Below are 69,118 nucleotides of genomic sequence, written 5' to 3'. Positions count from 1 at the left end.
GGAGACCTGGAGACCTGGAGACCTGGAGACCTGGAGACCTGGAGACCTGGAGACCTGGAGACCTGGAGACCTGGAGACCTGGAGACCTGGAGACCTGGAGACCTGGAGACCTGGAGACCTGGAGACCTGGAGACCTGGAGACCTGGAGACCTGGAGACCTGGAGACCTGGAGACCTGGAGACCTGGAGACCTGGAGACCTGGAGACCTGGAGACCTGGAGACCTGGAGACCTGGAGACCTGGAGACCTGGAGACCTGGAGACCTGGAGACCTGGAGACCTGGAGACCTGGAGACCTGGAGACTTGGAGACCTGGAGACCGGGAAGAAAGATGCGAAATTATAAAAAAGTTCGAGTAAACTTATAATATACGCACAGTAGCCCACACAAATATACATACTATACTTTCGATTCTCATACTATCATAGGAGGCTGGGTAGTAAGTGGAGATTATATTAAGTAATATAATTAATAAAGAAGATAGCAATGACTTGCCTGCATTTTACCAACTATAAAACCTTTAGTTTCTATGTTTAGAGTGATTTAGTTAAGACATTTCTCAGGTTTTCAACTCGGCGCTTATTTAAAACGACAATTTCTCATAAGGTTGATAAAAAGTTAGTTGACTGAGGTTACATACCTCAAAAACAATTACTGAAACATATTTTTACTGCAGCCTGGTTTCCAGAATGTGTGTAATAAGCTACAATATGTTGGATTTACGGTTTCACTGCTATTCCTGGTGATTGCTTTATTCATCCTTACATACTTTAAGTAAGTCATTTCTAGAAAGAAATTAAATTTATTGCTACAAAATGCTGAAATAAACTAAAGTTTGACTACATTGGAATAAAATGTCTGTGATTTACTTTGTTGTATGTTAACAAGAAATTCCAGGTTTTGTGTAACTTTGAGAGATTTCTTTCAAACATACAGGAAACTTCGCTGCATACGCAATTATATCCACATCTGTCTAATGCTTTCGTTTATGCTTCGCTATGTGGTGAACATTGTGATACGAGCAAAAGATTGGTACGACTACGACTACGACAAGGACCACGACATCTTATCGGAAAAAATGCAGACTTTTAGAGAAAAGTTCGAAAAATATTGCGACCCATCTGGCAACGTTCTAAATCGTGCGGTAGGAACGAATCTTTTGTAAAAAATAATGTGATTTGCCTGACTAAACTGGACGAATTTACAACTTCTGACGTCATGCTTTCATCTTCCGAAACAGTATTATGTTTCATGTTGCCTTATTTATTTTTTAGGCTATTTGCCCTCTTCCAGTCAATTCCAATTACATTACCACCATGGGTATTTTGTATTATGCCATGACAGCAAATTATTTTTGGTTATTGATTGAAGGCGGTTACTTAATTGCAATGGTATATAAATCTTGCTAAAACAAACGACGAAAAAGTGGAAAAACTTTTAGCCTTTGTTCTTTTTGGTTGGGGTAAATATAACGATAAATATGACTAAACTAAGTAATTACTAATTAATCAGAGCTGGCCTTAGCAAGCGCGAGACCCAATGCAAGAAACGATGGCGGAGCCCTTTGCTGATTTTGAATATTTGATTGAATGTTGAATATTTATTTCGGCATTTGATTAAACGTCGTCATAATAAACTGCTCCCATTGAAGCTTTGCTTTGTGATATATTTTCATCTAAACAGTGTATTTCGAAAACAAATTGAGAAATAACACTGATTTATGCAACATACTTTACATTTTTATTTTCCTTTTGGCGATAAATAGTTTGGGACCTCAAAAAGTCCAACGCAGTCGCATTGCTCTCATTGGCCTAAGGCCGGCCCCGTAGTTACTTGTCCATTATGTCAAATGATGACACCCATATATACGTTACATAAGAACAACAGTGTTTCTGTGATAGTTTGTGACAGAGTATTTACATAGAGTTTTTGTTGTCAGGTGGACCTATTTTGTCGGTTGGTGTGTGGCTAGTTTTAGTAATTGCAGTTCAAAATCATTGCTGGAAAATTGACTCACAGCAGGAACAGTTTTCGTTGGCGGTTAACATCCCAATAATTTTATCTATCTTGGTATGAAAAGTAGATTTCAAATCTATGTTAGCCTACAACTTTCAATAAATTCCGGTTACATTGCTTAAGTCTTACTTGCAGATAAACTTTATTCTCTTCATCAACATTATGCGAATCGTTTTCTCGAAGTTGCGGGCTGAAGCCATGCAAAAGAAAGATAAGATTGTTAGACTTGCCTTATCTACACTGGCACTGGTCACTCTGCTTGGAACGCAACACACAGTGTTTTTCTTTCTATGGGTTGCATTAGCAAGTCTTGGTAATGACACTAAAGATGTTCGAAGTTTGGAGCTTGTTTGCATTTCTTTTCAAGTTAGTATAGGCCTTTATTTCTTGTATTACTGTATTCAGTAGATAACGCACCTGAACACTGAATATAGCTTATATGTTGATACAATATTATATTATCATGTCTCTGCAGGGTGCGTTTGTGGCGATACTTTTTAGTTTACTGCTTTCGAAACAGTGAAGTACAAACCGAGGTGAAAGCATTTGGAGAAAGAAAACCATAAAGTTTCCTGTACCTGCTTTTTAAACTTCCTCGTAAACTCAAAGGCCTATTACCAGGATGTTTTCATCACCCACAAGCAACAGTCCACTTCGTACTTCTCTTAGGGAAAAATCGCCGAAGTCAGACCATTGTCAAAACCTGGCTGAAAGTTTTACCAAGCAGTCCAATATTGGAAGGAAAGGATGGAATCTAAATAGCAGCATTTTGATAAAAACGCTTGTGTAATAAAGGTCCTGGTCCTGATATATCTGATGTTGATAAAGTTTCAGAAAAAGAGATCGGGTTAGCTGCTGGTGTTAGGTGTCTTGAAAACAATTGTTTGAACTGCTATAACAAAATCATAAGTTTTAAAAGTATGCTGCATGCTGGACGTAATTTTTATATTTTATGCTTACATTGTTTTATGCTGAAGATGTTAAGCGTGGACGTGGTGAAAGTGTTTTGTTTGTTTTAATAAAGGTAAATGTTGTTTAAGATGTTATTTTTCTTAACGTAGTTCTTTTATAATTGTTGGCTAAGTGTATGTTGTCTATGCGTATGCAAATGAAAATAATTAAACGATTAATTGTAAAACAAATTATAGAAACAGTAGCACGTTAAGACTTATTTAACATTGTCCTTTCTAGTCAGTTTCCACACTATACCATCGCACAATTACTTGTACATTAACCCAGTATAGTTGCTTACTGGTTAACTTTTTGAACGTGTGAACGTGAACTCTTATAGACAAGAGAAAATATTTAGAGTGTTTGCAACAGTTCTAAAAGTTTTAATTTGCGACAGTCATAGATTTATAGTCTAGCCGCTCTAACGCATGGTTTTATCGGTTTCCTACATTGAGATAGCTTACTTTGCTTTATTTTTTCACATTATTTGGTTTATGACATTTCTTTGAGTTACTGCTGGAAACTATAGTCTACCAAAGGGCGGGTATCACATTTTGATATCTCCGGCACAAACAATGAGTCTGTGTAATGGTAAAGGGTATAAGCAATCTTCAATTAATCTCTTTTGTTGAGAGTTTTAGTGCAAAAATAGCGAATGTATGTAAACTAGGTTAGCAAAACAGCTCATTTTACTTTTATTTAAATTTTTAAATTTATTTTATTTAAATTGAATGATTTTGTGCCGGAGATATGAAAATGTAGTATCCGCCCTTTCGTGGTCTACAGTATATTGTATAAATTGTTCACGTAATGTTGAGTTAATTTTACTGCGTGTTTGTCTGTTACACAAACTGATGATGTCTTTTAAGGTGAAATAGTACATTTCTAAAAAACACAACGATCTGATTGATTCGAGAGTTTTTCTAAATTCACTTTGCTATATTTGTTCGAATAGAAGTCACGCCTATACTATATTCTACTTTTAAAACTTTCTATAATTAAGGACGGCTACAACGTTTCTGCCCTTACTAAATCTATTTGCCCAGTATCGAATGTATAGCCTATTATACAGTTAATGTGCTATTAATCCTGTTAATCAGCGGGTGTTTAGGCTAAACCAACCTCACTTTGTCGAGTATTTGTTGTTTTTAAGACAACGTTTTTACACTTCCAAGTTTTACTTTGCGGCTACACTGGTGTTTAAGATGTAGACAAGATCACTAACCTGAACCTGATGAAATTCCGTAACATTAATCAGTTTTATTTGCGTTTTATAATTTTATTCTCCTTTGTTCACACCTTATACTGTTGAACCGGGCCCCTCGAGGTTTGGGAGGCCCCACTTGATTATATTTAACGGAGTAAAATCATTAATGTAACTATTTATTAATGAATGAATAAAGGATGCTCTAGGTTAACGAAAACAAAAAATAAATGATACCAAACACCGCTACATGTTGATGTGATAAATTTCTACTTTGATAAGTTATGCAAAGTTCATGGCTATACTTTTCAAAACAACTCAAGTGGAATGACGAAATAAGGCGGTTTTATTACAGAAAAGGAGCGAGCGAGCGCACTGCGCCATTGCACGATCTTATTTGAACGAAACAGTGTTGCCACTTAAGACAATACAACATTTATCATGATTGGATGCAATTTTCACGAGAATAAATATGCATAAACATTGAAATGATATAAGGCTTATCTTATCTTAACATGATGTTTTACATTAACGGGCGTATATACGAAGTACCGCAATACGCAGCGCTATTGATAGAACGCAAAAGTGCATGCATCTACAGAAATAAGTGCACGAAAATTATCACTAGACACGACTATTTACAAGCAAATAAAAACAATCGTAAAATTTAATGCGTTTACGATAAATGCAAAATGACCAAAACAAACCAAATCGTAAAACGAACTTAAATAACCCGGAGCGTGATCAGTCAAAGCCAGCGACAGTTTTTACTGATCGAGTCGACAATATGCACAATGAACAGACAAAAGTAAACAACCTTAAGTTTGTTTAACAGTTCATTTTGTGACGGTGATCTGTCCCTTTTGACTACGGTTAGAGAAATTATTGTTACGTGAGCACATGTAGTGATAAACGCCCTCCTTCAACTTAAACACAATGCCTCCGTATGAGGCGTGGGCATTGTCCAGTAAATTATTCAGTGCTCTTTTGCTTTCTATGGAGTCGGGCCCGCAGTCCGATTGACTCAAGCATCTGTACGAGAAATATTTAGTTAGTCTGACCGCACACATAAAATGGTTCCATCGCCACTAGGAGGCACTAAATGCTTGCGTTCATAAACGTTGTGTTCCTCGCATTACTTACCAGTCAGCACGCGTTGGTTGTTGTAACAAAACAGGTAACCAATGAGCTACAGAAAGCTTAACATCAGAGAGACTTTACAGCACTTTATTTCATGACTTACTGAAAATATCCAACTGAAGCCATCTGTATGGCAATATTTTTCTGTTTGTCTTCGTCTGTGGTCCCATGAGTGTCCAAGGAGTTCCAAACCACTTCCATGTCTAAAATTGATCAAAAATAGAAACAACTATAAAACGTATGAAAGGTGAGAAACACTAACAAGCCGAAAGACACATGTAAACTTTTTATGGAACACATATCAATGCGAAAGACGTTTAACCATGTGAATCATTTCATTCATAGTCAGCGATCGCTTCGAATGCAACTGTTTGGAGTCAAAGACTTACTTTTAAACATGTTGTTTCTTTCATAGGGCACGGGAATATTTTCGCCCGGCTCTAAAATTTCAACTACGTTGGTTCGATCAGATCCATCTTTTCCTTCTCCGGCGTCTCCTGTTTGACCGTCACCGCCCGGTGCCCCTACAATATGTGCATTTAGTTAAATTTGCAAGTTGATAAGTAGAAAACTTGGTTTACGAAATCGGCTTAAAAGTATACCGTAAATGTGTATTTTGTAAGAGCTTAGTGATACTAAGTTAACGTCTACGTAACAAGCAGTTAAAATACCGTTGTCATGTGTGTTGGATCCGGTCCACTGAATGTGGACAAGGTCACTTTCTTTAATGTTCATCCTGTTGGGTACGAAATCGTATTCTATTGCTGGATAAACTTGAACGATATTGCCACGCTTACCACGTACATTTAGGTTTTTCAGGCTGGATTCGTCAGGAATTTCTTCGCATAAAAAAACACATTTGAGCACTTTTAGGTTATAACCAAACCACAAACTACTTACAAAAATGTTCCATTTATTTGAGTGAATAGTTTAAATAACCCTTACTATCTTTTCTCGTCAGTAGTAAAAATACGTGGCTCCGATCCTGGAACACCCTTCCGGTCTGGTCAGTGTTAATGGCCAGTTGCAGAAGTTGACCGTTAGCCCCGATGTTGACCAGAGGATTTTGTTCAATCGGTGAACGTTGGACAACGACGTTGTTTTGCCTAAACATATGTATATTATATATATCGCGACAAATAACACGAAACAAAGTATGACTAATAAGTAATAATATACCACATATATTTCATAATTTGTTTCAACGTCATTGTAGCATGACGACTACAAGAAAATACGTGTTAATGGTATGACCCGTGCAATGGTGGATGAAATATGACATATTGCAACAAACAATGAAAATATTAACGTCATCACTGGTAGTCTAGTAAGCAATCAGATAAATAAGTTATATGACTAACAAGTTTGCCACGTACTTTTGTTCATTATGCTCCGATGTTGTATTGAAAGGATCGTAATCGTCGGTTGAAATGTTGTATCTAAAATAGTTTGGGAGTTTCGTGAGAACAAAAGCATAGATTATTTAATGCTTCCCTTACATCACTATCTCACATATTTGTTATACGAGAAGACGTTACGTGCATTCGAAGTTAATGAATTGGTCTTAAGTTAATTAGTTAAGTTAAGTAACTCAGTAAACTTGTTTTTACCTCATTCTAAATACACATCTCTTATCTTTGTGACCGGGAAAATACGGAAGAGTCCATTTGTAACTTAGAGGTTGTCCATCTCTCCCATTACCCAAATGATTAACTCTCGACCAGTCGGCAGGCTGAAACATATTTTCATTGTTTTCTAATATGCAAGGCAATTGAAACAAAATTGTTGTTCTACTACATCCAGTAACCGCAAGATACTGATCTTATGCTTGATCACGGACAGAAATAACCAGCTTTTTGAGCTAAACCTACCTGGCAATCCAAAGGTGGGGCAGCAACAAAGCAAGTGTCCACAATCTCCTCATGGTTTACGATTTTCTGTACGTCGTACGGTTTTCCCCATTTGTATACAGCCTTGCCAGCGTTGCCATTGTTTTGAGCTAAGCACTGCGAAGATGACGACAAAAATGCCTTTTTCAAATCTTCTAACTACGTTTTAATAAGATTTTGAAGTCGAGATATACGTTTTAACTTACATTTGCTTCACTGACAGCGAAATCGGGAGCCAGTTCGAGGTAGTTGTGATACTCTACCCACTGCCCTCCTTTGTCCGCGCACGCCTCAGGATTGTTGGCGGTTGACCAGTGCTTTCGTCTGCCATCGTTGAATTCTTCTACGCACTCACCATACGGCTTACTATTAAAGCTATTTTCGATGTAATAGCTATAAAAGAAGAACAGGATAAATTGGTTGAAAAGCTGCAAATGAAACAAATAAGGTGTCTCAAATTTGCTTCGATATTTCATTTGAATAATGAAATATGCGATAACATGCACACATTTAACATCCAACGTACGTACTCGCAGCTTGACGCATTGTGAGCAAGGACTGCGATGTCAACCCACGGAGTGGGATGAAAATAGGGATAATAGTCGCGCTCTTCCGGACATTCGTATCCCCTTCTGTTGTCGTTGGGATTTTGACGCGTGAAGATGGCCGAGGAGACTCCTTGGCTATTATCATTCAAATTTTGATCAGCGACAAATAACCCTGCGGAACAAAACTGGTTTATACGATGTTGCCTGATTACTTGGACGCAAATAACAACCCAATAAACAGGTACTGTTGGTAACTGTTCCGAAAAAGTTGAAAATACATGAGCTAGGCTTAAATATAATTATCTATATTAAAACTGCTAAAAATATAAATGATTTGGAAAAATGTGATGGTAGGAATCCATATAAAGTAGCATAACTTTATATGAATCACTATACAACGAAAGCAATTGGAGACTTTGGTATAGTTATAGTATATTGTATATCGATATTACAAAGTCTCACTCCGAAATTTTCTTTATAAAGTGTAGTTTGGTAAATAAAACATAAAACTTTGTAGACGTTCAGCTCTATAGCCTTTTGCGTTTATACCTTTGTTCCTTTCGCGTCTGTAGCAATAATCGTACCATTCCCATGATTCATGAAGACCCCTCCCTGCTTGCACATTCGCATTTCTGCGATTGCGCACTGTTCCTTCATTTTCGTCATCATTGTTTGGTTTGTTATAAGCTTGAGTTTGAGTATTTGCACCATTTCGTAAAGTGATGCTGTCATCAGCTATAAACAAGCACCCAATATGACACAGATTTGCGGCCGCCAAATCCAAAATCGGTGATAAACTAATGGAATTCAATATGCATTATGGCATGTTACTCACGAGCGGCAGTAGATTTATCATCCTGGCACATAAACTGCAGAACCATGTTGCAGTTGAGTTTGTGTGGAGATGTGTCTTCGTCTCCGCCACAGCCATGTTGATTGGTCCACTCCACCATTAGCTCAGAGTTTCCAACAAGTCCGCTTTGGAAATATTTCTAAATTTTTGGGTAAATAGGAAAACTTCGTTATGAATAAAATAGACAGTGCAATTCAAGCTTGATGAAGCCAAAACAGTTTGTAATACGTCAAATTACATAGATATAGGCTAGGCCTAACGTTACCACGTACCATGCGGTATTGCTGATCTTCATTTTGAGATGGATTAGCAGCAGAATCCCCATAATTATAGCCACCTCTAGCATTATTCTATAAAATAAGTTTCAAACTCAATCAGCACAAGCCTGCCGGAAATACATTTTACATTCGACGGACCTGAAACTAGCGAAGTACAGTAAAGCTAGCAAGCATAAGCCTTACATATATATACTTCAATAGAAAATGCATTCATATACTGAAAACTGTATTATGTTACTGTATCGCCATACCTGAGAATCGAAAAGTCGATTATTATTGGCTCTGGTAGCTGACTTTTCGTTCGCCCTGTTGTTTGATCCTCGCGGGTTGTGAACATACAAGTCAGCAGATACACAAACTAAAATGCCAAATGATATGGCACACCACGCAAACATTGCCATGCAGTGCTTTGCTTTTCACTTACTGCTCAAGAGAAATTCTAAGATACAATACCTATCGGACTGAAATCAGAAAAGTTAGACTAGCACAACATACGTCAGTTAAGTTCTGACTTCTCAGAAATTCTTCGACCTAAATTGCGCTTATGTCAACGCTATTGTTGGTCAACGTTATTATGCGTGTTGTTTAAACACTGTAGTACTGAAATGACGTACTACAAAATTGCCCTGCGTAAGTTTAGCTTAAGCCCCACGGTAACAATTCGAATTCATTGATATAAATAATTTAGCACTAGTAGTACAAAGCAGGTATATCACCCGTACATGTATTTAAACAAAAATAGCCTAAATCACAGCTATAACTGCAGTTACAGCATGAGGTTCTCACGGGAAGCAACTGACTATAGTATAAACATTAACACTCTTGCTTTGTTAGGTTCTAAAAGTTGAACTTAAACAGCATCTTTATTCTTGGCATTTGCTGTTATGTCAAAGAGACAATGAAGTAGCCTTTATAAGAACTGCAATTTCTTTGGGTAATGTAATTTTCAGAACTCATACTGGTTCGGTTCCACTTCAGTAGAAGTACAGTAACTGTAAATACAGGTTATCTGTCACGCGACTCGCGCTCTTACAAAATCGCTCAACTACCTTTTCCTACCTTGTTAGGTTTTAACTAGATTTAACAGCGAACTTATTCATGCAACAGCCGAATGAAACTTACGTATCCTCAGGCGGTGGTGTTTTTATTTGTGACGATTGCGCTTCACCATCCCGCCTTCGAACGATGGGCCAAATAACTGCTGTACGCAGCAGAGTGACCGATGCTTGACAGTCATATGATGGTGACGTCGGGGCTTATTTTAAAAGAATGCGTCACGTTTCCTTATCGAGTGTAATGGACATTTCATTGAGCGAGGCTTTATGTAGGAATCACATTTGAAATGGTATACGTAAAACCTAATTCGTCAGATTCGTGACAGTTTTGTAAACGCGTCTTGTGATACTATTCTTGTAATATAGTAACAGTTTCACCGGCTGTCAACCTAGCTCAGAAGGGCTGGTGTTAACTGTTAATACTAGCCTAGTTCAGTTTGCCAAGCCTCTGAGTCTTACCTATTACTGTACTAGACTAACTAGAGTATATTGTGGCGGAATATATATGGTATTATGGAATTAATGTACCCTACCTAATGTAATGTACCATGATTCCCTAGCCTTATTTGTTTAATAAGTGCTGTAGCACATACCAGTTTCTGCGTTAGAGAGATCACTCTAGACTACTTATCCATTCGCAATATGCATATCAGTTTGCAGTTCTCACCCTTCCCCAGTTTCTCTAAGTAAATTTTGTCCATGGTTATCTAGAAACCAATTTAAGTTCCTCTGCAATTAGATATTGTAACTAATATTTCAAAGTATTTGGTTGGATTCAACTCAAAAAGATGGCCGCTTTACGGCATGCATTTCTGACTTGCCTCATTTTAAAAGCAGTATATGCAGATATCTACATGCATAACCCCAGGTAAGCCTGCAGGACTTACTAGTACAGGAAACAATCTGAACGCAGTAGCTCTACATAACTTAAAACGGTTGGGCATGTTTTATACTATCTCTGATTAACGAGATATATAATTTATTGTTTTACACTATACTTTTGTACGTCAGAGGAAGTAATAACAGATGGAACGAAAACGGACGCAACAGAAACAATGCGAACAGAATGTTCGATTCACAAAATAACAACCGTGGTGGTTACAACGTTGGTAGCGTCTACTTCCACGTTGGATCCAATGTACAGATTGAATGGTAAGTTTCAGTGATTTTTAATTTAATCGCTTTTAGAGTTACTTGTTAGGAATAGTCGACGCTGTTTACAGCGTGCAAAAGGTTTTTCAGTCAGTAAAAGAAGAAAACATGTGACAAATTGAAAAATTCTAAAGTGACGTTTGAGACAACTGATCAATCCACATGAGTTGTCCAACTTGTTATTTGGCTCGTCGTCACATCAGTACACCCGAACTCCAGAACATATCGTTGCAATAACTGTTATTCACTGCTGTAAAATCAATTTTCGAAAAGTAGGATGACAAACCGTATGTCACATACAGTATTCTAATCTAAGACACTTAAAGAGATCTAGTCAATTTGTGCAAAAAGGTAGCAAATTTTAGCAGATTATTTCTCAGATGGTCCGCTTCTTTGAGAAAAGCAAAAAGTTTTGCATTCTACTCCTTGTAAATCGGAAAATATCCGCGAAGCATGTCTCCTGACCACCTTAGGATAGATACGTTTACTGCACATGCAATATACTACAACTACAGTATAATAAACTTCACCTAGCAGTCATTAACGGCGACACCCTCCTTTTGTTAATGTGAGTTGTTTTATGTTGTGAAGTGAAGTGACACTTATAAAAATTAATTATCAACGTGATTTTGAGGAAAACTGTCATTTTCGTTGTAAGGTGAGCAGTCATCAACAGGCGATTTCATAATGATTGTTCTTATGGAATATTGACCATCAAGAAAATTAATTTTTGAGCGAACATATTGCTTCAGTTTCCTCTGTTTTGCCCACGGCGGTATAAGAATTACTTCCAATTCCATCATGAAATATTTGTTTAAAATACTGTCTGAACAAAACGTTTTGCGTTCAATGACAGAAAGTTTTACGAGTTACGAGTTACGAGTTACGACTTACATGGATAGGCTTTTTTATGCAAAATAAATATTTCGATATTCTTCGCCAGTTCGCCCATTACATTCTTAGCATATATGAAAAGTTATTTTCTCGGTCAAATTCGACTTCTTTGGAACTTTTGCTTATGTTGCAAACAGGACAAATCAACACTCATGCGGCGACCAAAACAATCACTGTGACACCATTCTGCAATACACGTGTGGCAACCTTGTACGAGATGGAACGACGACTTCAACAATTCCCGATAATCCGGCCCAATGCGAAAACTTAGATTGCAACGAGGATCGAAGATACGGAATGCATGAAGACTATTTCTACTATGCCGACTGCAAATTGCGCAGTCGCAACAAAGGCCTGTACACGGCAGACAGGGTAATATGTCGTATTGTAGTGTATAACACGTTAATATGATGTATACTGTGTGAGTATACATTGCATTGTTATGTTACCGTGCTACTTAAACTATCCGAGGAATATTCAGAAATTTCACGTTTGTGCAGAACGTTGGCAGTTCCGCTACCAAAACGAGACAAAATCAAAACGGAAACAGGTTCGGTTATGAATGTCCGGAAGAAAGAGATTATTATCCTTACTGGGGACCTACTCCATGGAGGGTATGATTAATACCAGCTATTATGCCTATAACAAAAAGTTCTGTGTACTAAGCAATTTTTTTAATCAAGTCACGACTTGCTGTTGTGACACTCCGGTCAGAAACTATTCATAAATTAAAATTGTTGGTCATAATTACCTAATTCTAAGTTTGCTTTGACAGATTATTTCATTATTATGACGTTACCAATATTGTTATCCTAAGTTTCAAGTCACAAGTATATGCACGTTATGCTCTTGTGATTCGTTTTTGACGTAATTGTTACTATAAAGCTAGATGTTATATGGTTTGTTTGGCATTTTAGAACGTCCGTATTTGGTTAAAAACACAGCGGACAGGACGTTGCTCAACAGGTGAAACGTTGTAGCAAGAAATTGGCATGACGTTCTATTGCGTTGCAAAGTTTACTATTATCATTCATACTATTTAATTTTAATGTGATACGTATACGGTGTTCGTCACAGTTTCCCGACAGAATATCTTACATAGCGTACTTTACATTATTGGCTGTGTTTTATCTTAATATTGATAGCAGATGTAGGCGAATCTGTATAGTCAGCTTGTTTTACTTGGCCATATAAAAAGTAGAAATATGCCAAGGCAGCCAAGCTGTCAAGCGTGTTATTGGTGCAATATCACTTTCACTAAACTAGGACTAGGTTAACATTGCGTACCTTTACTATACGAGGATAGGCCAATAGCGAGATGATTTTGTGTAGTGTACCAATAGAGTTATTCTTTAGATATCCAAGCTTACGCAAAAATGAGGAAAATTGCTGCTGTTGCTTGCTCTTTAGCGCCATTAAGTTCGCCAAAATTCACTAAAGCATTCACTTATGGCCATCGATATAATTAATGTAAACTATTGTTAACATTTCGTCTCAAAGAGTAAACACAATACCAAGTCAAGCCATGACGTTTAAATCTTCTCATGTAAACCTTAGGTCTCTTGCATGCCATTATGTTAGCATGTTAAAATACTACGAAGTTTTATGATCAACTTTGAGAAAAAAATTATTGCTATTCTTGCTTTAGGCCTACTCCATGGTTTGCACCACTAAAATAATTTCGTGGGTTAACTAAGGATACCGAGCCTTTAAGTTTTGAACAGTTTTATTTCGAATTGACGTTTGCGTTCACGATTATTATGACATCATCCAATGTCGCTGCGTAAAACGTCACATATGTGTTTTCGTTATTGTTTGTGACCCGTCCTTCCGGTTATTAAAAATCACAATAGAGTAAGGAGAAAGTGTGATTCATATTGTTCACGTAATGTTGCAATTCAGTGACGATCATTGTGGCTAAAAGTTGCACCAAATACGTCATGGTGACTAATTAATAACAACAGAATGTGACCTGCCGTTAACATAACCTTACAGGTTAATGTCGTGTGATAGCATGACAACTAAATGACTGTAACTTGGCTCTTTATTGTCTGGGATTTCTCTATTAAGGAATTATCTTCCTGAAGTAAATAAATGCATTCGACTATATAATCGAGTGGAATACAGCCACTGCACAAAGTACTGATTTGAGGCGGCTGCAAATCTGTTTGCATCTTGCCTGTAACCTACGCTTTCAGAAAAGACAAGTAGGATATGGCGTGGCTTGACTGGTCATGCCCCAACAAAATCTCTAGTAAGTGTGGGCAAGTTCCGGATTATACCTACGGTATCTGCTGCGTTCGTGCAATGTGATTTACTCTGACTCGTGTTTCCGCCGTCTGGGATTTCTACAGAGCGTAGACTGTATGGCCACTGATATACAAGTACTATTTATTAATCAAAAGTCACACTCTTGCCAGCATGCAAACCATTTTTACAACTCCCATATATTACCGTACATTCGAGCAAACCCAAAAATGTGCGAAAATATGAATTTTTTTCGAATTTATGAAGTTACGAAATTTTTTTGGCCTTAAAGTTGTCGAGACGTACTGAAGCACTCACTGCAGTGGCCATTTAGCAAAAAGAATTTTGCAACTCACGATCACATTGCGCCGTTAGACGTTTAGGTGATATTGACAAGTAGCATGTTAATTATTATTTGCCGCTATTGCTGGCACTGTGTTAAAATGTGATCAACTTTACAGAAAATATTTTTCGGCGAGGGCTTTGAAGGTAATAGCAAGTTTATGAAACAAATGTTGAAATCATTCGTATTTGGTGATGTCAATGTTTCCTCTTTAGTTTCAACGTTTCGCAGACGTTGTGCCAATCGGTTTGCTTTTAGCTCTACCTATAGAGTATGGACTAAACTAAAGAGACCACTGTATCGTTTTTCGTAGTTTCCATCAAAGCAAATATTGGTTTACTTTCGGTACCATGCCCAGCTGCCTTATTTATTGACGTGCCTTCATTTGGATAGTCATATGAAATCGAGCACAATCGTATACCGACTTAAAATACGTTTGCTGTACATAACATAGTCATGTTTGCCTTAGTTCAACATTTGCAATTGTGTCACAGGACATCGCGGTTTTAACGAATGACGTAACCAGATGCGCGATGTATCAAGAAGAGAGTCAAAACGTGAAAGGAAGGTATGCTTGCAAAGTGGGGATGACGTATCTCTATCAGGTAATGCGACACCGGTATATGTTTATATCAGGAACTTGTGGGTTTGTGGTGCAGTTGCCGATAATTACGTTTTTTCAGAACTCAAACAAGAATCCATCCGACTACATTCCTATTACCCAGCGCGAATGTGAAGCTTTTAAATATACTGAGAACAATGAAGAGGTGAAAAAAAATACATTTTATGTTTCATCAACCGTCTGTGATGGTCATATAGCGCAACACTGTCACAAATTGGGAAATAAATTGTAACCGACTAATTATTTCTCTTTGAAAAATAGCTAAGTTAAGACATTTACTTTATAAGATCTTTAATTCACGGAAACAAATACGCAAGCTTGGTTACTTGCACGTTTGATATGACCAAAAGTAGGCTACTACTTAAAGTGCTGTCTTGGCAGAATTTCTCTCACAGCGGAAGTAGATTGTTCCTTCAAAACGATGATGTGACGTTTTACATGACATTTACCAACCACGAGCCAGCTTTTAACATATAGTTGCCTGTATAATTTACAGCTAATTTTGTAGAAATATGGGGTTTGGACCCTTTACGATCCCCACGGTATTCCGGCGCCAGACTGTGTTGTATCCCAGTGGTCACGTGATAACCACCTCGGAAACGGTATTGGTGGAGAGACACTCAACTACAATTGGACAGTTCCTGATTTTCCAAATGATCATTGCACATTGAGAATTAGGTATGTTCTAAACCTACGCGAAGAAAATTCCCTGATGTAATTTTTACTAACTTCATGTAGCAATGATGAAACTGCAGCGTCAAGTAATTGGTAGAAATTGTTTAACCAGTGACCCTGCTCACACTTAGATACAACATCACCACTTTCGAATTTGACCGAGACAACACAACGTCCCTGCAAAACAATAGAGTGCGCAATGATGGTCCAGGACCGGACGTATGGAGCAGACATGGTAAGAGCGGGAATAACTAAAAGCATCGGAAAGACCGCGAACGCTGGATGCTTAGTATTCAGTGTACTTTCAGTAGCGTGTAATGCTTCATTAGAGAATATAGTACATTCCTATTATGTAATGGTACATCCTTGTAGGTCTATCTGAGTCTGATGGAAAAAATCGCGGCTACGAACTGGAAGGAAATCCAGAGATAAACATATTTGGCTTGGAAAATGACAAGCTAAATCTTCGTCTTGCTATTAATACCGCACAATACGGAAGGACCTTCCAAGACAGGTTTGAATATGCCGGTTTATCATGTGCTTATGCAATGTTGGGTTCCAATTAAGGCGAGCGGCTCTCTTATAAGTTTATACCTAAATTGGTTTTAATTTTTACTCAGATCACACACTTTTGCCATCGTCCCGAGACCAGAGGATATTCCTGAGAACGCGGTCATCCAAAACATTCAGGTCCGAGGCAAACGGGGAAATATCGTGCAGGTACGATATGAGTCACTGCCACTGCTCGTCGACTCAATTTAAATTTCCTTCAGCTTAAAGTAGGTCATCGCTTAATGCTTTGACCCCCTTAAAAGGTATATCCCGCCGTTGAGTATGACTTCGTGCCCAATGGGTTGGTGATGACGGTTGGCTCATACGCCCACTTCCAGTGGACCGGTTCAGACAATAACCCGGCCAACAACGACGGGCAGGGACGTGCCAGCACGGACAGAAGCAATGTAGTCATGCTTGGGGCCCCGGTACGTACCAATAACTATACGTCATCATAACCAGTTACGCAGAAAATAAATTAGTCACAATTTTAAAAAGTTGCATCCAGTTTGTTGTCGTTGTTCACCACCTCTACTTTCTCGTCTTATCAGTTTCAATGATTTCCAATTACAATCGTTTAGCCCCATATGTACAAGTATTGCCGCTATATATTGAAGCTTTATGAGGGTAATTTTAAGCGGAAACTGAATTTCCCAAAGCTCTTAATTGCTTGTTTAATGATGACGAAAGAGTATGCAAATGTATTGCTCGTGTTGGCGTTAGCTCGCGAAATCTTTTCCCTTTTTGTTTGTGTTATTCGAAGTATCAGCTTTTGTCAAAATTCTCTTTTGGAGATTTCAATTAATTTGATTTTCAATTTCCGGGTGTCCATTGTTCCAGCTGCATCATTACGCCATTTATCGTGACTGTGCTTAGATGAGCTTGTTGTTTGCAAAATTTGGATTCAAATTTGTAACATGATGATAACGCTCATCTGCTGTTTATTTGCAGGTCTACGTTGAAGGCAATCCGGAATTGTACAAAACGTCAACGTTCGGACAGCTGGGAAGGAGTTATCCATCTCATTTGTCAGATGCCACTCTGGCAGGTTTATCTGATGATGACAAGACAAGGCTGGCCATACTATATCGTAATCGCATTATTTTCAACTTTTTTTAATGCCTACTTATTACATCACAAGCATTTTGTTGCGATGACCAATTAGTGACCACCAGACTCATCGCTTGTAACCAACTGACCTTTTCTGTTTGATAAACAGCGCATCGGGGCGGCGACATGGTCGAGCTCGACGACGCCGGAACTTACTTTGATTTGGGACCCAGGAAAGTGACCATGACCGGCACCTTCAACTACATGTGTACGAGGAATAACAACTTCTCAAACAGAAGCCAGAAAGGGAGAATCATCGGCACAACTTCTATCTACAGCCAAGCCAGAATCGATTCAAACGGAGGAAAAGTTACTGTTCAAGACTCTTCGTAGGAATTTTTTTCATATAACTTAAATCCTTTGAATGCATTCACAATTAATTAAATTAATGTTATTTATAGCGAGTAGATGTATGGTTCCAGTGATTTTGTCTTTATCAAACAGATATTTAGATACTGGTTAATTACCTGTTACCTTGTTTGCCAGTGCAAATTGAAATTTCTTAGTATTTTTCACTTTCAGCAAATGAATGCACTTAACACTTCTATGCGAATAATTCTGTTGAACTAATTGCTCGTTTTAATATGCTTCGCTAATGCTTAGAAGTAAAACGCTAAATAGCGCAGAGTTGTTTTTATATGCTGCTCTTTTCGATATTCTCGCTAGAGTGTATAGCAAAGGAGGGCAAACTGCGGCTTTCCGACACGTTTTTTGTGGCTCTTCTAGATGAATAGTAATATCCCAAATTGACTTCTAATTATTATATAATGTTATATTATAATAAACAAATTGACAAACACTACTGATTTTGCGACTCGCTGGTGTTTGTAGTTGTCTGCAAGTGACTCTTTCATCGAACAACTTTGCCCACCCGTGGTCTATAGGCCGGAGCAAAGCTCGTAGAAACGTTAGAGCCCTAGGAACAAAATACTGACAATATAAGTGCAGCACGTTAACTTCAGTTAGTTAGAACAAACTGAAAACGTTATCACGAAAGCTTTGTTAAAAGCAACTCTTATAACATTAACTTCTATTTTTTATACTTTTCGTTATCAGTGAAGTCAAAATTCACTTTTTTCCAGGGACAACGTAGTGACTTCGGTTGAGGTCCCTTCGGGTTCGTTGACTGAAGGTAAATCAATTCAGTTGGTCGGGGTTTCAGCCGAAGAAGTTTCTCTCGACAGCTTGCCACCCAACACCGACTTTATCAGTGAATTTGTTCGTCTAGAACCAGAAGTGAGTATGGCTTTCGACAAGAAGTTTATTTTTGCGTACTCGATACTTCTATCGTTTTATATTTCGACCATACAGCGACAACTTGTGGATCGGTTTTATCTATACCGTTGTAGCGAATGAATTGTGTTCGTGCTGTAGCCTACTGCTCTTTGCATTTAAACGAATTTATTCAACAAAAGGAAATTACAACAATCGTAAATAAAATAAAGAAACAAATAAAAACTAAACCCCAATGAAAGCTTTTTTCTATTTAGAACGAGATTACAAACCATCCCACAGAGCTGCTGAAAATGGAAATCAAGCTAAATGATGACGTAACTAGTTTGTACGAGCCCAACTTGTACAGGTCGAATGCTGACACGACGTCTTGGGAAAAACTTGAAATTGATTCTCATGAGAACGGGAGAGTGGTTTTTAGCACAAGATCGGGTGGACATTATGTAGTTGCGAAAACGGTTGCAGCTGGTCCTATGGCTGGTAAGTTGTTTCAAGTCTGATGGAAAATATTTTGGGAATCAATAAAAACATTATAGAATTTGTTTATATAATTTGTGTGTTTGAACAGGTTTGGTTATCGGGTTGATCGTTGGAGTTGTATTAATTGTTGGAATTATTGTCCTTGTTCGAAAAAATGGCGGTTTACTTCAAAGCTACAAGAGCAAGGTTTAAAAACTTTTTCGACGTCTTTGTATACTTTTCTATGTAAATGGTTCCTCATTTTTCATTTCGACTGTAATTCAACTTTACACGGTGTGCACTTGCTTACATAGGCTATTATACGTATTGAGTTGTATTTGCTACATGCAATGTTTATGCTCGTTTTCACAAGTTCGTTGTAATAACGTTTGCCCGCTGCCGGGGAAATAATTTACACGATCAATCGCGTTGAATTAAAAATTTTGAAATCTTTCGTCCATGTAATTATCATACAATTATTTTCCATGTTCATATGTCGCTGGCGATACTTTACACCTTGTTTGCGAAGTCGTTACGAGTTAGTTAACAATCTGTTTGCTTATTCACTATATTGCTGTTTGTTCCCTTTTTACATACTACCATAAAGGTATTTTTTATTGTGTAGTATGCCCCACAACTTTAATTTTGTTGCAGCGATCTGCGGAGTTTGTGCTACTGTATAGAGTTCGTTGTCATTCCGTTTTTATCCATTCTGTAATAAGAAACTGTTACTTTATATGGGTCCGCATTTAAAATTAGACCTGCTAATAACGCAACAATCGTTCCCGTTGTTGGTCTCATAGTTTTCTAAGATGATTCATTTTGACCGGATGCGATTTGTTTGCAAAAGCTTGTTGTTGTAAGTCTTAATTAGACTGCATATAAACTGCTCAACTATAGCCTAATGGTATATGCAATAAGTTATGCCTGTGTCTGTTCTGTACTAAAAAAATTTCTTTGTAACATATTGCTAGGTATAGCAAGTGTTATGTGTATTTTATGCATTCTTAAGATTGCACTTATGACGAGTAACATCGATCATTGTAAAATAAAACATTTGCATTGTACTTCAGTAAGCTGAAACCATGTACGAAATGTAAGTACACATTGGCTGAGTCCGCTTTCCTGCGTTGTTTATATTCCTTTCAAAGCAAACCTTTCATTTCATTCCTCTGTTTGAATAGCGCCTTCTTTCTCCTGTCGTACTGGCGATGCTCTGTTTGAATTTGGGTACCGGTAAGCAGGGATAAAAGCATACCTGACGCTAGCGCCATTTTAAACTGGGCTGGATTTATTTGGGAACCAAACAGTGTGTTCTTTTGCGTTATTATATATTTACTATTTTCAGCAAGATTCACCGATCGACAGAAGACGCCTTCGTTGGTATTTTCTATGAAGTGCAGTGTGACGTGTAGAAATACGAAACCGTTTCCTACGCAAATGCTAATAATAGAAAACTCCAGTCGATTATACACCATCCCGGTGTATTATACTGTTATTAAACACACACATACAATCATATTGCGGAATAAAGCAGCTCAGGCTGGCAAGGCGACTGATAATATTATGTTAACCGGGTTAACTGTGTTATGGCATAGCGTAGCCCTATACCCAACAGACCACAGTTAATACTACACACGTATACAGGATATCACTCGATTCACTGTTCCCAAATTACACCAAGGGGTAGAAAAAAAGATAAAAGGTTACATAAAATTAAAAACGCAAATGATTGCGTGATAAACTTTTTTTCGTAAAGTATTCGAGTTTTAGCGATTGAGTGTGGATTACGCGTAAATGACAGCAGAAATAAATGAGAAAACAGTTGGTGTGGTATGCGGTTTGGTATAGGATAATGGGATTAATGGGCAATACAGTTTGTTATCTGAAATTCATAGGAATAGTGCCTTTTTGTGGGGATATTAAAACTGCAAAGCAAGGGTATCAAAAATATTTAATTGGTATTAATTTACTAACTGTTCATTGCATCCAAAGTTCAAGTAAAGGCACAAAATATATCAGGGAGAGCTACATTTTAAAACTCAAGCAAGGCATATTTCTAGGCCACGTTTAAAACGATCGCTGGCAACTTGGATGTCTTTATCTGACTTGACCAAGTCCACATTCAACGTTGACCGAAACTTGTCTTTAGATTTTTTTGTCACTTGGTAAGGGGTTATCGTTTTCTCTTGCTTGTAGCGGATTCCTTTCAGCTTAAAATCTCTTGAGACTCCACATCTATAGTGGGTGGCATCTTCTGTTCGGTCGAAGCCGGGTTTGGATGGTTTCAAGCTGAACTGGAATTCTTGCACGTGTTTTACGGTATTCTTTTCAGGCCACAAAAGGACACTTTCAACATGACGGTTGCACACGAACGAATACTGGTTAGCAGTCATGACGCTATTCACAATACCTTAATGGTTTCTGCAAATGTAAGCAGTTGCTAGCAAAATAGCAATTCAATTACTGCACTTCTCTTCAAACTGAACGTATCTCCCGGCACCTACGGCTATATACGTACAGCGCAAGTTTACCATTTAAATTGGCCCTTCTCATATTACCAGCTCCCGTAAAGTTCGTTTATAAAATCTGATTTGCAATAAAACTGATCTTTATGGACGGGACCTAATCTTATCAGCCAGCAACTCAATATATAACCACTAGGCCTAACTAAGCTAGCTTTAATGGGACACAGTTTTAATGTGTATTTATTGTTCCGACCTAATTCGCGTTGCGTATGCGTTCATGTCTTAAATTTGTGACAGGCTACCAAAAAGATTTCATTTCAAAAAGGACATTTCGCGATTTGGTATAGTTGAAAATAAGAAAATAAACAGAGTGTGGTAGCATTCTAGTTAATATACCTTCACATCGCTCGACGTGCTCCCTTTCCGCTGCTGCTGCTGCATATAAACGTATTATTGTGACCCATTTCCTTTATCTAGATACGTGTGTTCAAGAGTGTTCTAAAAAGTGCCACTCGTTTTAAACGAAGCTGTCACACTTGATCCCGACTGATGTTTCTGTTACGCAAAATGTTTCAACAGAAAAGGTTAACAAAGACCATACGTAACAAAAGAGAGCCTAACCCTGCTGGAAAGTTACGGCCAGCACGCTACTTTTGCTCGACCTTTTAGGAGAAATGACCGCCATTTCTATAGGTTGTATTCGTTATGACGTCATCTCTAAAAACATACTATTCTTTTCTCTACTGACGACGATGGCTTCGCTTGGAGGAGCACATAGAGTAATAGCACGGAACAGAAAGCTACAGTGCGACCTTCGCCAACAACATAACAAAGTAAAGACCCCGTTTCCCAAATTGCAAGCTCCATTAGTGCTACTATGCGCATGCCGATGACGTGCATAGCAACAGTCTTTACAGGGGACAAACACCAGAAAACCAACTTTGCATCAAAGTTAACGTGGAAATGGAAAGAAATTTCGCAGAAATAAGAGCAAATTATATTTGAATTACATCAAATTTGAAAATATTTAAATAAAATTGATAAAGAATTACTCCTGTTCTAGCAATAAGCTACGTGTAGCTTACAAAACCTACTTTTTTCATGTTTCTTTCATCGAGTTTGAATTGGTGTTTTTTAATAGTCAGTGCGTGCGAGCTTGTTTTTACAAATTACTTACTTCACTTTGCATAACAACCTGTAATCAAAAAGACGGATGGAGTTTAAGGTCTGTTCACCCCAACCGATCACCTGAAAAGTGTCATCCACAGGGCCCCTACAGAACTATATGAAAACACTTTCGTTTACAGAAATGTAAAACACCTCGGGTTTAATTTTATTTTTGTTATTGGTATAGGCCTACTTTTGTCTTCGATTGCGATTCTGAAAACGTCAGGCTTTTTCCCCGGGTATAGAAAAGTCAGCGCTAATTTTCCAAGTGTTAGGTACATTTTTTAAACAAAATTAGCGCAAACATTGTATTCCATCATTCGCCAATAATAGCCTGTATCAACTTCGATATACGTGGTCCCGGTGGTATGTATATAGTGTAGAGTGCAGATGGACTGAATATTTCACGAAACCGGTCCCGACGCTGTTTTTGTTATAGAGTCGTTTATCATACTGGGTTTATACGAATTATTATGAGAAAATTTTAGTGTGCTATTATTTTTCTAAAGAAAGTTATTTAGTTTTTTAGAAACTAGTTTAGCTTATAGCTGTACTAAAAAGTAAATATAACCCATACCTAAGCAATAAACACACACATACTGGTATTTGTATAGGATGTCTATAATATTGCTACTCGTAGGGGAACACCCTACGTAATGAATTTGCGCGCTGATATCAAAACACATTTGGTGTTTCAGCCTTTCAGGTGTTTGATGGTTTGAGCGCTTACCTACAAAGTCGACAGAAGTGAAAGAAGTAGTTATTACAAGCTAGGCCGATATAGGGTTTAGAGGTTACCCGCTAACCTGTGTTAGGATTAGTTAACCGGAAGTCAGGATTTCGCTGACGTCAGGCATACAAACGAAATCCGTTTTAACTACATGCACCAATGACCAGCCTATAGGGTTATATGCTAGAAATTCGCAGACTGACACGACATGCCCTGCTGCCCAGGTTCGTATTCGACTGCCAACTACACACACGAAATAGATTTCAGATGTAGCATAGCTACATTTAAGTATCAGCTAAAAAACGTTTGTTTAAACAACAGTAAATGGGGCTGACATTTTGTTTGTGGTACCTTGAAAATCGAACTTCAAACAATAGCTGCTGGGCTGAGACGTCATTGTTGACTTGGTCAATCCACTTCAAATCAATTAGCCAATTAACCTAAAGAATAATCAGAATAACCTAAGATTAACTCAGTCTAAGATCCAGGGTGCATTTCATGTGCTGTATAAGTTACGTTGAAGACAAGTGGCGTAAACTCAGTTTCACCTCAAAATGTCGCGAAGCGAATTTACATCTTGGCGCAATCATGTCAGCTATAACTTCACTTTGCTGTTCCAATATTCTCTTATTTAGACGAAAAAGAGCACAGAGTCTCTTTTTTGGAGATAACAGTTGGCATATCATGGTTGGTGGTTGGTGCATTTGCAATGTATGCCAAACTGATCTTCGGCATACGTATCACACAGAATACACTCTGGTCTAAGATTAATTGAAAATTAATGTTTTGCATAGCCTCTCTCCTAAAATAACCGCCTACCTTAAACAACAGAATGTGTGACCCACTTATGGTAAAATAGTTATTCTATTGATAAAAACAATATCAGTAAAATTTTACCTGTCTTGAACATTGTTTCACCATAACTATTTCCGATGTATTTTCTATTACATGGAAGGTTTTGGTATCGCTAACAAATATGAAGTTCAAGACACAAAATTGGGATGATATTCAAGTAGTGGAAAACATTACCTTAACAGTTATAATAATATATATGATGCATAGCTTTCATCACAAGGAAATAAACGTGAGGTGGCTAATACGTCAGCTAAACCTACATTTAAATGCTAAATCCGTTAAGGTCTCACAATCCAGAAAATAGGCAACAAATTGAAAACTAATTGAAAATGTTAAATGCGTTCATCAAGTTTTCTGAATATTCGGCTCCCAACATTTCCAAGGTGTAAAAATTGCCCATCTTGCCTGCTCAAAGAGAACGATTAATTATTCACCCCAAATGATTGAGGTCAGCACGAGTGATCGCCCACTTCAAACAGCCAGGCCTGAAAAAGATGATAATTACGCACTTTAACTTTACAAAATTTGTTTAGTAGAAAGCAAGTGAACAATCGAACTCAAATTCAGCTGGAATTTTTTTACTTTGATGACAACAGCTTGCCATGCAACCGACACCCCTTGCAAAAATAAAAGTCAGCGCCTATGTATATACATAATTAGTTTTTCAAGATTTGTGCTAATTATAACTTGACAATAGGATCCTGGATTGATGGGATAATTTACATTTTAAATATCCTACATAGGGAGGAATTTTTTAAGATGATGGGACTTTTGAATTTATAAACTCTGGAAATACGAGATCGCAATGTTAAACTGCAATTAAACATAAAACATTTTTGTTTAACAGCGACATATTACAAGAAAGAAATACATTAGCTAATTGCGAAAATTTTTGACCGCACTTGCGTAGTATGGAGGTTTTTGTTCCAGAACATGTAAGGAAGCGTAATCCACAATTTTCCAAACTTATTGATCAACTTGAAGGCAATTGCTTTACAGATGTGTTAACACAGGTACTTTTTTAATATAGTGTATATCATAATGTTTGTTGTTTGCATGATACAATAACTCAGCCACAAACTATTTTTTTAGAAAGTTTTTAGCTTTGCGTTTTTTTTTCACAGTTTTCCCAGTTCTTTTTGTAAATGTTATATTTACACTGCATTACTATAACTAATACAATAAAAAGGCTGCAGTTATCAGAAAAGTTATACTGTTGCTGATTATGATTGCGTGATATAGATGTGCTTTTGTTTTTGCATAATTTGTAAGTCAGAATATTTGTCAAAGATGGCTTGAACTGTAGCTTTAAATAACACCACCAGCACATATCCATTTTTATTTAAAAATCTTACTTTTAGGAAGAATCAAAGCACTGGGTTGCACATTCCAACTGGTTGGAAGAGCAAATTGTTTTTACAACTGTGCAGGATATTTTGAATGGTATTGAACAACAACTTGCTAGCAACACTATACCAGAAGAAGACAAAAAGGTTGCATTTAGAAGAATGTATAGGCTTATACCAGACTACCGGCATATTTGATTAAATATGATAATATGTTATTTCTGAATTTCCCAATAGTCTAGGTTGGTTTTGATTCTATATAACTTACTCTCATAGAAATTCAACTAAGTTTTCAAAACCTATCAGAAAGCTTTTGTTTCCAAGATATATATTTCGCTCTAAAAGGCACCATCCGTTTCTTATTCAAATGGTATAAAAGTTCCATGTAATTCAATTGTGTTTAATTTGACATTGATGAATTTCGTGGTTTACTCAGGTTGTTGTATTTGGTGAACTTTAATTTTGTTGGTATAGACTTGGATGAAAATGAATTATTTAACCTTGATTGGCTGAGTACAATTATAGAGTGTATAATATGTATTACATAGAATTTGTGATATGTTTATCTATAAGAGTAACACTCTTTCCATTTTCAACTTATGCCTGGCATACAAGTCCACTCACAGTTTTTCTCTTTTTTTATAATTTACTTTAATTGTTGTGCACAAACTGAATTTTGGTGTTTAAGGAAAACGCTGTTTATCATATGAATTTAGGCTGGGGAGGTATAAAAATTTATAGGAGAGATGTTTTGGGTGGCATATAAACCCTCTTCTGTTTTTGCTGGTATTTTTATGCTTGCATATACAGTTATACACAGGCTAGGCATATATACAATTTGTTTTTGGTTTGCTTTTGTTCATCGTTTATGAAATGATAGTCCAACTGATATATAAGTGACACTTGTTTTAGAATCTAGAACACTGTTTCGGCATTTTACGCCATACGTGACACTTTTCTCAGGAATCTTAATCTTTAAATGATGTGTTTTTGTAATTATAGCCTTGGCAGGCAGTTCACAAATGCTTCTATGTAATGTATGCCTGTCGATGTGTCTCGGACGACAAGTATCAATCAGTTCTTGGACTAAATCCATTAAAAGTCATGTCTCTTTTGGATGATATACAAGTTGGTTAATTCTTATTGTTTTTTAAATGTGCATAGAAAACATTTTTAATATTATTGGTATCCTATTAGATTATGACTGTTCCAAATAACATTCTGAGCTTTTTTAAATTTTTGGCATTATTATATTGATTTATTTAAGATTTGAATGTAGTAACTATTAAACACTATCATTAAATTATAAATATTTACTCATCTGACTATCTTTCTCTTTCTATGAATCACCTTCCAGAGTGAGCTACGGGTTGGAAAGAAGCTTTTGTCCGAAGAATTGGAAAAACAGTTAGAATCACTATGTTTGAAACTCATGAATTGCTATGATGGACTAGATTTAAATGGTGAAAATGGATAATGCCTATCATAGATTAACCATATTGCATAAAATTATTAAAATTAGCCATAACTTAAACTCATTGTTAAACTGTTTCTGTTGATGCATTTCTTTATTTGCTGTAGCTGATCATGAGATCAACTGTTTGTTTTTGTCTTTATTGTTTCAGATAAGTCCAAGGTTCAGCATGCAAGGGCACTGCAACTGGGTGACATTATGAAAAATGATAAGAGTGTTTTAAGAAGTTATGAAAACCAAAAGAGAGAACTACTTATTAAAGAAATGGATGCTCGCAGTGCATATTGTCAGGTAAAAACTTTTAAGTCGTAATGTAGCCCATCTTATTATGAAATGTACTAATAAAGCTCTTTTTTGTCTGAAACACAAAAAAAGCTTGTTTCTTGCCTGTAGTGTTTCTGTAAATGAATTTTTTAACTTCCTTATATCAACTTCAGTTGTTTAGCAATAAGTAGATATAACTCTCAACCTACCAAACATTTTGGTAAAAGTAGCCTTACGTCATTATTATATTTTAAAAAATGCTAATCGTGTTCTTAGTTTTTCTATTTCAAAGTTTTTGGATAATGATGATTAAGACACAATGCTTAGTTTATAAATAATTAATAAACTTTATATAAGCCAACACTGGGTGGCCGGTACTACACAGCGGCCTGTAAAACAAAAAACACGGAGTGACCAAATATATTTCTGTTAAATAGTTTACAAGTTGGCTTGATTTTTACGTTTGTTCATGAATGGATGTCAAATGTTTTCCAGGAAATAAGAAACAATGATAGATTTGTGATTGTGCGTGTGACATGTATGATCTATGGAGTGTTTTTGTAATAAAAGTATAACCAGAGGATTGTTATTTGCAGGAACTTAGTGAATGTGCTAATGTGCTTATTAAGCTAATAGCAAAGTACTGCATAAGACTACAGCCACAGAAAGATCAAACAATTGTCAAAAATGCTCTCACTTCTTGTCAGACCTTTGCTGCAAAACTTAAGTGAGTGAAAGTTGGTATTTCTGTCGTCCTTTACTTACTTAGCTTTTATAAAGAACAAAATTTTGATCATGCATTTGCCTGGCGACAGGTCCATTAGAATGGATTTGAAATGTGAAACTTACTCACCAACTCACTTGAAAGCTTTAAAGAAATTGAGGTCAGAATATGTATTGTTTTTCATGGTGTAGAGTTTAAATGTGTATATCTTACTCTTTTTCAATCGTCACTGCCATTTCCATATGACCATTTCAATGATATGGATTTCAAGTTTGTGTTTGTATTTTTCAACATCTGTTGTATTATAGGGTAAATTTTTTTTTGTTAGGTGTGAAATCCTAGAAAAAATTCAACAGAGAGAATTGGAATCAGCTGACGTTGAACATCAGTTGGAGATGTATAAATCATTGGGTTCTGAATTTGAAGCGATTGCAAATGAATATGGTACAGCTAACTCCAACATTGAAAAGCAGCTCTGGGCATTAAATGAAATCAAACAAAACTTAAATAAAGTGCCAGATTAAGTGAGATTGATTGAATTGAAAAATATTTCACGAGGTTTCATCAAGGTAACAAAAGATTTGCTACCAGCCTGTTGCCAGTCTAGTCAACTTGAACATTCGGGTCTGTAATAGATTAAATGTTACTTGCTAGGTATGTTGTTAAGAAGCGTTTAAAATGGGCGAGACCTATTCTCCGTTTCCTAATTACTGTTAATACTTGGGATGGTTTTTTACATGCCGTTGTAAAATGAATTCATGTTGGTTGCATTTCTCTTTTATTTTACATTTAAGATTAGTTTTTATGAACTTTTACGATGGTGCTAAATTATTTCCAGTTATGTAATACTTTTTTAGCTTATTCGAGGGTAAATCAATAAATAACACAGACTGTAATCTGTCTTAACGCTATTTAATCGAAGATCATCTCTTGAACAGCTTGGGTACTGGTGTTACCCGATAAAACTTTCTAAAAGTCTACTTTAGGATTTTTCTACGTAAGTTTCAGTATTAATGTAAAACTTGCACCATAGATGAAATAAAATACACATATTAATCTCAAACTCCTTTTGGTTTAATTTTATACGCACAGAGCATAGAAACAGTTAATTCTGTGCAAGAGGGTAGGTTTGTTTAATTTGGATGTGTGGGATAAGTTAAATATGATTCCTCAGTGTTACTATTACTTTAGTGTTGGGTTTTTTGAAATTTTTAACCAAATTTATGTGTCCTTTAAGTAGTCATTTTGTAAATGGTTTAGTTATAAAGCAAAATGTGTATGCTCCATCACAAATGCAAACCAGGTTCAATTCTCATTTGCGCTACTGTTTGAGCAAGGTATAAACGACACTTGCTTCTGTTCAGTGGTCCTGATGAACAGTGCATGAAACATCAAAATTCTGTATTTTATTTACCATGTATAAGCAAAAAAGATTGGCCGAGATGCTTATTTTAATTGGACAACTACTGCTTTTGAAAAAAGATGCAATGTCATACCAACCTACTAAAAATAAATTTTAGATTATAGACGTAAATTTTATTCAAAAATATACGATGTAATCTTGTTAACTTGAAGGAACCAATTAAATTGCTTTTGAGCTATCCGAAGTTGCTCTGTGAAATCGAGTAACAAACTTTTAAAGACTAGTCAAATTACTTCAATCCTTTGAAGTGGATTCTGCTTGATACTAGTAATTGTATACTATTTTGAAGTTTTACAAGATGAAATACACTGAACACAAATAAGCTTCTATAAACACTTACTATTGCTTGCCACAACAAGGTTTACTTCTCCTAAAAATAATTAGAACAGTAAATCAGCAAACATCATCAGGATAACTACAAACTAATAAGCATACAATCAGCTATCCTTCTCTCTAATGCTAGCAGTATTTGAAAGCTTTCACCGAGATATCTTTTGAACATTACAGAGAATTTATCATTAAGAAAGAGAAAAGGCACTTGAAAATTTCAAAAAGTTTCTTCTAGAAGTATTTTGTGACCATGTTTTTTTTTCTTCTTCTTCGGCAAAGTAAGCAAAAACACACAACCAGAGATCCCATGAATACAGAGAAGGATATGACACCTCCAATGGTTACCGCAACCATAGCCTGAACTGACCAAAAATCTACAGAAGACACATTTTGGAAATAATGAAATTAAAATATTATGGTCATCTTTTATGAAAAGTCTGGGTTGTTCTGAACTGAAAAAGATTTAGCCTTGTGAGAATATGAATAATACAAGTCTGGTTTTAGCCCAATTTATTTAATCAAAGTACTTTGCATGCAAGAAAGTCGTGTTTAAACTTGAAGCTTCGTGGATTGATTAATATTAAAACTCCACTCGTTTTAGCGTTTATGAAATTAAAAATTTATTCTTCCTTCCGACTGTAGAATTTTTAAGTATCGGCAGATAAGGGGAAGTGGAAAATGGACCATTATACAAGCAATGGTGTTGTAAACCACTGTAAATTATGGCAAAATCATGTTCTTATTAATTGTTAAATTGCTAAACAGCATAAATCGATTGTTGTTTACATTCACGATTAATATCAGCACAGATTACAGTCTTGTAATGTAAACTGAATACTTTTCTGGATGTTAATATTGTAAAAAAAATATAAAATAATTTTGGAGGGACAAAAGCAGATGTTATATATTATGCCAACATAAGTAGCTTTAAATGTATGAATTCTAACATTCCCAATGCAATTATGTCAGTATATGCAATTTGCCATTGGAGGAGAAACAGCTTTAGGTTACTTAAACTGCATAATATTAGTTGACCTGAATCAGTATGCAAGGTTTGTATTTTCGATTTAGCACCACAATACTCACTCAAATTTGGTAGACTTAGTAATAGCAGAGTGATTGTTGAGTCTTCCACAAAGGGTAAATTTTCTTTTATAAGTGCACCTATGACAACGCAGTAGTAATTAATATGAAATACTGAGTGAATTTTTTTTAGTTACAAATCTCATCACATCTTTCAATATTTGTATTTTTAATATCTATAACTTCTGTTGATGTTCATTAAGTTAAATGTTAATGAGACATTAACAGCAGGGACATTTCCAGGAAACTTCTTGGGGGAGAAAATCTTTTGCTCCCTTTGGTTCTGTCCCTGCCATGAACTACAGGATTGAAATAAAAAATTTAAAAGACATTTTGTGTCAAAGTTTTGCTTACCTGTATTCATTTGGCTTGCAAATGGAAGAGTTACGCTTGGAACTTCAAGGCTAGTGATATTCTTGTGGTCCATATTGTCTGTGAAAGCATTTTTATTCTTGTTGCTTTTTTACTAAAAATATTCTTTTCTGTAACTCTATATTGCGCGTTTTCTGCAATCTCTTTAAGTGGGCCAGTTTTTAAATACTCAAAAGTCCTAAAATTTCAACTTTATCAATATTAATAAATTTTTGAAAAAATTACAGGAATAAATAAAATGTAAGTTTTAAAAAGTTTAATTGATTATTCTATTTGCATGGCACTGGCACACATTTTATTTTTGATGGTGAAGCTTTGTCATTTGTGTTTTATTCATGGTTTCAATTGCAGTAGTTATCAAAGTGTGATATGTTTCTTATTGGTTAGCAAAACATAGTAGATTTATCAATTGAAAACATGTGTAACATGTAACACCAAGGTGATGAATTCGCTGATGCATAATTTTTTTGTTATGGGCCTACTTCAAATTAAAATGTCTTGTAGAACAATTTTAAACACTTACCAGCTAAAGCTTCAACTTTTATGGTTGTCATTTCAGTTGCAAGTGTTGGTCTAGGGCTAGCTGTTGTTGTCAAAACTGTCAAAAATTTTTGTTTTTTCGGTGAAATGACTTTGTCAAAATAGTGTAACATCATTTGCACAGAAGAAATTTTTTGAGCAAAGCTATCAATGACAGCAGATTACTTTCAAGGCCCATGTCCTTAAATGCAAGAATCTCTGGTTCTCTTAAAGCTTTAGACCATATTCCAACTTCATCCAAGATTATGTTAGTGTTTTCAGACCCAAATTTCATTGATGCAGAAGTTATGTTAACTGTTGGAGTACCGGTTTCCGCTCTTGTATATGACGTAATTTCAGAAGCATTGACATAAAGCTTTTAATATGAAAAGGCAATTTTAAGATAGTCGTTTGACATTCAACCAATTGAGAAGAAGTGATTTTTATCGATCAATGTCTTGCCTTTGTATTGCTTTCACTTTCCCATGTCATTGCCAAATGATTCCATTGATTAAGTGGAAGATTGTTTTTGTTAAAAGATGCGGTGTGTTGTATACCTGACAAATTTTGCAAAAGTGATTAACAAAAAATTTTCGTTTGATAATATTCCAACACATTTTTATACCAGTTGGTAAGGTAACTATTCCGCTAAAATTATTGCCATCTGAATCTTCATGGAGTGCCACTCCCGGCTCAAAAGACTCCCAGTTCCCAAACCGGAACACCGATGAAGACTGGTTTGACCAGTTTAAAATCTTCAACCACATACAAACTGTAATACCATCTGAAACGGAGAGCAATAAACTTTGTTCAATAAATATCATAATTTGCAGAAAACAAGGAAACACATTTTCTTGAAAGTTCTTACCGACATTACACAGGGATAAGTTAAAGATACAGCCATCTGTATCTGAACCGTCTTCTAATTCAGTGTAGTTAAGATGAAGAGCCTTTCCTCTGTAGCCATCCACAGCAACTGAAAATACATTAACAAAATGAAGAAGTATATATACTTATTGTTTTTATTTGTTTTCCGTGAAGTGGTTTTGAGCGGTTTTTTATCAGGTATTGAGCGCTCCAGAAAGGCTTGGTATTACATTATTATTATTATTATATGAAGTATTACACAGTTATAAAAACAACAATTCTTTGATATTAATTAATCAAAAAAGACATGGAAATTGCACAAGATAAAGAAGTTATATCTCTACAATAATCTGTAAAACTTACCTGTGTTAGGGTCTAAAAATACAGTCACTTCTGATTCACCTAAATCTGGAGAAAACCTATCCTCAATAGCATCCATAGACCAGAATTTATATGGTATAGATGGTCCATCTACAAACAACACACAACTATTAATGCTTTTGCAGTGAAACTGATCAAAAATGCTTCAGTATGATTTATCATTACAGTTCGCATTAGTGTTTCTCTACTGGCCGGTATGATGCTCGGCGGTGTTTCCTCACAACCCGAGTCTCGATTAATGAGCTGGTCTTTTTGCAAGAATCGATAAGTGATCGTTAGACATAAGCTTACATATTTTGTTTTTTCATTTTTATATCGTTCTTTTTTATATTTTAGTTTTATATTTTACTGGTGCTGCTCACCAGCAGGAAACGTCATTAGTACCTAGTCCAAGAACATTACAAAGGCAACACAGTTTGGTATCGCACCCGGCCGCATTATTACGATCCCGACAACGAGTCCACAGCTGGGGTACCACTCAGGTACTATCCTCTTCGTACGATCACGAACATTTGTTATTCATCATTTTGCTATAACTTACTATAGTTTTCGGTGTGAATAAAATTTACGAATGTTTGTATAAATATCTGGTTGTACGAATATTCGGTAATTTGTACAACGATATTTTTACTCTTGTGAAGATTTTTTTATTCGTAGGAACATTTTTTTATTCGTAAACGAAAATATTTTTGTTCGTACGAATATTTGTGATTTTCTCAAAATTATTTGTCATTTTGCCAAAATTTTCGTAAAAATTCACGAGTGGTCAAGACCGTTAGTAACTGTGTACGAATATTTTTCCACCAGCGCATATAGCCTATAGGCTTGCAAACTCGGTCGTTTTGAAAAATTTAGAAGGAAAGCTTGGGTGGCTGAGAAAACGTTACAGTGCTTTGTCAATAACTGCGTTTCCGAATTTATTTTTCAATAAGGAAAGAACGTACGAAGTTGAGAAACAGGAATATATTTCAGAAAAGAATAAGTGAACAAACATTATTGAACAAATTTCGTATGGGAAAGCCCGAAATATACAAAGTATGCGATTTGGTGAAAGAAGAAATGTTGCGGGTTGGGTGTAGGAGAGTATTTTTACGGCTTGTGATACCAGCAGTTGCTTATCAATAATTACCATTATTCTTAATCTACATATTTAAAATCAAGCTATCAATAGTTTGTGACGTTTTTTGTTCGTAACTTAAATTTAAGGGTGCCACAAATTTGAGCAAATTCTTGTTTTTTTCTCATTCGAAGATTCTTTTCTTCGGGGACGTTTAAATCGAAATATTCTTGCTCGTATAATTACCCTGGAGTAGTTATTGTCATTAAACACATTGCAGACAAAATCTTTTTAACTTGTCGAAATAAAAATTGATATAAGTTAAGAATTTGCCGAAAAAAATTATAAACACGAACGCATTACAATAATGAGCATTCGTGCTCGTATGAAGAGCATGGTATGTGGTCCCTGGCTTGCCACAAGCAACCTTCAAATGTGCCGTGAGGTTATAAAAAAACTTCATTAAGTAAAAAGATAACGAATGGTATTGTAGCTATAGCGGTCTGTTTGTATAGCATCGGCCAGTGGGGTGGGAATAGGAACGGCGTTCTTTAGCGTTTTGTTGATATGGGAACGCGTACTCATGCTTATTTTGCTTTAAAAACCCAACTGAGAACATCTTGCGAGGAGCAAGTTTTGGAGACGTGGTGAGTGCAACTTAAATATGAACTTATTTCTAGCGACGTATATCTGAGGTTACTGGTTTACGTATTGAATCAAAACTATTGGCCTAAAAATGATTAGAAGAAGATTATGAGTACTTTGGCGATGGTGGATTTGAATGTTTTCATTTGCATTTACAGTAGTTTCCTGTCCTATATCGTCACATAGATTAGAGCTCGATTGAGTGTAACTGGTGATTTTTAAGATGCCCCATCACAGCTGATTTATCTGCTGTCTTATATGACAATATTTGTTTTCACAAGCAAAAACATTCTGTAGAAGGCGGATCCCTGGAGTCAAACACAAACGGAATTAGGTGTCCAACAATTTTTTTGCAAGGCCCTTTCTTTCAATTCAAGCTGAGGTTGATTTCAGATTTGTAACCAGGGCTTCCATACCGTCCTTAATTCTGAGATTTGTTCTTATTTTCAGGCACTGTATCATAGAAAATATATCATTGTCTTAATTTCAAAGAAATATCCTTAGTTTTGACTTGTCTTATTTTTAACAACTACTGTACAACAATTTGAAATGCAGAGTTTTTAACTCTCATTTTCCGGCATCCCGTTGTAGCAGTTAAAGAGCTGGTGAAAGTAATAGGCCTACAATGTGTTACTATATATGTATTTAGTACAATATATTAAATACATTCAGCGTTTTGCCACCAACATTTTGTGACATAATGAACAGAAAGATACCACAAATAGCCTACAACACAAAATATCATAGCGTTTAGCATTGCTAGCCAATTAGGCAAGGCTATATAGTTTTGCATTAATTTGATTTAATATTTTTGGTACTACTTTAGAAGTTTTTTTGAAAAGGTGACATACTATTTGTTTTGAAAAACGTTAACTGAAGTTATAGCTAATAATGTAATAGTTAGTAATACTTATAGCTAATTAGCTAATAATTTTTCCGATTATAATTTTAAGGTTTTTTTTAGTACTATGTATATTGTTATTCGTATAAATATAAACTCTACCAACAATACTTACCTTGATAGATGAATGAATCTAAATGATTAACAAGTAGGCCTACTAACAATTTATAAGAAAGCAAGTCGTCATGTAGGTTATGTGAAAACTAATTTTAATAATTCATAGCATTTCTGATCATTACTTTGGCCAGTTGTAAACATTTTCATACTATTATAAACTTGCACTCTTAATATTTGATAAATATCAAGATTTGCCAAATCTACCCACCAGTCCATATTGTATTCAATGGATTTGCTGTGGTGATTTTCGTTGAAACTGTTAAGACAAAATATTTTAAGCATTTAGTAAAAGCAGCTTCTATATTAAAAAACAAGGTTTGTATTTAACGCGGCACGGTTTCGCTTACTATTGTACGAGTACTCATGGTCTTTAATAGCGAAAATCTCAAATTCCGCCAATGCTTTATTCCATATTCCAATTTCATCCAGGATTATGTCACCAAAATCAGAGCCAAATTCCAACGTTGCCAAAGATACGTTGTCCGTAGATACGTTGTCCGTAAATACTTTGTCCGAAGAAGTGCTAGTTTCTTTCAGTGTATCTTTTGCCAACGACGTCCTTTCGGAACCATTAACAAAAAGCTGGTGACGAAAGTAATAGCGACGAAAGTATAGCATTATTAGTCTTCTATATAGACTATTAAAAACAGAATATATGATAACATTTATTCTTTTATTTATTTGATACAAAACATCCTCGATAATAACCTTTGTAGGCTACATTGGGGAAAATAAATTTTAACGAAATGTTTGCCCAAATAGTAGGCGACTACTTTTACAAATAGTCCACTAGTTTTACTGATTTGCGGAAACAAACACCGTGTTTAATAAAAAAAATAAGCTCAAGCACTGTGTTTAAGGGTCAACAGTTACGTCAACATGAAATTATAGTTATTGGCATAAGATGGATCTGCTACCATTTGTGCAAGCTTGGTGTGCTCAACTTTGCAAGGGTCAATACCCAACTTCAGGTACCGGCATTCCATAGGTAAAGGAACGATATTTTTAAAAAGAGAAATATAAAAACTAGTGGAAGTAGGTATTTTTCGGTCGGGTTGTATTGAACAAAAGATGGGTTTTTTACCGAGATATTTTAAGTTGTCTTGGTGAATTGATAAGTCAACTCCTTCAGATAGAAGAGTCACTAAAAGATCACTGACGAACACAAAGTACAGATATTCTGTAATAGTGGGCTTTTCTGTTGCAGTGCTGATAGACAGGTAGGCCTACCTATAGCCTAATTTGCTAAAAAATTTTGGAAGGGACAAACTTGGTGTGATATACATTGGCAGTTACAGAATACAGTTCCAGTTGTGATAAAGTATGATAAATTATTGTTCAAAAGTTGGGGAACATGTCCCCGTACCCATGAAACGAGGTCCCTGCTGATGGGGTCAGTTAGACCAGAAATACCATAACTTTCTCCTCTCCGTAGATATTTCAACATGACTCAACTAAAGATGGATGAAGTGGCTCAACTATACTGTCTACGAACTTTTCCATTAAAACCAAAATTATCTCGATCCTTTCCATGTAGCTCTTTGCAAATCCAAGCTCTTTAGAAGCACCGATCACTAAGCGATTTAATGTTAATATTTTCGTTGTTTCATCTGGATTACTTTTCTAGAAAATTTAACTGACTTTCATTTGAAAAAAGACGATTTACCTTGTAAAATCTCACACCCGTGCTTAGTATTTTTTGCTTGCGCGGAAGCGACACGAGGCTAACACAGAATAGCCACTTGCTCACCACAGTTGTTCAATATGGTTCCACGACATATGGCCGCGGGAAAGTGGCCGCGAACAAACTCACCGGGGTCAACTGAACGTGACGTAAATTGACCGCAGACAAACTGACTGTGACATAAACTGGCCGGCGATCAAATTAACCGTCGATAAATTGGCCGGCGATCAAATTAACCGACGACAAATTGGCCGTCAAAAGGTCAAAATTCTAATTCACTATCTAGTCACTTCTGTTTATTTCAATAAACGTTTCAATGTGTATTGAAATAAAAAACAATTTTGTTAAAAACAAAGGAAATAGTTACAAACAAATATTTACTTTACATATCATATACTACCGAGTTTAAAATTTTGACCTTTTGACGGCCAATTTGTCGCCGGTTAATTTGATCGCCGGCCAATTTATCGACGGTTAATTTGATCGCCGGCCAGTTTATGTCACAGTCAGTTTGTCTGCGGTCAATTTACGTCACGTTCAATTGACCCCGGTGAGTTTGTTCGCGGCCACTTTCCCGCGGCCATATGTCGTGCTCCCGTTCAATATTACCATGGTTCGGTAATTTTAAATCTTTTGCAAGAAAACGGCAATGAATCAACCATGAACCCGTCGCGACTATTGACACCTTCTCCTATTTTTTATATGATCTACAGTATTATAAACAGAGCACTTTTCCAAATCCTGTTTATTATAAGATGTTGATGCTGTGCATCCAATCCTCACCTTTATATTTCCATCACTTTCCCACGTCACTGCCAAGTGATTCCATTGATTTGTTTGAATGCTCGTTTCAAACGACGTGAAATGTGTGACACCTGGCGTTGATTGTAATTAATAGGTTATTTAAGTAAATGTATTAACTAAATTTTTAGCACATTTTTATACCGGTTGGTTGCACGGCCTTTCCACTGAAAGTTGTGCCATCCGAGTCTTCAAAGAGCGCCAATCCGGAATCGCTCGCTCCCTTGCCATAAGACCGGAACACAGGTGTATATCGTTCGGGCCAGTTTCTTACGTTCAACCACATAGCTATTGTAATACCATCTGAATGTAAAAATAAACTTTGATTTTCGAAAAACTGCCACAAACCCTTTTAGGCCTGATAAAAAAAAGAGCTGGTAGAGTTGTGTTAACCTTGTCGAGGTTTTGTATCGCATCCTGTTTTTTGTAAAAACAATGATCTATATTTACAGATTAAATTTGAAGTCCTTACCATCATGGCATAAAGTTAAATCGAACAGGCAGCCGTGTTCCTCTGGGAAATCTACTTTTACTCCAGTTTTGTTTAAGTGAAGTGCTTTTCCTCTGTAACCATTCACGATTTCTAAGGGTGAAGTCATATATGTTAACAACAATGAAAAGATATTACTGAAAGCAATAGAATTTTCGGCGTACGTGAAGGTTCGATTAAAGTAGCCCATTCCAGACCACCGACTTCAGGGTAGAGTTTGTTCCCTTCCAAATGATTTATAGTCCAAAATATATCTGGCGTTGCTGGCACCCCTGTAAAATATTTTAGTTATTGGTGCGGGTAGAAGATTTTTGTGTTATGGGCAACATTTGATTTCTTTGAGTTTAAGAAGATCAAGATTTGTCCGCAAATTTAGGAGAATAATATAGGCTAGTTACCGAAATTAAATGCGCGTGATATTGTCTGAAATTGATCGTACATACCTAACGTGAGAACTTGCTGTACCAGCAAACTGACAACACAAATCACATATATCATTTTGTCTTGCAGCTATTGGCAACCAACGTAGCTTCTGCAAATAAGGGGAGACTACAGTGAAACTGAAAAAACACTTCCGCTATAGAAAATAAGTAAGAGCTAGATATAATCTACGCACGAAGCTTTACTTATATATCTAGAACTTAACTTGTATAAACATCTAATAAGTAACCGCCCATATAGACTGCAGAGACATTTTTCTCCGAAAACCGAAAACATGCACTGTTGTACCTATTCGGCTAACTCAACGTTAGGGAACTCTTTTTAATCGTTTATTGCTAATGTTTGTTTTAAACGCGCCATTAAAAAATAAAACTTTGCCATCAACTCAAATCCGTTGTTTTCTGAATTAAAACATCTAATTCCAACTTTGCTTTAAAACAGATTTGTGTTTGGATTAATTGAGAAACATTTAGGCTACTGTAGTGTATATAATTTGTATCCTACTCCTAACTTACCCAAAGTTTCTTATCAAAAAGAAGATGTCTTTCTTTACACGCAGTGATATTCAAAATAAGACTAACTTCTATGTTGTACTTTTTTGAAATCTGTCATACCTACATTACCCTTACATCTGACGAAGAAAGTTAACCAGTACTTGGTATATACAATAATGGAGCGTTTTTGTTTGATGCGCATGATAGCTTATCTCAGGAAAAAACATTTGGGGTGTTTCGCTTCGAAAAGCGGTTTATTCTTAGTGAATTCTGTTAAAGCTTCTTAAATTATCATTGAGGCGCGTTAAGGCAAATAAAGGATTTTGAAAGCTTTCAGCTCATTCGAAGAATGACTTGCACATAATAAGTTATACATTATTGTTCGACTGACATAGCCAAGTAGCCTATAGCTGTCCTTAAACTTGAACTTTTGTGGCTATCTTGTGTAGTTTTTGCGACACTCAGGCCTAGTTGTTCATAAACTTATTGTGTGTTGTGCTAACTATTATTTCTATAGGTCTGCCTAAAAAATTGTGAAAAATGAAATATTTTTTAAGGTTAATATAACGTTACTTAAACTCCTATAAGTTGTTAATGTCGCTGATAGATATGAATTAAATGGTTTAGAAAGTACTGAACTACTTTTGTCATGTCATTGGCATCTGAGAATTTCACCGTCTATGCAGCAAACACATAGCCTATATGCAGACATAAAATGTTTCAAGATCTCAGGAAAACTTTAATAGTTAATCATGATTAACAGAATCTAGTTATAATCTTGAGTTTTTAACTCTGGGTGCTTTTCGAAGATGACGTCAAATGCAGTCTCCCACAATGAAGATTTTGCAGATTCCTCTTCAAAGCAGCTGTCATGATCAATAGGTTCTCCAACAAACACTCTGGACATAACAAGATAACTTTAATAAAAATCTGCTCACGGCCATACGAGTCGGCTTGAAAATATCCTTAAACGAGCTTTAGAGTCCATTAATCGTATTTAGAACCACAGAAATAAAAAGCAATGCTTTGTGTAGATCGGGCTTGAACAGGAATGTAAGCTGATATGCCGTTCCCTGATACTATCCGTTTGATGATGTTCATGTTGATTTAAGCGCGCAAACTTGCAAAATAAGCACAAATACTTTAAAGCAAGAAACTTTTCCTCCAAGCATATACCTTTCTCTACACAAATAATCCAAAAGGTCTCCTTTGTGTTCGAAAGTGTTCCACTTTAAAATGTTGTTTTCTTGAGCGTTTATGATCTCATCGCACTTTTGAAATAAGCAAGTCATTTATATTTGTACACGTAGGCTATAACCTGTAGTCGTCATTCTAGTCAGATAGACCGCAAATTATATCTTATAGTCTAATAGCTTTGAGTCAACTAAAAATACATAACCCTGGTCCCTGTCCACTTTTTGTGCCACGTATTGTATATTAATAGTCTATATTGTAAAAGCATACGAATATTTTCGCTTGAATTATTCAATAATTTTATATCTTTATGTTTGTTTACCATTGACATGAGCCGATTGGTTTCAGGGTGACGAAATCGGTCGTATGTTTCTTCAAGTGCTTCACCAGCTGCTTCACCATCTTCTTGGGATTTTATCAATACCTTGACATCCTTCAAATCTTTCATTTTGACGTATCTGTACAGTAGTATTGCATTTTTTATTATGAATTGTAGAATTTTTGCATTCCATCATCATTTCATACAAACGTTTTGCCCCATGGCATGAAATTGGCAATATCACTATGGCTTTTCCCTGGCGTTTTATGTTGTCCTAAATTGCAAAAAAAATTGGTTTACCTGAACTTGGTTTTGTTATCTTGTGGGGCGTATTCTAGCATGGCGTTGCAAACATCCTCAATGGCTACCAGTATAGGCATGCTCCTAAACAAGACAAATTGCGAATATCTTTCTATTAATTCTAGACTACAGCACACACGAATTTATTAATTATGTTTACGAGGTAGAGAAGCCATCAAAGGAGGTAGAGAAAACATAGAACAAACAAAGACAACGTTTCAAATAGTCATTGCAAAAGACTTTCAAGGTCAAGTGAGGTCATCAGAGTAAGGCATAGAATGGAAACGACATTAATGTCTTCGATTAGCTTACTTTTCTCTCTTCTTTTCAGCTTTGCTTTTACGTCGGTCTTTTCGCTTTTTCTCTTTTATTTGTTCTTCTGTCATTTCTTTTTCTCCCTTCTTCAGGGAGGAGTTAATTTCTTCCACCATCAGCCGACACACTATTGATCAGAATTCCGATTGTTAAAAAAAGTGACAATAGCAAACGAAAATTAATAACCTTGTATTATAGCCTACCGTGACAACTGGTAGGAAATTTTTTGTTGTTATAAGCTACTCCATCAGGTTTTTGACCAGTTTTTTCTTTTTTGCCTTTTCGTTTTCCTAGGGTGCACTCGGTCTAGAAAAGAAATTGAATTAAAACTGTAATGAAAAATTAGAAATACATTATAACTTATTTCAAAAACATGCACAATGTCAATAAGCCAATTAGAAAACGAAATAAAGTAGCCTATATTTTAATACTGTAGACTATTGCTTCGACTATACCTATAAGCTTAACAAAAAAGATAAAATTTTAAATGCACGCCGCGTTTGAACATGAGTTGAAACTAATAGGTAGTTAACTACCGTTGACTAAGGTTCATGGAACTTAACTTAACGTAGGTTTCGCCGTAAGTACTACCTACGCCACCAAGCGCATTGTCTATGATGCACGGTTACAGGTTGAGATCGATAAAATATTACGATTAAATTCACAAAGGAAAAACAATTTGCATTACTTTTTCAGGATACTGGGTTAATCTCAGACAGCAGCCGACGTTACAAATACAAACAGCCTGATTATAAGCCGCTCCTTGTTGTAAGATACCCACAAAATCAAATTAGATGACATAAAGTAAATAGTAACTAAGACGCTGTTTTGTAAGCTAACTTATTCGAAACAACAGCCTACGATAGACTAAGTTACACAAAGTTGTTGAAACTTACCTCACTGGTTAAGTAAATCAAGACCAAAACGCTTAATAAGAACAAAGTAAAGAGAGATTTTTGGAAGTGTTGTTTTATTGACATCTTTGACAATCGTTTTGTATTCTCCTGTTCCTTCAACCTAATTTAAATCAACTGTAGGATACTTTCAAATATAAAAAACGTGAGATGACTGAGATGTACGCTAAAGAAAACTCGATAAAAAATCTCAATGAAAACGATGACGTGTCCCTGTTCATGACATGTTTAAATTCGAATCTTCCAAAGCTTCACGAATCACCACTTTAACATGGACCATTTTTCGGTTGGCCTACAGGTTTTACATTTTAGGAAAACTATAGCTTGTAACATCAAACGTATCTAATCATATGACTTCCGGTTTAAAGCGCCAAACTTTACAGTATGTCTTAGTCTGGTCTGTTCAAGCTTTCTTGAAACGATTGATAAAACCGTGTAACTGTGCAAATAGATGGCAGGTGATGTTTTTCTCAACAAAAAATGACACGTGCTTTCTTCATAACATACTTTTAAAGCTAGTTATTGCATTTTTTCAAAATCACCTCAAAAATAATGTTTCATAAATTTCCTATTTTGATCAAAAAGACTTTAAAAGTTGTATATTAATTGTTGTAAGTGCTATTAAAATTTACTATTTTGTTACCAATATTTTGTACTTATTTTTGAAGTATCGTGAAGCGCGGGTTTACGAAAAGATTCCTATATCATTAAACGTCAGTTATAGCTTGTTTTATTTTGAAATGAAAGATAAAAGTTGAGATTGTATTCTATTATTACTTCACTCTTTTACGATTTTTGTTGTGCAATTCCTATCATCAGTCCATAGATATTACATTAACACGATTATGTAGTGTCTATAAATTGATGATTCCATTGATTCCGTGATCTAGTGAAGTACGTTGTTACGGTGATAAACACGCCAGTCGCTAGTTTATTTATAGGCACAACATGCTTGGTGATCGGCCTAATTTTCTACCAAGACGTCACCACTAAGCTTTCGAATTTAGGTGCAAAACCATCATTTAAAGCCTCTGTCAGACAGCTGATCAGACTATAAACCTTACCAACATTTCTGCTTACCTTGTTACGAAAACATCAATTAATGTCTTTCCTTCAACATGCAAGCTTTTCTGGCATAGGTGGATTTAGCACAGTACCTCGTTCCAATGGTTTGAAGAAACGAAAGGTTGACACTTAAAAAGTTAATTGAAAATTAGTTGGCTTGAAACGTGTATGGCTTTTACAAGCTAATTATTTGAGTTTTGTTGTTTTTGCTGTATTCCATTGCCTTACCTCTTAATGAACAAAGATTGTTAGACTTTATATAGTACTGTAGTAGCTTCAGCATGCACAATTTACAAGTAATGTGGAACATTTGTTTAAGGTTTGGGGGCTAAACCGTGCATAGTAACCATTGATAAAAATGGCTAATAATTAATTAATTAATTTTTCAATTTATAACAATTTAACATCTTTGCTTCAATGTTTGTATTAGGTTTGAGCGTTTGGAATTATAAAATTGGGTCTAGTGCAGAAGTGCACAACCACAGTATGCCTTTGTGTACTAGACCCCGGCTAATCAAATTGTGACGTCATCAGGTTGTGAACTTCTGCACTAGACCCATACAATTTTTCTGCTAATACTTTGCAGGCTTATTGCAACAGTATACAGCTTGCTTATTATAAAAATAGATACTTGAATCTATTTTTCACTTTGTTCTTAGACTTAAAAGTTTCAGTGTGTTATGGAATAAGCGTTCATTGACGGACAATGTTCAAATTTCTGACATATATGTTGAAACAAAAATACTATTCATTGTGTCTATAGTTTTGGTTTACATCAATCATTTGTTATGGCATGTTTTTCAATATTGATACCCTAAAGCTTAAATAAAAGAGAATTGTTTTGTTTTGTAACAGAAGAAGCAAAATGTCCCAATGGAGATTGAAGAAATGGATGCTGAGGATATCAAAAAACAGAACCAAGTATATGCCCGTTTGAGCTTCCTGATTTGAAAATTAAAACTAGTTATGAAATTGCAAATCTCTTGAAAACTTTGTCGCACTGTCATCTTGTATTGGTATTTTTGCAGCGTTATATGGACGTCTTACGAGATCTCACTCGTTTGAGAGATCACTATTATTCAGTGTACTTAAGCAAACTTGAGGCTAAAGTAGATAAACAGCGAAAAGAGCTTGCTGCAAGGGAAGAGGCTTTGAAGAAGAAGTTATTAAAAGAAGAAAAAAGGAAGGTACTGGTATTATTTTAAAAGTAATTGATAAGTGTTAGAAAAAGTGGTCAACATAATGTATCAATTTGGCTGGGATGATTACTTTTCCTGCTAATTGGCCCTGGACTGCGTTTAAACTTGACTTGATATTTGCCATAGGTCAAAGAAGCACATGTCACAAGTCGGCGTTTGCCCAAACATGTTTTAAAAAACGATATAGAATTCTTGAGAAATATTCCGAAATCTCATTACTATCATTTGGTTGCAGTTGAAAAGCTTATGAAAAGCAGAGGATTGCTTCAACAAAGGTTCGTTATCATTTAATTTCCATTCTACCTTATCATTAAGTAATAATTGAGGGATGCACATTATGATATATTTTAGCATTTTAAGGTTAACCACTTAACTCATGCGTAAAACATATTGTGCGTGTGTAGTGCTGTGCATTACGTATCATGTGAAATGCTCTGCTTGTTTTTTATGTTGGATTATTGCAGGTTTGAGTTGGAGGATTTCTGGAAAAAGGTTAAAGCAGACCAGAACTTCTGGACAAAGCCTGTTCACCCTGCATTGTCTCCAGACACACTTACAGAGCATATGCTTTCAAGATACAGTTCTTTGACAGCAAATTCCAAAATGGGTATGATGCTTCGTTTTTAGCTTAATGTGATAGAAATGAAACCCATGGCACATAAGGTATTTACTGCAACTACTATAACTTCTTTGATTACTTGTTCAAGGTTTTTTGCTTTGTATGAATTTAAAGAAAGTGTCACTTATTCTTTACATTTATAGATAGTCACACTAGTTTTGAAAGTGAAACCAATGCAGTTAATACTATCACCTTGCCTGGAATATTAAAAAGTGCCATGAAATCAAACAGTGATGATGCAGATTCTCCAAGGTTGGTATTGGACTAATCAAGTATGAAATCCTACTTATCTTTTACATATTGATAGATGATATCACAAAGCTGATGTTTCCAATAAAAGGATTTGCTTGATAAATCTTAGGTCTGAAACTCCACCTATTGTGTTTCCACCTCCACCTGAGTTTCCAAAACTTCATTCTTTCAAGTTAAAACTACCTCTGGTTTGTTTATATTCTTACAGTAAAATATATTCCAATTGCTTTGTTCCTATGAGTTTTTATGTTTATAGTCTGAATTATGGCTGTTTAACTAAACATGGGGTTGGCAGAATGTTAGGTTTTTGTGTACCTTGATATTATAATATATATATATTTTTTAAAAAGAGTTATAAGTCAGCTGCAAGTGTTGCCACAACTGATACTGGCACAGAAAAGGAAAATATATCAAGTAGTCTTAAACCAGTGAAAAAACACCGGCAAAAGCATGAACATTTCATCAGGCGCGAAGCATACGATGTTGCAGTTGTAAAGACTGCCATGTCTGGAAGGATGCTGGGAAAGTAAGTAGAAATAACTGATAAAAGTAAATGTTGCTGTAAAACAAAGATTTTACAAATGAAGCTGAAAAATGACATACAAGAGGCTATATTATCAAAATGAAAGAAAAATCTTTATGTAATAGACACAGACTAAATATTGGAGAGCATCAACCATTATCAGAAATAACCGAACTGTGGTGTTCAAGCAGCGAGAAAAGCTCTGTCATTTCTAGTAAAGAAGTAACGAATACAATGAGCAAATTCAGTAAGTTTGATTTTTTGTAGCTGTTTGTTAACTGTGTTTGATGCTACTTGGTGTCATAGTATAATTTTTAGGATTAGCTGACTGTAAATTATACAGTTGCTCTAAACTTTACATAAGTATTGATTTACAATTTTTTTGCTGCTCAGAAAAGAATGCAAAAACATCAATTCCCCAAAATTTTAAGCAGGTTGTACAAAATGTTGATGAAATTAGGTTGGATCCAATAACTGAATTGCCTTTACAAGAAGAAAGTAAGTGGCCATTATTATAAGCCTAACATTGTTGAGAAAATTAAAAGCATGTGATTGAAGGTAACTGGAGATTGTAAAGATGCACTAAACTTAGTTTTGGTCAAAAGCTTTGAAAGTAAAGTGTTTGCTTGCCTTTTATCTATGGTGGAATGCAGTAAACTAAAACTAATTTATATTTTGTTAGGTGTAGATGACAAAAAAAATCTGCCACTTTCTATGCAAATGATGGTGGAAAAGGAAAAAGTAACATTATTGGTAAGCAATGTTATGGGTGAGGTTTCTTTCTGTAAAATGTTAGTCATCAGTCATCCATGCACTAATGTTACTTTATATTGCCTGACTACTTCCATAAATATCTGTGTATTTTTAGGAGGCTCATTGTCCAAGTGCAGTCTGGGTTAATTATGCATATGATGACTGCAAGACAAACACACCGGTAGTTAGAAACAAGGACTGAAAGGGTTGTAGTGAGTGTTACTTTGTAATGTATATTTCGGCCTTCTTAGGAGTTTGGATTATATTTCTCAATTCTGCAAACCTGCACTTCTCAAGGTAATTGTTTAGTGAACCAGTTATGTAACAATGCTTGTCATTTTGTAGTGCAATTACATTTGATCATCATGTTTTTAAGCTAATAATACAGTCTATATAGACAGCATTTCACAGTAAATTACTGTTCGGTGTTCACTGTATTAATATTATAAACATCATTGTGTTACAATTTTTTATCTTCCATAAACTGCACAACTAAGGGGTGTTCACATTTTAAAAACTCACTGTTTCTGCTGCGTTTCATGTGCAAGATGTAAAACAAAAGATTGCAATTTTCTCAAATTGACTCCTCTTTAGCCCATCCCCCAATGACGCAAAGATTTAGCACATTGTTTTGAAAATCTAGCAATTTCCCTATTAAATTCATTTCTACAAAATAGAATTGAAAGAAATGCATTTGATACTTAGCAACACCAAAAGGGAAGAGAACTGTAGTAGCCTTTCATGGTAAATGTGAAAAAATGGTTACAAGAGAGAATGTAACAAGTCCAATCAATCATCACCAATGTAATCAAAAAGAAGTTTTCTTGTGTAACTGCGGATTGTACATAAGTTCACTTTCATTCTACAAACAAAGTTTTAAATGTAGCTCTCTATCATACTTTCATAGTATTAGCCTTTCAAGCATTCCTCAACGATTTGAAATCTTGGTGTTCAAAAACCTGGTATGCGGCTATACCTGTGGCCCCTACCTATAGCCTGCGGCCATCATCAGGCTCACATGTAACTTCGAACTAAAGATAAAGAGATATGAAACTAACAGTGAAAGTTCAAGAGTAACAAAATTTATTTCAATTTGGCTGACAGAAAACTGCCTTATTCAGGAGCAAATTATTTTTTCAAGCATTTAGTGGTAAATGTTAACTTGCATTCACAAATTTTATAAGGTCACCGAAGTTATGGTACGTGTTAGAGTAGATATTGCATAGCAATAGCAAGTATAATCACATCGCACAACAACAGCTATGTAGAACTGTAAATTCAAATGGTCTCACCTTCCACAAGACCCTGTATGTACAATCAACTGCTTTCACATGTTTCATCAAACATGGCAAAACCAAGGAAAATTTTCAAATCTGCGTACATAAAAAGGAAAATTCTCCATTGAGAAAAAATGAGAACCAGAATGACTGACAAACATTTATTTGACATCCTTTACAATTCGTATCACTGCTTATACCAAGAACGCTGAAGTAATGCGGCACAATAGTAATGTGGCACAACTGCCATGTTGTACTTCTGCTACTGCATTGTTTGTTGTTGCCTTTAAGAAATTATTGCTGGACTGCAAAGTTTATTTATGTTGTTCAAATGGGCTTTTAGTTCATTAAAAAACTTGTTTTCAGATTTTGTTTGGGGCATTGGAGTAGGGCCTAAACGGGGTCCAGCTTAAAAAACATTGCAATCTTATTTTTGAACGTCTTGCACAGGAAGTAGCAGAAACAGTAAGTTTTCCAAAAATTTGCCTATTGTGTGCAATACTGCACATACCATATTTTTTCAACTGTATAAAATTTTTTGTATTGATCATCATTTTTGTGGCTTACGTTTTTTTATTAAACCAAAAGCTTATTTGGCATTTTTTTGGCCTCCCCTTGTTTACAATTTTATCTTTCTTCTTTGCACCTGTTATGTTGTCTTAGAAACATATAAAATAGTGAGTATTTTGCAGAGGATTACCGTACCTTTTGTTCCAATAGGACTTACTGTATATTTACACGCCACTTACTAAATTACCCTTTTAGCACCATCATATGAGGCTTACAATCAAGTAAATACGGTACTTAATATTTAAAAATCTTTTCTTCAGCTTTTTATTCATTCCATTGATTTGTGCTGTCACTGTATTATTAATTATCAATTGGTGTTTCCACGTATCTACAGGTCACTAAATAGTGTTCAACGAATCTTTGTTAGTAAAATTGCTTTTGCTTTGCTTTACCTATATAGTTATTTTTGTTTTCTCTGGTGGTAGTTACACTGTGATTTTTTAGATGAACAAACTTGTAGCTTGACGTTGTGACAATCAGACAATACCACACACTGTGCACATGCATTGCTTTCATCAGAAATACGTAATAGCTTCCTCAGACAAACAAAACTGTATAAATAATACTTGGTAAAATAAAAATGTTTGTGTTGTAAAGCTGTTTTAAAATGACTTTGTGTTTATCTTAGGAATATTTCTTATAGTGCGTAATTCTGCATCCATTTCCATATCTCAACCAATTCAATTCTGATTTATGTTATTAATACTGTCACAAATTGACAGCAAGTGAGCTGATTTTTCCTGTATGATTTCTACTGTGATGCGTGTGATAGTGCATGTATATTAAAGAAGCTTGAGATTTAAAACTTTTAGTGGTCTAACCTTATCCTCCATAGTGGCTGAAAATTGTCAAATTTTCCTGCTATCGCAAGAGAAATTGTTGGCTTATGCCCTATCAGTGGATGAAGAATTTCGTTTTGTACAAGGCTACAAGATTTTAACATTTTTTGACCATTAAATAAAAACAACAATGGTATTCAAATTAACCCTCAAATTTTTTACCTATAAAGTACCCATTTTACCCCAAAAGCTGTTTGAAAATTTAACATAAACACACAATCACTACGTAGAAAACCAAAACTTTTCACAAAAAAGAATTTTATAAGGCAAAAAATAAAAAATGTTTGAAGAAACACTTCTGATCATTGAAAAAAAAAGTATTACAAATTTGTGAAATCTAGAAAAAAAATTTTTCTTCTAAACTAATTATGACATATCTAATATGATTACTTACAACAACGGGCCTACTTAAAGTTTGTTTGGAAATTATAAAAAAAATTATAAGGACTTGCAGTGGTGTAAACCTTAAAATTACCCCACGCTATAAGGTTTAAATAGAACAAAACCATAAACATCCAATTTTGAGGTAAATTTTTTGAAGGTGGAATATCTTTTCAATTTATGCTTCATTAATAAGGTCGTATCTTAACTTACTTTCAGAAAAAGTTTGGGTAAACATGAAAAATGTATATATTTACCTCCTAAAAGTTGGAAATGTATATCTAAAAAAGTTGTTGACGTACAATATAGCAACTACCTTATGCATAATGTTCTTAATTAATCAAAACTTTAGTAAAATCTGGGTAGATGACCTGAAAAATCGCCAAGCATTGGTTAAAATGGAATTAAATAACCCATAAGTTATACTTATTCTGTTGTGTACGTAGTCCTGAGCCAAGCTGGTCATGGGAAAATGTCACGTAAGTCAAGCAAAAATAACAACATTTATTTAATTGTAACAACCAATTCCGCTGCATGAGTGTATGCTACAAACATAGTACTTCACAATTACTGGCATTTGAGTCACATAAAAAGCCGTGAAACATTCCATCATGGTGGTTATGTGATTTCAGTAGTATTATGTTAACCTACGAGTATGTGTCAGTTGAATCCAGTGTACTGAGAAAATAAGATTGCATTGCAGTTGAAGCCGCGATGTTAGTCAACTGCAAACTGCAAATCACATTTAGTGCAAACCCAAGCGACCAACTTAGAATTCCTGCCGTCTTCCAACATTAACCTTGAGCGATTTCATTATCAATCATAGGTCTCTTCTCAACCCATACTTCAAAGTAAACCTTATTACTGGTACTTTTTTGAAACTGTCTTTAAGTAACAGTCTCTTGGCATTATTAATGACAATATAAAGAAGTATTTTTAAAAGTTATCGAAATATATACTGTACCAATAAAAGCCATTTTTGCTGATTTGACAACTTCATCATGTTAAACAATACTTTGAACACAAAGATTTTTCACTTATGATATTGAATATATTAATAATACAACATAGATATCTTGCTAACAAAATAAGCATTTTTAAAACAAGTCTTTCTTTCATAAATTTCCTTCTTTTTTCATTTTTTTATGTTCCTTTAAGAGTTCATCTTTAAAGTTTGAGAAAAACCCATTTTCTGAATCTCTTGATGAATTTTTTATAAGATTATTCTTCTGTTGAAACCCCATACTTGCAACCTATGATCAAGAAAATTATAACATGCTGAAAAGAGCTATTGTAACACAACTTTGTAACGCAAAGGTCTCCAAACTGGCAGAGCTATGTACGAGTGTGCTCAATTTTTGCAAACGATTGAAAGAGCGGCACTAGTTTGTCAAGATGTGAAGGTGCTCAAATTGTTTCGTTTTTTGCTTGCACTTGTTTACTTGGCAAAAAAAAATAACGCTGTGAACACGCCTTGCGGTTGATAAATCATAAAGGTTTTGACTGATTTCAGACTAAATTTCATGTGATCGTGATGTAATAAAGCAAAAACAGAGTACATTTCAATGTTTTTTAGCTTGTTTAGTTCAACTTTGCATAATTCTAAAGTTCGAATATTTTGGCACCTTTCTTTTATGCCCAACAAGCATGCTGTTCGTCTAATTAAGTATTTCTCTTAAAGTACAGGCAACATGTGTTTAAGTAATGTAGGCCTATGACAAAACACAACTCAAGTGATGGGTTCATATTAATTGTATGAATGTGTGAGTTTATAATAAAAAAATTTTTTGATTGTGTGAATGACTCTGTTTTTATAGGCTGCTGTATATGGAATGAATTAACTAATTTTAATGACCAGTGGCAGTGTGGATGTGTTTTGTCCGTGTCCGTATGTTATTAGTACCTGTTTTCATATTTCAGCCCTTTTCGAACTAATTCGGCACTTTTTCATAATTCCCCAGAGGTGTCCAATTAGCCAATTTCTACTGGACAATAAAAAATGTGGCTTAGTTTTTGTATTACAGTGCTGTAAATCCCACGTACAAGTTTGACTTATCGATATTAATAAGCTAGGCGACATTTTCTCTATATTTTTTCTTTATAGTGTAAAGGAATACATATGCTACTCATCTACAACTGAGATAAATCTTCACAATACGAAGGGCGATGGCCAGAACGCTTGCGATTTAAGAATCAAAGCGGGTCAATGATTAATTATTATAGTTACATACAGGCAATTAAAAAATTTTGCCACTCAAAGAAGATGGTGGCCGTAATTCGAAAAACGTCTATATTTTCACAATTCAAGATAAAGTTTTTACATTGCAATGCTTCAACTTTCTTCTTTGATGCGTCCCTCCGTTTTGATTAATGCGGCTCATTGTTCAACAAGCTTAGAGACCAATGCTGCACTGTAACAATAACGGGTGGCACATACCTTGAACCTGTTGTACATTCCAACAGAAATTTGAGCTGCCCGCCGCACTAATTTGGTATCTGACAGAGTTTCCACTAAACGTGGGTTGCTAAGAAACACTGAAAGCAAACGTTGAAATGGCATACTTGATTTCTAACAAACAAATTCAATATTTTTGCTATAGGTACAATTTAACCAAAAAACTTAACTACAGAATAAGCATTCAGTCGTGCACAGATGCACAGCAGTTCCCAGTAGCATATCCCTGCAGGTAAACAAAACTTGATTTTTACAGTCACTCTGTTGGCTTTCTGATTAAGGATAACTAAGAAGTATATACCTCTTAACTAAATGTAAACGAATATAATTTATTAAATTACCTCGGTTGCTACTTAGGTTGTTAATAACAATGTTTTAATGTTTGTGAGCATGTCCTTCAATTAACAAAACATTTTTTTGATGTTTTTTTATAATATATTTGTGCATATTTTGTTAAATTCAAAATTAAGTTGAAGTTACATGGATTGATTTTGTTTTGCATGTAAAGCAAAGTTGAAAATAATCAACTAGAACTAAAGCACTACACTCACACGCGTCACAGATACCACGCAAGCTCTTATGCATTTTACATGGCATGCTACACTGACCACGTTTCAAGACAGCAGATATAACAAGACCAGTGCATAGAATACAAACTGCTATAATATAAGAACTACTTAAAATATTTAAAAAAAATTTTTATCTTGCAATAAAATTCCTATGCTACTCACTTGAGCTAAATCTTTACAATCCGATTCCCAAAACACTTGCAATTTAAAACAGAATCAAAGTAGGTCGACATTTTCTATTGTGAAGTATATGCGATTGAAAAAAATTTACCAGCCAAACAATTATGGCTGGAACTCAAAACTTGGGCTCTATTGCAGTGGTTCTCAACTCGTTTTCAGCTATGGACTGTCAGAAAAAGTTTTAGACTTTCCTGGATCACCAAAATGATGTTCCATATAAAAGAAATTTTATTTTTTCCTAAATCCGCTTCAAGGTCATAATAGTGGCTTCCAATCACATGTTGATAGAAAAAAAAATCCAAAGAACAATGTCCAATTTATTGTGAAGAAGATCAACCATACTAATCATTTAAAAAAATACAAGAGAAACTCTCATTCATGTGCATAAAACAAAGGTTTTGTTTAGTAACTATGTAGTTCTCTTTTCTTTTCACTCATCGTTAGTGCTCTTTTTTGCTCACACACTGTTCGATGTCGAGAGTGGTATAAGGTCCATATCCTCTGATTATTGTTTTTTAAACTACATTTCAAACTAAAAAATGCAAACCTTATTAACAACTTTGCACGAACACACAAGGTCGATTATTAATACAACACACTTTTGACTAAAATTCCAAATCGGCAATTAAAGAAAAGAAGAAGCAGTAATTCATCTTCATTGTGTGTACTCTGCGTCCCTGCCTGATCATTGTATTAACTTATTCCCAGACATAGACTAATGCTTGCATTATGACATGAAATTTCTGACGTAATGTATGATGATGTATCAGACCTGGAAAGTTTACCACTGCATTCATTCCAAAAAGCCATTTTTCGTTACAATTGAAACGTTCAATTAATAGTAGGCATACACTGGGTTCAATAATATAATCTGTTTGGTGTATGGACACAATTGGCGCAGAAGCCAACTTTCTGCACCTGAGAAATCCAGTGCATCATATAAACTTTCCAGTAGAGCTAAAAAGCATTCCAGGGACCACCAGTTGGGAACCACTAGTCCAGGGGTTCTTAAACTTTTTGGCACACGCCCCCCTTGACGGTACCTAAAAGTTTCGTGCCCCACCTCATTGCAAAATAAAAAAGCATTAAACAAAACAACAATTTATTTTCAATTAATTTTCATTAATGTGAAGGATGTAGGCTAGTTGTTTTTGGGAAACCAAACGTTTAATTCGAGGCTTTGTAGAAGATAATGCACATCTTAGGTCGGCTTCACAGTCAAATTTGTTCCTAGGTTTTGTCTTTATATTCATGAAGATGACCCTGCAAATGACTTGGTCTCAAAACGTCGTTGCTTAGCTTTTCTGAGCATATCACGCATTGCGGTACGACTTTTCCGTTCACTGTTGTATCTATAAAGCCATACTTCAGATAATTTTGGTCATACTTTCTCTTTTATCCACTCATTTTGTGTCAATACAATTAGTTTAATTACTAAAATACCTGGTTATTAAATCAATACCAAATTTAAGTTTTACTTCATTTTACGGTTTTAATATTGGCTGACGTTGGTTTTACCCTATTTAAACCGGGTGTGCGACATTACTATTTTTATTATGTGTGGCCGACACTGCACACAAATTTTCAATCGTTAATGACTCGAAAATAAAACGTCGTAAACTGATCGGATATTTACAGGTTAGTAGCAAAAACATCTGGCTTTCTGTATACATCATAATTGTAAAACTAAAAAAAATGCTTTTAGTGTAAATTAAGTATTTCTACAAGTGATACATTTGTAAAAGTTTTTCTTGTTACGCAGCCCCCGTTGTGAAAAAAAAACATGTCACCGCAAAAAGAGAACACAAGAGAACAGTTAGTCGAGCTAGGAGTGCGTGAATGAGTAAACGAAAACAATGCGGAGAGACACCAAATATTATGACGTAACCATTGACGTATTTCAAAATTCAAATTTCAAAAGTACAATTGCCATCGTGACACACTTTAAAATTTTAGTAAAAATGAACCTATAGGCTAGCAAAAGTCAAGAAAGCATGTTTAGACATAGGCCTAGCTCATATAATAGACAGTTTGTCATCTCTCGCGCCCCCCTATTAATGTTACGCGCCCCCAAGTTTAAGAACCACTGCACTAGTCTATTGGAAAGGTAACTTTTTATTGCAGTAAGGTTTAGAATTTTGGTCAGACTTGAGCAACCCTCGAGCAACACTTCAATAGTTTTATAAACAAACCTAATGATAAAGAATAAAATTTAAATAAGTACAGAAGTATTGTCTATAGCTTATAGAAGCTTGTCTATATTTGTCATATTTTCTTAACTTATCTGACTTAAAGTTTACCAAGTTTGACTATTTCATTCTAGCCTATGTAGATCATGCAGTCTGTTGTTAAAATAGGTGGTTAGGTTAGAATGGATATACCAAAAGCCTTGACTTAAGCTATTTAGGGTTTTATTGGAGTAAGCGTTAGCCTATATTGGAAGGTAGATTTAGGCTAATATGTTATAAAATTTATGTTAGGTAAACAAGAAACCGTGCAAAATAGCTTCGATCGGAAAATTTTTTCCGATGAAATAGTGACATCCTAAAGTTTAATGACATTCCAGCATTCTGACATTTTTTGTAGGCATAGCTGTAATATGTAGAAAAATGAAATATACAGTTACCCTTCAAAGTTAATATCTATACTTTGTTTTTTATTTCACTATAAACTCTGTTAAGATGGTTCAGCTACTATCAACTGACAGGCCTAGACTAGTTCAACTAAATAGCGATTTAACCGTCAATTAAACAAACCAGTGAAAACTGAGGCTTTTGATAGGCTAGTGCTAGGCCTACTTATCTTAGCTACTCGGATACGGGACTACGGGACTAACGGGAGTCTAGTAGAGTAGTAGACCATTGCACAACCACAGGAAACCTTTGTATACTAGTTCCCAGCTACTCAAATAGTGACGTCATCTGATTGTGCACTTGTACACTACAGTACTAACAACTATATGCTATGCTACAGAATGTACACTTTATCTTACTCCGGTTCGAATATTGTATTTAATAATGGACTATTGATGACAAATGATATTAAAACTTACAAACTAAATGAACAAATTTGTTTATATCAAAATTACATTTTTAGACTAAGAGAGGTTTGCATAAACTCTTTCGCTCTGCTTTAGAAATAATTCTTGAATCCGCATTGCCTCATAAAGTGGTTTTATACTTGTTTACTTTTCGATAGGGGAGGAATTACTTTATTGGCATAAATGGAAATGAATAATAATCATACTGCGTTGCACAAGTGCGTAATTGACTATTGTTTCTGAGCAACGACGACCTGTGTAAAAGATTCTCATCATGTACTTTCCACAGGCCACCTGAACGAAACTCCGGTCTCTTGGATGTAGGGATGGGCCGATACGAACCCAAACCCGAATAGATTCGCCGAATATCGCCTTTATGGAAGATTCGGGCGAACACGAATACCAACAATGGCGAACCCTAATACAATATTACTTATAAATTTACAGACTTTTGTTAAAAATGATGATCTAGTTTCCCGACAATGCTAAACTAGAGTCAGCAGTACTTACAATGAAGGTCGTTTTCCTAACGATTTTGCTTTTTCAATCGTTTTTTTAAACACGTTTTTATTGTGTGGTTCTTATACGAATAGATTCGGGATTCGTTCGTGTCGACCTTCATGATATTCGGATTTACACGAACCCGAATAATCTTCCTCGCAGCACATCCCTACTTGGATGTAGTTCATTATAGTGCAGTTATTTCCAACTGCGGCTCTTAGCTAGCCTTCTTGCGGCTCTCATTGACCCCTGAAAATCCCACAAAAATTATAAAAAATCTTTTTATAATAGTTAGGGCGATTATTTTTTGACTTGTCAGTTGGAGTTGGAGTCAAGTTGGACATTAAATTGATTTGTGTTATTTTTCTTGTTAGTGTTGCTATTCGTTGGTACATACTTTCATGCTTTAAGATTTTCGTTATAATTACTTGAGTGTTTTCATGCGGCTCCATACCTACGCTGAAGTTTGAAATTCGGCCCCGACACCAAAAAAGGTTGGGAACCACTGTTATAGTGGGATTTTTCTTCTTCCATCGAGACACACAAGTTGGTTCCATTGTGGCATTTGCAGTGACTTTTAAAAATAAAAATTGTTCATATTATTAAATAAGTTGTGTAGGGGTAGGGCCTTTCAAGTGCTTGATTTTCACTTAGAATGTTACGAATTTATACGTGTTCTTGTTGGCAATATTTATGTGACGTAAAAGTGTTGTCAGATTGTTAGTGGTTAAAAATGAAATATTTTATGACACACTTATGTGACGTTTAACAGGTGGCCTACTCTGAATGACTATGGCACAAGGCGATAAAAAGAAATTGTTTTGGCTATCTCTTTTAAAATGTCTCTTTTGAAATCTTGTCTTCTGAAAGCGTCTTCTAAAATGTATGTTTTGAGAAATTGTACGTGCACGATTTCTTTTAATATATAGTTAGTACTACTACATTTTCGGAATATAAGAATTGGACTTTTATGAATGTTTTGCTGGTTAGATGAAACAAAAAGAGATAGCACAAACAACGGAGTCAAGACTTAAATAGACAATGGAGTTTTCAAGGCCAAATAAAGCCTTTGGCTTTAGATAGTTCCAATACACTAATGTAGCATGACAATCGTTGTACCATCTTGACGGTGACACAACGCTTATGTCCTGCCAAACTATCAGCTTAACTTTTGTTGTGTATTAATGTGTTTAAGTTATGTTTTTTGTAATTTGGGTTTGGTGGCCGTGCTGACGCTTGTAATATCTTACATTCTTACATTTTACCGGCTATGGCGTATACACACTAGTGATTACGATAACTATGCTACAGTAACATATTACGATACATGATAACAGCAAAAAGCAATGTCTGAAGTCAATTTTACCCAAAGAACACATAGAAAATTTTTATTGCCTTTAAGTGGAATGCGACTGCGCGAAAATCTTAATTGATGATGAAAATTAATTAGCTACTAGTTAAATTTCACAGTTGCGCAGCATACAGGGCACTTTGTTTCCGCAGACCCAAGAAAAGCTTCCCAGTTGAGAAGCATTGTTATCCCTTATTGATTTCTCTCTATGGATATCTATGGTCTTCGACACGCTCCAGTAAACGAAAATAGCGTGTTACGTGTCGAACCACGCAAGGTTTTGGGTTAACCTATTGGGCAATGTATCGCTGTGCTAGCCTAGGCTTTATAGCCTTATAGCCTATCTGCATGAGTGGATCAGTTGCCGATTGGTACAAATTCTGTTCATAAAAAACGGTAAACCTAGCTACCTTTTACTTTAGGATTTATATGCGGCATAGTCATGATGGCAGCGTATACGTCCAGTATGGAATGAAGTTTTTTGTACACCGGACAGCATAAATTTTAAAGATTGGTGTGCACTAGGCCTATTAGGCAGCGCAAAGTGTGCACCAAATATTGCTGTTTGGGAATTAGCTAGCTTACAAAAAAGCTTTATTGACCTATTTTATCATGAGATAGCTGCGTTGCATTCCTTCCATACAGAACCACTGGTGGCTATACATAGGCTAGCCTAGCCACATATGGTATAGTATCACAATCGGGTATCTTTCACTTTTGCACCAGGCCCTCAACTAGGGGGGCGCTGCACTCCCTGGAAAGATGTGTCAAGCATTGTTTACAAGTGTGAGCATTTTTCATTTTGTGAACAGATTTACACTTTAAAAACAAAAGCAGCAGTTCAGCTTGCATTGACAGATTTTCTGTGTACGTCCAAGCCATGCCATGTCTGATTGCTGTTGAGAATTCAGTTATAAAAGCTACCCTCCAGTTTCAGAAATTCTTCAATGAAAAATTAACTTCCGAGCCAACCATTACTCCTCTTGGCTCCAACAAGGTACTGGCCGAATCTCATCAACTACTAGATATTCTTGTTTCCAGACTAATCAAGATTTTTCTTCGGATTCCGTCATATTTTTCACTACCTATATGGCCGACGAAATAAGCTAACTGCTTATAAAACCTTTTTACTCACGTAATTACACTTTCGATTCCATCAAATGACTGCACAGTTTCATTTTTATGTATCATTTCAAAATTTGTAAAAGCTTTGATGTTACCTACGTTGTGCTTTGCTGTTTTAAGCAGTAACTTCAGTAAAGTATTTTTCTCGTGTGTTTGCTGCTTTTTAGAAAATGTATAGTTTTTTATTCACAACACTGTGATGTAATAAACATTATTTTGTCATAACATTCCCCTTTCAATGTTTGAAACTTTTATCTTTAATTTGATTCAAATCGAATTGCTGGCATTTTCTAAGACGTGTAGCGTGGCTTCACAAGCATAATTAGACTGGTTTGTCAGGCATTAATTGCAATTTTTATCTTAATGGATTATGGTTATAATTTCCTTTTCCTATTCATTTTTTTATTAGGTAGTTTTACATTTATTCAAACACCATTTTCCTCATTGATTGTTTGTCCCGCTATCTTCTGCATACGTCATAAATTCTTTAGGTCTTTACGTCATAATTTTAATAAGAAAGAACACGAAACAAAACTTGCACCGTGGGTTCGTAGCCAATATTTGTAGATGTTACCAAAATAAGCTATTGTAGTTCATTGTTTAATCCGCTGGGGCATAAATTAATAGATCTGTGCGTATTGTAGGACTATACTTGCATAGAGTTAACCGCATTGTAACGTACTTTTATATTCCTTATAAATCGTTGACCATATTTTTTGATATAAACTTTTGTTGTAACACCAGTTACATGTTTGTAGCGCCATAATAATCTTTTATTTAACAAAATGGGAATGGATTATTGAGTCGATCGATGAGTTGATCGATTGAACTGTAATCCAATGGATTAATGCTCAAGTCGAGTTGTTGACTTGATTATTGTCCAATCATATGTCCACCTTAGCTATAGGCTTTGGTGCAAAACGTTTCAGACAAAAACGTTTGTAGACTGCTTTTAAATAATTTTTGCTCACTTTGTTGTTCGTAAAATTTTAGATTTCACTCACAGAAATGTTTCTGAACAGTCAATGAATAAATCAAAGTGATTTATGCATAAAAATAATATCTTATTTATGCTATCTGGTGTGAAATTTAAGCCCCTCCAGAATATTCCCCCCCCCCCTGTTTTGCACTGGAATATGAGGATTGAGTTTTGAGGAGTTATTATGTCATAATTTCTTTTCTATTACCTCATAATTCCTTTCAATTCGGGCTTTAATTCGGAGTGCAAAAGTACAAGAGACCCTCACAATCTTTGTCGGGAAAATCGGGTCATAAGTAATACTTCAATTAAACCCTGAACCTGAATATCTCGAATAAATTTTTTCATATACCCCTTCTCCTAAGCTAACTTCATATTCTTAACGGTTGAAAGATGTACTTTTGATGAAATACTCAGTTCCTTTAGTTGTTTTAAGACAATTTATGTCATATAGCTTACTCTTTGGCTGGGCTAAAAAGCTTGGCACTTTTCAACAAGATTTCGATGGTGCATAACTGCCAGATTCAGGGTGACCAGGTGCTTGACGGCTAAAATCAGGATGCACCAGGTGCTTTCTGCAGTTCTCAAGATTATGGAAGGCTTTTCTTGAATTTTGAAAACTGTGTAGTGAATATACATATACTGTTCCCAACTGATTGTAAAGGTTTCCCTCAAAGTTATCAACAAAATGTTGCCTAATTTTCATTTTTACAATTTCTCAAATCTTCCGATCCTATTATACATTCAACTTATTGATATGTTGTTACGATATGTGGTCAGCATAGCATGCAACATAAAAGCAAAAGTTGCTTAGATAAATATGATACAAAACATGTATATAGTCATCAAGCAGTGTGTAAGCCGCTTTTGAAGGCAAAAATACTGTATCAAGCCTGAAAAGAAGGGTAGCTTATATGCCAGTCGCCAGACCTAAAGTAAAAACATTTTACGTCTCATTGGCTGAATTACCATACGTGTGATAAACAGTGTAACTGCATGCTTAAAACAACAAAATTTGAAGCTAAAGTCTGTTTGTCGCGTTTTTGAAATTCAATGACCATCAATGTAATTAAAATGTTTTTAGCTGACTTTCAAGTTCCCTTATTTAAAATGTAGCATTCCTAGCCTATTAATGTTTAGGTTTGGTATGTTGTGAGTGTTGAAGTGTTTTGCTTGGTTGATTTTTCAACCTTGTTTTAAACCGATAACTGTGACATAAACAGTACCCTGGTGGGAATGCGACTCAATTTTTCCTGACACAAAGCGTCTTATGTTGGCTATATTAGGCCCTGCTTTGCAGTGCCTTCAACCTAGCCACAGAAACAGGATTCTGATCCCTAGGGTAGTGTTTCTTTTGATGGGGTTTTATTTGAACCATCCAGGTTGCACTTTCACTTTTGCATACTCCAAGGCAACCTTTAGTTTTAGCAATGATTGTATAATTTTTGCCAGAAAATAGTTGTGAGTAGCGGCTGCCAAAAATTGGTAGCGCACTTCTAGACTCAAATTTCAAAACGGGAGCTAACTTAAAGTCACGTCATTAATTCGTATCAGTCTCATGTTTGGTTTGCTCTGACAAGATAACGTTAATTATACAGATATTGATTTTTAAGTCTGGTCATACTTACCTGCACCGTTTAATTCATCAATTACAATAATTATATGTATCAGTATCGATTACTTTCAAATAAAATTTAATATTCAGAGTATTGTATATTAGAAGTGATCAAGTAAATTAAACGTGTCTTTCTGCTGCATCAATAAACATAATCATGGGAATGCCACGAAAAAAGCCGAAAAATCCACCTGTGATGAGCCATGAGTTTGTCATTCAGAATCATGCTGACATATTGGCTTGTGTAGCAATTGTGATAGTCCTTGGATTAGTATCTGAAGTAAGCAGTAAAAATTTGAAAGTGGAATGTTTGATAACTACTGTTCAGTGTTGTAATATACAGTAGCATACCATAGTACAGGGGTGGGCAAACTGCGGCTCGCCGGCATGTTTTTTGCGGCTCTTCTAGTCGAATCGTAAAATTTCAAAAAAATTGTAAAGGCTACCAAGAGTACCGTTTATGAACGTTTCTCTCTTTTTCTTTTCCTTACTTAGGCCAGCATTGATGACAAGTTGTTAATTATCCAAATTTAATGATATTCTTCGATTGAGGAATTCAGATATGGAACAATTAAACGACATAAACTATTTATGACGTCATAAGTTCTTATGACTTGGCTCGTCAGTAAAAATTTAACAACCAAAGCGGCTCTCGGGTTCAAAAAGGTTGCCCACCCCTGCCATAGTACATACCAGTAGTGGGCAAACTAGGACCAAGTAAAGGTTTCATGCAGCTTATCAACAGTGTCTATGAAACTGGAAGTCAAGTCTAACACCCACATTATTAGTGGTCAAAAATACTAGTAATGTGAAAAAAGTAATTAATACTGTTGAACCAAACTTAATAAAATGCAGAAAATTTTTATTTCCATAAGAAAAAAATTATAATTTAATCTTCCTACTGCTACGTGTAGGAAGTGGCAGAGAAATCCATTTTGACTTTACCTGGGAAAAAATCAGCGAAAATACACACTTTGAAAACAACATAATATTAGTTTATTGCATATTCTGTTTTTGTGTCAGTCAGTATCAATATTAATAATAATATCAACTACCAATATTAATGATAAGTAGGTTTAAAATTAGAGCATATAGGCAGTGGTGGTCAAAGTAACCATGTAAGTTACTCAAGCAGAAGTATTGTTACTCCCGAAAAAACTACTCCACTACAAGTGGAAGTATTGTTATTTACATTTACTCAAGTATGAAGTAGAATATTTTTATCTACTCAAGTAAGAAGCAGTTATCGAAGTTGATAATGAGGTTGTGAAAGCACAAGTTACCGAGAGCTTGGTAAAAGCAATACAACTATTGAGAAGTATATAATTTTATGAAGATAAAATAATTTCAGACATACTTCAGTCCTTCGTCAGGGCATTGTTACGTCAAAATCAAGTTGAAGACTGTATATAAACGTTTTGTGCAAATGTGATTTCAAAAGAAAATTACTGCAAATTATCTTCGAACTAAAACACTGACTACTTTCTATGTCCGTATTTGGTAAACTTACTGAAATACGTTATTTTTGCCTAAAACTACTTAAGTAAAAGGAGAAGCACCCATGAACAAAACTACTTAAGTAGCCATAGTAGAAAGGATCTACTTCAGTTTAACTACTTCATTACTGAACACCAAAAGGTGGTGGACCTGCAAAAAGGAGTCGACTGCAAGTTACATTCCCTGTGTGGTAGGTTATTATCATAATATCCATCCTTAGATAGGGGAAAGACTCATACTCGACAGTTATTCTTCATCAATTGCTTTCTGCATGTAGCTTATGTCCAGACCCAGATATACCGGAACATATTCATTTTGCCTTTTTTGCAACACCAGGTGATGTCATCTCTCAGATGTAGAGCAAACAGACAGCCTAACTCCTCTGATAAAGCTACCAAACAGAAAATTAATTCGGAAATGCTAAAACCACATGAAATGACATCGATCATAGTTTGCCTGAAAATTTATATGCGAATATGTGATTTTTTATGAGCTTGGTCAAACAGTTTGCCTACCCCTTCTATAAACAAGTATATAATATATTTGCAATGTTTTAACTTTGTATTTGAACTTATCAATACATTTGTAATCATTATTGTTTAACAAAGACCCAATTTACATTTGAATGGGACCAAAATTCAGCAGTATTTTTCAAAATTTTTACAACTGTCAGTGTGTTTGCAGGCTACTGCAAAAATCAGCCGCTTGTTTATTTTCCTGCAATATGGTATCGTAAAGAATGCAACTGAAGGAGAAAAAGAACTAAATGGTGGGTTGTTTTTTAAATTTTTTTTCGTAGGTTTTGATTTGAGTAGTGTAATCGTGATTTTTGTTAATGTTCTTTCAAACTGTTTTATAGAATATCAAGCATCTGAATATGAAAGAGGCATCTTTGATATTTTCACTGTCATGTTTGCTGCCTTGATGATTGCTGTTGTTCATGCAGTAATTCAGGAGTATTTTCTTGATGTATGTGTTTGGTTTATTGATTTTGTTGAGTTTTTATTTTCATGTATATTAATAGTTGGGATAACAAAAACTTGTTGTTTGTATTATATTTTTTGGAACTTGGTTTGGAGATTTTTAAGGTTGAGTGAAATATTCCATGCCGTGGTAATAATGGCTTTTGCAGAAGCACTTGCATTTTATGAGTGCTTATGTCATAGAAAATTTCGCGAAAGCTGCATCTGTCAAAAACAAAGAATAGCAAGTTCAATGAATCCGGTCAGATTGTGGTTTGGTGCATTGTATCTGCGGGATGGGCTATCCATCAGCTCATTCAGGTTTTCTGTCTATTTTTCATGTTTTGTGTTCAGGTTTGGTAAATAATATACATACTGTATATAACAGATATATATAGTATATAAATTACTTAATTGCTTATCTGTAAGTAATGCTTTAGACTCAAGTCTAATGTAAATAACTTTTTTCATTAGAGTGGTTTTTTTCAAAATCTTGCATCACTGTGGGAGGGATATCCACACTCCATAATGAAATGGGAAAACAAACTTTTTCTCATTGCACAGGTTTGTTTTGATTTTTAACACCTGGTGGTCTTGGTAAGATAAGCGGCACATCTTGCTTTTATACTTTACCCTTTTATATGGTCAAGTAAATTTAGCTGCTGTTGTGTTAATTTTACAGATTGCCTACTGGGTTCATATGTATCCTGAATTGTATTTTCAAAAAGCTCGCAAGGAGGAAGTTCCTGCTCGGGTTCAGTATTATTCCCTGCATCTTGCATTTATAGCTGGTGCCTATATTTTGCAGTAAGTTGTTTTTCGATCAAACATAATTATGTAATGCTCTCTATCAAGATTAGCATTCTTGTCACGTTAATGCAAGAAATCGCTTATTTTATTGCAATGTCAAATATTGTTTTGCTTTTGTATTTCAAAGTTTTTGGAGAGTTTCAGTCATTCTCATGGCAATGCATTACATGGCTGAAGGAGTCTTCCATGCTTCACGCATGTTGTACTATGCTGAGAAAAACGACATTGCCAAATATGGGTAATCTTTGAAGTGCAATATTAGCGTAAAACGTATGACAGCCAAAAGTATGCTTGTAATTCTTTGAGATTTTAACTGATCAATATGTTGAAGGTATTGCAAGCACACCAATCCGTTGACTACATTATGTTCACTTTTTATGTTTAGGTTTAAATTCTGGGGTATTGTGTTTCCAGTGGTCAGATTATTTACCTTAGTTTTGGGATTTTTAATGTTTTGGTTTGGGCTTGGCCGCGCTGAGAATCAAGGAATAGATTTTGCTTCTGGAAATTACAACTCCTTTTTTATACGGTAAAACTGAAGAGTTTTTATTTAATCTCTTGTTTAATGTTAAAATATTACGGAGATATTTCAATAATTTGCCTTAGTATCTACTGCACATTTTTGTTTGAATGCATTATATACTAGATCAGCGTGGTCCAACTGCAGGCCCGCGGGCCTAAGTTGGCCCGCGAGTACCGATATTTTGGCCCGCGAACTGATAGTCAGCTTTGAGAGTGGCTATTGTCGAGGAAGAACCTCGACTGCAGATGTCACATTGATCAGCATTTTATAGCTAAATTTTGAACTATTCTAATTTCAGGTTTAATAAAAAATGAAAACTTTTTTCAGTTCTCATTTCAGTTCTAATATCAATGTCACATTGTTTTTCAGTTCTAATTTCACATTTCTTCAGTTCTAATTTAAAAACATTGGCCCGCAAGATAAAAAAATTTTCTGATTTTGGCCCGCGATGAAAAGAAGTTGGACCACGCTGTACTAGATCGTAGTTATTCTTTGTATGTTTTCTCATTGATTTGTTCAGAGTTTCATACCTAATTTCCAAATTTGGATGTTCGATTGTTTGTTCAGGATGACATCACTGTCCAGTCTGTGTCTTCTACAAGCGTGGTTGATGTGGCCATTCCTTCAACTGCAGGTGCGCCGAAGAAGGGAGGAGAAGTTAGTGAAAAAGAAAACTGCCGCCCTGTCTATGACAAAACCAAGGCAATCTAAAAAGTCACGTAAGTTGAATTCGTTTGCGGAATGTCTTGGTGGTCATCAGACGAAAATACCTTTAAATAACGTTGTTGTAAAGAAATACCCATTACCACTTGTCCGCTTCAAACCTCAAAATCCTGTTTTATCTTACCATGTTTTATTTTTTTACAGAGAAAAAATCTGACGACGTTGGCAATGGAACACATTCAGGCAAACTGAAGAAAAATTAATAAAATGCAGCCATTTTTTGACATTTAGTGGGGCAATCAACGACAGCGGTGTTAAGTTTATTTTATCACATTATGTCTTGGCACAAGATTTTATTTGAAATACCACGCATTTTACATTATTTACATATGACTTTCAAACATTGATACTTGATAGTAGCATGAAATATTATTCTGAAATGTTGTAAACACATATGACACAGTAATTTTATATGCAAATCAAAATTTCTGATAATGTTGTGTAATTTCAAATTTTTTGAACTGACCTTGCAAAATAATACATAACTTTTATTAAAGGTGGTATATTCTTTAGTGCAAATTGGCTCATCGTGAGAAGCAGTTCTGTTGCTAATGTGGCACAATGATCACGTAAAGCACCTCGTTTTAATTGCTACTTCGCCATACAGTATGTATTTTTATGGACATTTTTTTCTGAATTTTAATGCTTGCTTGTGTCCTATGTGAATAACGGTAGCATTGTTGTCCTTAAATTTCTTGCTTAAGTGGGTTTAGGCTTCATATATACTTTCGGTAACACTTAGCATATAACGCAGGTTTGGGGAACCTTTTTTCGTGGACAATTCTTTAGATAGTTATTTGTCTTAGGCGGGCTACGAGAATTTTATGAATTCCAGTTAAATGGTCTGTTTTGCAGTGGTTATCAATTACTATAGTGAGATGGCTAAAAATGCTTTCCTTCGATAAAGCCTGAACAAAATGGTTAGATATTTACATTTAAGTTTTTTTTCCAAGTTGAATCTCTAATTCGACCATGAAGTCGTGGCGATTCGCTTGCCAAACGTTCCCCATCACTGATCTGTCGTCTAATTTCGCCGTCCAGTTGCACGTTTATGGCTATCATTATGCACAGTCCAGTTTGCTGCATTTCACTTGTGGGGTATAGTGTGCTTATTGTGGTCTCAGTACAGACTGGTACATACTTGATTGATCTGGGCAGCTTGAACTTTGTGAAGGGCGTATTTGTGCTTGTATGTGTTTTTCTTGCTCTGGTAAATGATGGTGGTTTAGGTGGTGATCCAGGAAACCTAGGAAGTACGATTGCATATATTCATAACGTCAAAAATGAACTTTTTGGCAAAATTACTTTGTTGCTTCTGACTTTTATTGGCGTAGCTTCATTGCAGTAATTTAAGGAACTTTTGTCATTGAGTATGTGCCATTTCGTTAGCTATCATTTTGCGGATATGTTTTTCGATTTTAAGAAACGAAAGTCTCTAGATTTGGTGGTAGAACTGTATGAAGATAAGCATACATTATTACCCTTTATTAACAGAATAAAATTGGTTGCAACAGTATGTTCGATTGTTCAGTATTTGCTGTAACAGTATACAGTCAGCTTCCGCAATCAATAACCGTTTTAGATGCGCATTCTGTTATTTAGGTTCATTTGTATTCTGTTCAGTTTACTTTGTTCGTTGTCAGAAAGTATTTAAAACACTGGGTTCTGTAATTACAAAGGCTAAAGTAATTCACATCTATGTCTAAACCGGACTCCTTGAGACCAATGCAATTATCAAATTTTTGATAGCTTTTTAATTCAGCAATTGATTTCATTAAAGCAAAGAAGACATGGAAAACGCTTCTTGCTTCTATGCATTTTTAAATCATTGGGTAAAAACACTCAATCATAACTTCAAATATTTTCTAAGTCAGAAAGGAAAAGGCTTTTGTTGAAAGTTTTGTCAGTAATTATTAAACAAGGTTATTAATTATTATAAAATAAATTAATATTATTATTATAAAATTATTAAACAAGCTCGTCTTCACCGGATTAAGATGATAATTAACGTTTTGTCCTACACTTGAAAAAAACATAACTAGTAATTTTGTTGGAACAAAGAGTCAAAAGAAATTATTTACAAACCCCTATTTTTACAGCCCTGCAGGCCCGAGAGGATAAAACTTAGTGGGGAACATGGCCCTTGAACTTCGACGTTGTAGCCTTGTGCGGGTCGAGCAAATAAATATTTGTTTCAAGATTATCGACTGCATGGGTGAGGTCATTGTGGCAATCATTGTATGCAGCTTTAAGAAACAGTTTACAAACTGACTGCAAAATCTTTTAAGAATGACAACAAATAATTTATTTGTTGCGAGAGAGTGAAAATTCGGGTAGAGAAACACGACAAAAATAACGAATGATCATCTCGGTGGGCTCAAGTGGAAACAATCGGTTAAACAGATTGAACTGTTCT

The 69,118-nt window shown here is 35.3% G+C and overlaps 9 protein-coding genes across 10 annotated transcripts in view; 5 read left to right on the top strand and 4 right to left on the bottom strand.

The window, feature by feature from the left end:
- LOC143449235 (uncharacterized) overlaps positions 1 to 3,863 on the top strand; it is a 29,754-nt gene extending 25,891 nt beyond the window's left edge. Inside the window, exons 14-16 of the mRNA XM_076949351.1 lie at positions 1,938 to 2,068; positions 2,150 to 2,380; positions 2,490 to 3,863. Of these exons, the coding sequence (XP_076805466.1) occupies positions 1,938 to 2,068; positions 2,150 to 2,380; positions 2,490 to 2,537 (410 nt within the window). The 3' untranslated portion in view covers positions 2,538 to 3,863. The remainder of the gene's footprint in view (positions 1 to 1,937; positions 2,069 to 2,149; positions 2,381 to 2,489) is intronic.
- Positions 3,864 to 4,327: 464 nt separating this feature from the next.
- Positions 4,328 to 9,352, bottom strand: LOC143454462 (protein DD3-3-like). Its single transcript, XM_076955014.1, has 14 exons — positions 9,129 to 9,352; positions 8,872 to 8,949; positions 8,582 to 8,738; positions 8,296 to 8,481; positions 7,729 to 7,918; positions 7,405 to 7,591; positions 7,181 to 7,315; positions 6,920 to 7,041; positions 6,686 to 6,748; positions 6,255 to 6,415; positions 5,981 to 6,148; positions 5,699 to 5,833; positions 5,413 to 5,512; positions 4,328 to 5,201 (listed from the first exon to the last, which is right to left on the bottom strand). Exons 1-14 carry the CDS (start codon positions 9,276 to 9,278, stop codon positions 5,006 to 5,008), a joined length of 2,028 nt encoding a protein of 675 aa, XP_076811129.1. The 5' UTR covers positions 9,279 to 9,352; the 3' UTR covers positions 4,328 to 5,005.
- A 1,362-nt stretch (positions 9,353 to 10,714) lies between these two features.
- Positions 10,715 to 20,286, top strand: LOC143454303 (protein DD3-3-like). The gene is made up of 16 exons (XM_076955002.1): positions 10,715 to 10,800; positions 10,944 to 11,084; positions 12,116 to 12,350; positions 12,479 to 12,592; positions 15,063 to 15,173; positions 15,252 to 15,335; positions 15,699 to 15,868; positions 15,997 to 16,100; positions 16,238 to 16,379; positions 16,486 to 16,585; positions 16,681 to 16,845; positions 17,369 to 17,507; positions 17,637 to 17,856; positions 18,610 to 18,763; positions 19,018 to 19,240; positions 19,329 to 20,286. The coding sequence occupies exons 1-16, from the start codon at positions 10,721 to 10,723 to the stop codon at positions 19,430 to 19,432; spliced, it is 2,286 nt and encodes a 761-aa protein (XP_076811117.1). The 5' UTR covers positions 10,715 to 10,720; the 3' UTR covers positions 19,433 to 20,286.
- Positions 20,287 to 25,259: 4,973 nt separating this feature from the next.
- LOC143463765 (uncharacterized) lies at positions 25,260 to 29,310 on the top strand. The gene is made up of 8 exons (XM_076962113.1): positions 25,260 to 25,452; positions 25,801 to 25,932; positions 26,788 to 26,913; positions 27,143 to 27,248; positions 27,411 to 27,550; positions 28,120 to 28,250; positions 28,339 to 28,407; positions 28,576 to 29,310. Exons 1-8 carry the CDS (start codon positions 25,351 to 25,353, stop codon positions 28,769 to 28,771), a joined length of 1,002 nt encoding a protein of 333 aa, XP_076818228.1. The 5' UTR covers positions 25,260 to 25,350; the 3' UTR covers positions 28,772 to 29,310.
- A 323-nt stretch (positions 29,311 to 29,633) lies between these two features.
- On the bottom strand, positions 29,634 to 40,031 carry LOC143463749 (uncharacterized). The gene is made up of 17 exons (XM_076962111.1): positions 39,874 to 40,031; positions 39,361 to 39,449; positions 39,082 to 39,189; positions 38,900 to 39,010; positions 38,572 to 38,730; positions 38,410 to 38,501; positions 36,290 to 36,524; positions 36,151 to 36,198; positions 33,205 to 33,312; positions 32,843 to 32,950; positions 32,600 to 32,758; positions 32,437 to 32,531; positions 32,161 to 32,350; positions 31,979 to 32,053; positions 31,438 to 31,515; positions 31,087 to 31,164; positions 29,634 to 30,374 (listed from the first exon to the last, which is right to left on the bottom strand). Exons 2-17 carry the CDS (start codon positions 39,413 to 39,415, stop codon positions 30,232 to 30,234), a joined length of 1,842 nt encoding a protein of 613 aa, XP_076818226.1. The 5' UTR covers positions 39,416 to 39,449; positions 39,874 to 40,031; the 3' UTR covers positions 29,634 to 30,231.
- A 537-nt stretch (positions 40,032 to 40,568) lies between these two features.
- LOC143461175 (uncharacterized) lies at positions 40,569 to 43,049 on the bottom strand. The gene is made up of 7 exons (XM_076958994.1): positions 42,877 to 43,049; positions 42,184 to 42,286; positions 41,978 to 42,107; positions 41,666 to 41,749; positions 41,369 to 41,504; positions 41,029 to 41,123; positions 40,569 to 40,751 (listed from the first exon to the last, which is right to left on the bottom strand). The coding sequence occupies exons 1-7, from the start codon at positions 42,958 to 42,960 to the stop codon at positions 40,619 to 40,621; spliced, it is 765 nt and encodes a 254-aa protein (XP_076815109.1). The 5' UTR covers positions 42,961 to 43,049; the 3' UTR covers positions 40,569 to 40,618.
- A 728-nt stretch (positions 43,050 to 43,777) lies between these two features.
- Positions 43,778 to 50,063, top strand: LOC143446316 (uncharacterized). 2 transcript variants are annotated; one of them, XM_076945916.1, is made up of 12 exons: positions 43,778 to 44,080; positions 44,815 to 44,880; positions 44,988 to 45,146; positions 45,285 to 45,433; positions 45,623 to 45,765; positions 45,921 to 46,029; positions 46,139 to 46,217; positions 46,380 to 46,555; positions 46,678 to 46,799; positions 46,946 to 47,050; positions 47,241 to 47,305; positions 47,421 to 50,063. In XM_076945916.1, the coding sequence occupies exons 1-12, from the start codon at positions 43,997 to 43,999 to the stop codon at positions 47,505 to 47,507; spliced, it is 1,344 nt and encodes a 447-aa protein (XP_076802031.1). In that variant the 5' UTR covers positions 43,778 to 43,996; the 3' UTR covers positions 47,508 to 50,063. The 2 variants fall into 2 exon arrangements, with proteins under 2 accessions (XP_076802031.1, XP_076802025.1); XM_076945910.1 differs by having other exon boundaries at positions 43,779 to 44,080; positions 47,235 to 47,305; positions 47,421 to 50,062.
- Positions 50,064 to 50,856: 793 nt separating this feature from the next.
- LOC143446331 (uncharacterized) lies at positions 50,857 to 56,391 on the bottom strand. The gene is made up of 2 exons (XM_076945926.1): positions 52,810 to 56,391; positions 50,857 to 51,625 (listed from the first exon to the last, which is right to left on the bottom strand). The coding sequence occupies exons 1-2, from the start codon at positions 52,930 to 52,932 to the stop codon at positions 51,488 to 51,490; spliced, it is 261 nt and encodes an 86-aa protein (XP_076802041.1). The 5' UTR covers positions 52,933 to 56,391; the 3' UTR covers positions 50,857 to 51,487.
- Positions 56,392 to 62,261: 5,870 nt separating this feature from the next.
- On the top strand, positions 62,262 to 68,218 carry LOC143455147 (translocating chain-associated membrane protein 1-like). The gene is made up of 10 exons (XM_076955067.1): positions 62,262 to 62,467; positions 64,369 to 64,453; positions 64,544 to 64,653; positions 64,851 to 64,967; positions 65,121 to 65,210; positions 65,329 to 65,453; positions 65,584 to 65,694; positions 65,842 to 65,985; positions 66,547 to 66,698; positions 66,847 to 68,218. The coding sequence occupies exons 1-10, from the start codon at positions 62,345 to 62,347 to the stop codon at positions 66,903 to 66,905; spliced, it is 1,116 nt and encodes a 371-aa protein (XP_076811182.1). The 5' UTR covers positions 62,262 to 62,344; the 3' UTR covers positions 66,906 to 68,218.
- The last annotated feature ends 900 nt before the right edge of the window (positions 68,219 to 69,118 follow it).

The sequence above is a fragment of the Clavelina lepadiformis genome, chromosome 1, assembly GCF_947623445.1.
Source record: "Clavelina lepadiformis chromosome 1, kaClaLepa1.1, whole genome shotgun sequence".
NCBI classification, from domain to species: Eukaryota; Metazoa; Chordata; class Ascidiacea; order Aplousobranchia; family Clavelinidae; genus Clavelina; species Clavelina lepadiformis.
The sequence above is the reverse complement of the archived record's forward strand: the minus strand, read 5'-3'. Positions and strand labels throughout refer to the sequence as shown.

Bases quoted from the DNA above. Each gene is read 5' to 3' on its own strand.
- LOC143454462 (XM_076955014.1), bottom strand. From the start codon at position 9,278: ATGGCAATGTTTGCGTGGTGTGCCATATCATTTGGCATTTTAGTTTGT. The intron at 8,739-8,871 runs GTACGTGGTAAC...CCAAAAATTTAG, and splicing joins AAGATCAGCAATACCGCATG to AAATATTTCCAAAGCGGACT. The intron at 7,042-7,180 runs GTAGGTTTAGCT...AATATGTTTCAG, and splicing joins CCCCACCTTTGGATTGCCAG to CCTGCCGACTGGTCGAGAGT.
- LOC143454303 (XM_076955002.1), top strand. From the start codon at position 10,721: ATGGCCGCTTTACGGCATGCATTTCTGACTTGCCTCATTTTAAAAGCA. The intron at 10,801-10,943 runs GTAAGCCTGCAG...TTTGTACGTCAG, and splicing joins ATCTACATGCATAACCCCAG to AGGAAGTAATAACAGATGGA. The intron at 16,380-16,485 runs GTTTGAATATGC...ATTTTTACTCAG, and splicing joins GGAAGGACCTTCCAAGACAG to ATCACACACTTTTGCCATCG.
- LOC143463765 (XM_076962113.1), top strand. From the start codon at position 25,351: ATGGAGGTTTTTGTTCCAGAACATGTAAGGAAGCGTAATCCACAATTT. The intron at 26,914-27,142 runs GTTGGTTAATTC...ATCACCTTCCAG, and splicing joins CTCTTTTGGATGATATACAA to AGTGAGCTACGGGTTGGAAA. The intron at 28,408-28,575 runs GTCAGAATATGT...TTTTTTTGTTAG, and splicing joins AAAGCTTTAAAGAAATTGAG to GTGTGAAATCCTAGAAAAAA.
- LOC143463749 (XM_076962111.1), bottom strand. From the start codon at position 39,415: ATGATATATGTGATTTGTGTTGTCAGTTTGCTGGTACAGCAAGTTCTC. The intron at 39,190-39,360 runs GTATGTACGATC...AATATTTTACAG, and splicing joins ACAGCAAGTTCTCACGTTAG to GGGTGCCAGCAACGCCAGAT. The intron at 32,351-32,436 runs GCAAGACATTGA...TCATATTAAAAG, and splicing joins AAAGTGAAAGCAATACAAAG to CTTTATGTCAATGCTTCTGA.
- LOC143461175 (XM_076958994.1), bottom strand. From the start codon at position 42,960: ATGTCAATAAAACAACACTTCCAAAAATCTCTCTTTACTTTGTTCTTA. The intron at 42,108-42,183 runs GTAGGCTATAAT...TCTGATCAATAG, and splicing joins ATTTCCTACCAGTTGTCACG to TGTGTCGGCTGATGGTGGAA. The intron at 40,752-41,028 runs GTATATGCTTGG...TGTTATGTCCAG, and splicing joins GATTATTTGTGTAGAGAAAG to AGTGTTTGTTGGAGAACCTA.
- LOC143446316 (XM_076945910.1), top strand. From the start codon at position 43,997: ATGTCTTTCCTTCAACATGCAAGCTTTTCTGGCATAGGTGGATTTAGC. The intron at 44,081-44,814 runs GTTGACACTTAA...GTTTTGTAACAG, and splicing joins ATGGTTTGAAGAAACGAAAG to AAGAAGCAAAATGTCCCAAT. The intron at 44,881-44,987 runs GTATATGCCCGT...GTATTTTTGCAG, and splicing joins ATATCAAAAAACAGAACCAA to CGTTATATGGACGTCTTACG.
- LOC143446331 (XM_076945926.1), bottom strand. From the start codon at position 52,932: ATGCCATTTCAACGTTTGCTTTCAGTGTTTCTTAGCAACCCACGTTTA. The intron at 51,626-52,809 runs GTATGTGCCACC...TCTTGATCATAG, and splicing joins GAATGTACAACAGGTTCAAG to GTTGCAAGTATGGGGTTTCA.
- LOC143455147 (XM_076955067.1), top strand. From the start codon at position 62,345: ATGGGAATGCCACGAAAAAAGCCGAAAAATCCACCTGTGATGAGCCAT. The intron at 65,211-65,328 runs GTTTGTTTTGAT...TTAATTTTACAG, and splicing joins AACTTTTTCTCATTGCACAG to ATTGCCTACTGGGTTCATAT. The intron at 65,454-65,583 runs GTAAGTTGTTTT...TGTATTTCAAAG, and splicing joins GCTGGTGCCTATATTTTGCA to TTTTTGGAGAGTTTCAGTCA.